Raw genomic sequence first — 72,089 nt, forward strand, 5'->3', positions numbered from 1 at the left:
TATCAAATGTAGATCCAAAGATAATGTCGTCAACATACACTTGGACCAAAATCTGATCATCCTTCACCTTCTTGATAAAGAGAGTTTGATCGATAACGGCTCTTCTATAGCCATTCTTTAACAAATGTTCTGCTAGTGTAGCATACCAAGCATGAGGTGCCTGGTGAAGGCCATAGAGAGCTTTATTAACACGGTAAACGTAATTCGGACGATCAGGATCTTTAAAACCTGGTGGTTTCTTGACATAGATCTCTTCTTTTAATTTTTCATACAAGAAAGTTGTCTTCACATCCATTTGATAAACTTTGAAATTCATGTATGAAGCATAGGCTAGAAAAAGGCGAATTGCTTCAAGCCTAGCTACAGATGCATATGTTTTATCATAATCAAAACCTTCCCGTTGAGAGAAACCTTACACAACCAATCATGCTTTGATAATAATAATCACCCCTTTATCATCTTTCTTATTTCTGAGCACCCATTTCATCCCAATAGGTCCCTTTTTCTCAGGCATCTTGACCAACCTCCAAACATGAAGCTTCTTGAACTGAAACATCTCTTCTTGCATAGATTCCCACGAGTTTTCCTTTTGGGCCACTCTGTAGGCCTTCGGTTCAACCGGTAAAATAAAACATGCAAAAAAACATCTATAAATGTTACCAAATTTACTCCTTGTTTGGATGGCAGCAGACGGAGAACCAATGATGTTCTCTGTGGAATGACTTTGATGGATGGGCAGCTGAGGAATATCACTGACAAAGGTGACATGCTCTGCTTGGAGATTAACAGACAAGTTCTCTACGGAATGGAAAATTCGAGGAGCATTAATAAGGACATCAGTGGTTGATAGAATTGAGTCAGGTTGATACACTAGATGTTCTTGAGCAATTTGTGCATCCCAGAGATCTTCACCATATGGAACAAAAATGGCACTGATGTGAGTTGATGCGGTCTTGTCAGAATCACCAGCGCCAGGTTCTTCGATGGCAGCAGCAGCTTAAATAGTTTCTTCATGAGAGGGAGGTGTGGAAACATCTTATACCACACTTGGAGCTGCTTAAAGGTCTGCCACGAGTTCAATCTGGTGTTGTTCCACATTGTCGCCAGACTGAACGGAATCATTTGAATCAGTATTAGATACATTTTCAACTTGAACCATATTAGTTGAATCAGCAGATTCAGGAGCAGGATTGTTAACAAGTTGATTATTCTCTGGCAAGAGATCAGGTGGTGGTGCAATAGGTGGTACTATTATGTTGTAAGACTCAACATATAGTCTCACATCAGACAAACTGTTGATAATGAATTGCATTAACAGGGTTCAGGTATAGAAGATGGAACTTGAGTAGTTGCAAGAGGTGGAGTATACACGCCATGAAACTGTTTGAACAAGTAGTCATAGTCAAACAACCAGTTGGGTCCCGTGCGAGCATCAGTAGTGTTAAGCTCTTGCCAGTTAACATTGAATGATTACAGAATCAACTTGGTTTTCTTGTTGTAGACACGATAAACAGTTTTGTTAGTAGCATAACCAACAAAATAAAACTTATATGCCTTTTCAGCAAACTTTGGATCAGCACCAGTATGGAGAAAATTGCATGGACATCCAAAAGTCTTGAAGTAATTAACTTGCGTGTCTTGTAGTAGACTTCATATGGAGTCTTCTTGAAGCGCTTATTGACAATCACACGGTTTTGAATGAAAAAAGCAACATTGATTGCTTCACCCCAAAAGAATAAATGAAGTTTGGAATCTAAAAACATTGTTCTAGCAGCCTCAGTCAGTGTTCGATTATGACGTTCAACTACTTCATTTTGTTGCGGAGTATATGATGCATTGAAGTGGTGGTCTATTCCATTTGAATTGCAGAAGTCATCCATAGTTCTGTTGCAAAACTCTGTTCCGTTGTCGCTTCATATACATTTAACCTTCTTGTCTTTCTGCCTCTCCATGAGTGTAATGAACTTGATCAAAACTGAGCGGTTTCATCCTTATGCCCTAATAGAAAAGTCCAACTGAAATGAGGATAATCATAAGTAATCACAAGACAATGGGCTTTTCGGCTGATTGCCAATGGATGGATAGGACCAAATAAATCCATATGTAATAGCCGAAGAATGGAATATATGGAATTAATCGTCTTGGGCTTGTGAGGGAGCTTGTGTTGCTTGCATTTAGAGCACGAAATACATTTTTCAATGTAAGAGAAAGATTTAACAGGCAATCCCCTCATGTGCTCACCTTAAAACAATTTCTTTAAGTTTTTGAAATTTACATGGCCAAGACGTTTATGCCAAAGAGATGAGTCGTTCTCCGGGGCCTTAGATATTAAACATGAAGCGGTCCTACGTGAGTAAGAGCTATTCATATCCAAAATATAAGCATCATTGTGCCTTGGAGTACGCATCAAAATCCATTCTTCTGGGACTTTGAAACCTGGTTTGAGAATCAAGCATTCATTCTCAGTAAATAATGTGGAATACTGCCAATCACATATTTGTGAGACACTTAGCAGATCGTGATTTAATTGCCCCACCAAATTGATGTCATCAAACGTCAGGATCCCATTTGACACTCTTCCACGTTTTGTGATGTTACCTACCACGTCTCCAGCGAAAGAAACATGTCCACCATTGAACAGTTTAGCGTCGAATAGCAAGGACTCGACTCCTGTCATATGTCGGGTACAACCACTGTCTAGGTACCAATAATGCTGACAGACCTTCTTGAATGACCCTACACACATTAGCAAACTAATTAGACATGGGTTCCCGAGACTTAGTTGTCTCGGGAAGGTTGACCACGAAATCACCATCTTTTATTTTCGTGTCATCAATTATGAAGTTTTGAGATGTGTCAGAGTCAGAAGAACATTCCTTGGGAATCCAAGCACGTGCAAGTTTCCCTGGTTTTGGAAGATTTTCTAGATTGTCTTCTTCTTGGTTTTAAAACAAAATCCCCAGATTTTTCAATATTTGGATTCATTTTCTTGTTTCTTTTTGGTAAATTCCTTGACTTTTCAGTCTTGGAATTTCGTTTTGGTTATCCAAAAAGGTGATTTACTATTTTCCTTATTTCTGGATCTCGCATCCACTTCACTGGCAGAACTATCAGATTGATCATTTCTTGTTCTTGAGCTTGGTATAGCTCTGAACGGAATTGATTAAACTGACTGTTCATTTCTTGTTGCCTTCTATGCCAGTTCTTGCAATGCCTTTCAAGGTGAGATAGGTTACCACAAACATAACAAAGCCTTTTTTGTTATCCCTATAGAACTCGTCAAAACTATAATACATTGGTTGAGGTGAATAAGGTGATGCTTGGAAAGGAACATACAAGTTATCTGATCTATAATCCCGATCATCAAAAACATTTAAGTAGAATGAATTGATATAATCTTGTTGATGACAACCATAGTAGTTATTATCTAACTGATTGTATAGTTGAGGATTATAAAATTGACTTGTTGATTGATAAAAATTGTTTTTATGTGGTGGTACATATTTACTTGTGGTACTTGGTTTTTCGTTTTCAAAACAATTTTCTTTAACTATATCTCCCTCTACTTTACAATCGCTTGATGAACAACTAGTTATGTTTATCTCCACAGACACCTTTTCTTGCACATTTCTGTTATAAATAATCTCATCAAAAACAGTTTCACAATCACTATTAGAAGCAGAAACATCATTTTCATTCACATCATTAAGAGAAGTGCCAACATCAACACTCTCACAAATTACAATATTGTTCAAAATATTTTTCAGAGTATTATTATTACAGCACGGGTTAACAATAGAGGATTTTAGATTCGCACATGAATCAAAAAGTGAATTTAAAATCCTTTATCTCCAAAACCGTTGTTTGTTTCCACACAATCACTTTCCTGGGGACAGCAGGAGTAAATGTCTTTGGTATTGGCACATGTCCAATACCATAGACCATTTCATCCTCAGTGGGGAATTGAAACTAAAGTGAGGAAGGCTAGTATAATTCTCATTAAAAGGAGGTGGAACAACAGTATTATCATAGCCTATTCAAGTCTTTTGTCTCACTCCAATTTGTGCCCCAATTATTCCATTAAGCTTATCAGAAGCTAACTCAAATTTGTCAAAGGCTATTTTCCTTTGAGCTAAATCTAACTACAATTTTTCAATTTTAGCATTTAACTCAACAACACGTCTTTCATGATGTTGATGTGTGAAAAACGTATATAATATTAAAAACCAAGTTTTACCGAATTCACATGAAAAAAAACACACACAATCGGCAAGTGTACCGGTTGCAATGTAGTAAGCAAGTAAGAACGGATATCGAACCTAGGACACTATGGGTAAACTCTAATTATTAAACCTAAAAGATTACTAACCTAGACTTTTCTTTTGATTTATATATATATATATATATATATATATATATATATATATATATATATATATATTACTACTTAAACTACAAATACTTAACTAATTAAAATTTAACTAAAAATAAAACTCTAGAAAAATAGGGTTTTAAAACAAATATGAGAAACGACTACCTAGGTAATGGAATCCTACTAGTTAAATTAATTGCTAACGAACTTGACTTAGTTGAAAAACAATATCTTAAAAATATGACACTAGAGACCACTAAAAATGCGCTAGATCGCCTCCCGGCCTCACCGGCGACACACTAGAACTCAAATGACATGTGAAGCTCAATTGTTAAAGGGTTGGATCCCCTCCCGGTCTCACCTTACCTAATAATACTATGGTACCCCACAACCCAAATCACCTCCCGGTCTCTTCGGATACAATATATATTAATATAAAGGGGGTATTTTTAATTAACTTGAACAAAACTTGTATCACAATAATCTAAGGGACCTAGGATAACCCACTCCCGTGCAATTATTACCCAAACCCGCAAAAGACAAAGATGACACAACACTAAATTACCTCCCGGCCTCTCTAGTGAAAGAACATTAAAATCTAAACACTTTCAATACTTATTCCTACGATTTTTTCGACCATAAACCGCAAACAAGTTGAAAACACAAAGTAGACAACCTAATCATGCGCCTAATAATCTCCAATAAAAACTATTAAACACAAGTGGAATAAATATTAAAATAAGAAACTAGATTTAATTACTCAACAATATTGTGACCAAACCAATTAAAAACTTTACCACAATATTAAATCAACCAAAGTCAAATAACTAGTTCATCAAACCATCAAATCTAACATAGTACTCAACCAAAACCTAGGTAGTATAAAAGTTTAGCTAATCATAAATAAAAGTTGAAACAAGAATAATATAGGTTTATAAAAAGAATACATAAAGAAAAGACAGAATTACAAATTTTGTCCTTTAAAATAAGACGAATTATGGTTCGTGTCCTTTTCTAAGTTTTCTTGCAGGCGGTGTACTTTAAACTTTTTTTTTCTACACGTTATGTCCTTTACGCTAACTGGGTTAGAAAAACTCAGTTAAATGCCCTCACGTGAGGCGCATGTGAGGGCATTTTTGTCTTTTCACCTGTACCTGCAAACACCATCATCAATCACCATCATCAATCTCACCAACCAATTCTCCATCACAGGTTAAGAAAAATCCACCCTAAACACCCCCGCCGGACTCACCACCACCACCGGAATCAATAGCCATGAGTGGTGGCCGGAAAACCGACTATAGCCGCTGCTGTACACCCCCTAAACACCCCCGCCGCCGGAAAACCGACTGTGACCACCATTGTAGGATTCAGATCTTAACCCAACCCTCAATCACTAGTTTAACAACCTAGCTTCCGGTGGGGTCCAGATTTTGAACCAACTGTTCATCACCTCTAGTACATGGAATGGTTGTTGGTTTATTGAATTTATGTGTTTATAAGCAGCTAGGGTCTGATGGTTACTAGCAGTGGCCGGTGGAGAAGTGGATTTGGGGGTAGGTGAACAGTGACCGCACCGGCGACGACAGTGGTCTTGGTGGGTTTTTTCAATCTTCTTGTGTGGACTTTGTTACCTTCTCACAATTTACTCTTCCCTTTGTTTAATTTACCAGCATCTAACAACCCGGAGCCATACAATCTCGCCGGAAAAAAAGCCCCAAATTTCAAACCCTAGTTCCGATTAAGCGGAACCCTAGTGACAAATCTACAGAATTCACAACCTTTAACAGAAAAAAACAAAATCAAACAACAAAAACCATTGTGATTTGTTTGGAAATTTGTTGTCTTGAATCCAAAAGGGTTTATTTTCTTGAATCTAAACCATAGAAATTTGTTTGGAAATTAACGCCAAATAAAGAGAAGGGGAAGAAAGAGGAGTTGATTTATTATGTAGGGAGGTGGCGGCGGTCTAACTCTGCAGTTGATGATGGAGATTTGGTTGGTGATGGTGGTGGTAGAGAAGATGGAGGTGGTGATGGAAGAGAGAGAGGATAGAGTTTTATTTTAAAGTATTTTAAAGCTTGTATGCGAAATCCTCGGATGTGTGGCCGGAATTGGAAGTGGCGACGGTGGTGGAGCCGTGAAGTGAGAAAAAGGGGGCCGGCGATGGGGTGTGGCATGTGGTATCAATGCAGCAAGATCTACACAGAACAATATATGCAAGAACAAAAATGAAGAAGAAAGAGGAAGAAGAAGTTGCAGGTACAGGTGAAAAGACAAAAATGCCCTCACATGCGCCTCACGTGAGGGCATTTAACTGAGTTTTTCTAACCCAGTCAGCGTAAAGGACATAACGTGTAGAAAAAAAAAGTTTAAAGTACACCGCCTGCAAGGAAACTTAGAAAATGACACGAACCGTAATTCGTCTTATTTTAACGGACAAAATTTGTAATTCTGTCTAAAGAAAAATAATTATGGATAAAACAAACCAAAAGTGTTAGCTCTCTGAACATGTGCCAAGAGGAGTAATAATAATAATAATAATCCTTGGCTTTTTTTTACTTCTTTCTCAATCAAGTTTTAACAGTAGCATAGCAGCGTCCAAAAAAAATTATATTATTCTATTTCTCGTTTGACTCGTGTAAACCGTAGCCCCACTTCACGATAATAATACTTAGTATTCTTCTTATGTTGACTTCCACGCCGCCACCCAAGAATTATATATCTTCCTTTGTTTTTATATGCTTCAATATATATAATAATATTATCGTAGGGTTTTTTTTATAATTCTCAAACTTGGGCCCTGCTTCAAACTCTACTAACAAGCTTAATTTCACAGCCCGATTCCCTCTCTCTTTTTGTTTACTTGCTTAGCCATGGAGTCCATTTTCTTTTAAATCACAAACCGTCTCATAATGTTTCTTTTGTGATGAGCTTATGAACATGATTTTTTTCTATCATTAGTGTATGGCCCACCAAGATAGATATACCGCCGGAATCATCTTGATTTTCCTTTCAACATTAAATAACGGTGGATATTAAGATTTTAATTAAACATCATACTTATAAATATTAATATTTTAATAACAATAACAATAATACTACTAAATACTAATATATGATGTCTAGTATTATGTAAAATGAGTTGGACTCTTCGCTCATTGTTCTCAAGTTTAGTGAGAATACTAAAATTTTGCTCGTTTAAAAATTTAACCTTTAAAATCCAATTACGAGCCAAATAAAAATATATTCAATAAAAAACTGGCTCAAAATACTTGAAACTGTAGGAAATATTTATATAATAACATGTATATTTTAAACCATATCAAATATCCCCACACTTAAACCTTTTTTGTCCCCAAAAAATATATATATTGTAATGGAATCAGAATTCAAGAATAATTTTCAAAACATATAGGTTATCTTTTTAGCACAGATAAACGCAAAAACCGCGATTGCCGATATTGTTGTCCACTTAAACCCAGCCACCAGCCTATCAGACCCCCAATTGCATTAAGCGCTTTAAGTTCAAAAACCACGGCTACACCTACCCCATCTCAGACAAAGAGAGCTAAAAAACTAGAGTCGAAGGAAACTGGTTCGACAAATCACTATAAGCCAAGGACTCGTTGATGGTACTAATTAGATGCACTCGGTGAAATTTGGTGGATGAATGGTCTTGTGGAGGTCGTATGAGCTATTCCTAAATATTATTGGACTTTGTCATATAAATTCTTAATTTGACATTTATTGACTACGAACCTTCGAGCCCCAATAGTGTATCCTCAGAGTCACTATCCCCTTGGTAATATGTAAACTATAAGTTCCGTCTAGTATGTGCATCTTTGGCCTCTTTTACTAACTTTAAAGAATGCTTCTTTGGCATTTTACAATACAAAATTTTCTTCACAAGCATTTGCTTTTCTTGAACAACTTTTGATAATACAATACATAACTTTCATAACAAACTTTCAAAACATACTTTTTTTTTCTCCTTTTTTTCATCTTCTTTTTTTTTTCAATCTTTTATATCACCCTAAAATATAACTATTTCTAAGCTCGTAAAAAGATGGACATGTGATGGTGTGCAGGTTTGAGTGCATCTAAGTCTTACCATCTCAAAGTTTTTAGATTATGGTAATCCTCCCTAAGCGTCGAAATTTGGTTTCACCATTTTTCAAATTCTTATATATATAGAATCTTGCTAAAGAGGACTATCAAAGCTAGTTAAGCCTACCGACACATCCCAAGCTTATGTGTTATCTTTTATTTAATATCATATATAATAGTAGTTTTAAAAAACCAATCTCAAATTTTTCTATCATTTTCCATTATTTGCAAAAAAAAATTCATTAAAATTTCGGGACATTTTTTTTAAACAATTTTTTTATATTTTATATATATATTTTTTTTCTTCTTCTTTTTTTTTAATAAAAATTGAAACTTTTTTTTTATATTTTTATTTTTTTTAACCAAAAGAAAACGTCAGTTCCCATCCCCACACTTGGAATCTACATTGTCCCCAATATAGGAATAGAAAACGACAGAAGTAAAGCAGAATAAAAAATTTAAGCAAATAAAATAATAAATTGGAACAAACTCCCCTGGTAATAATTCAATTATCTTCAAAAGTCTCGTTCCAAGGCGACCGTATAGCATTTCATTCGCCGCCGCAGCTTCTAGGTGTCCTCTACAATATGATAGGCTCAGAAAAATCCTCGTCCGAATGGAGATTGAGTACGAACGAGAAAATCCAATCCTGCAAAATAAAACTCAAAACAACCCAAAGCAGACATCAAACAGACTCTAAGGACTGAAACAGACTCAAAGAAAAATAAAATAAAGTAGAATAAAAATAAAATAAAAATAATGCAACTAAGTTTTGTACAAACTATACAACTCGGGCAAAGTCCCGAGTGTGCTCTCCTTCTCTACTCTCCAGGCGGATCAAGGTAGATCGCCTCCTCCTCGCGATCACCAAGTGGACCTCCAACCATAATGCTTCAGTGTATGCCCATTCACTTTCCAAGAATGTCCATCATCAGCCTCTATCTCAACTGCCCCATAAGGAAATGCCTCTTTCACAACGAACGGACCAGCCCATCGGGATTTCAATTTACCCGGTAACAACTTCAACCGAGAATTATATAGAAGAATCTTATCCCCACACTTAAACTCTTTGGGACCCTTAATATGTTTATCATGACGTTCCTTTGTCCGCTCCTTATAGCCCCAACTTCTTTCATACGCCTCATTCTGTAACTCCTCAACCTCGTGAATTTGAAGAAAACGACTCTTTCCCGCCGCAGATAAATCAAGATTTACGGCTCTTAAAGCATAATACGCACGATGTTCTAACTCTACTGGAAGATGGCACGCCTTTCCATAAACTAGCCGAAAGGGAGTGGTCCCGATAGGCGTTTTAAATGCAGTACAAATGGCCCAGAGTGCATCATCCAACTTTTCAGCCCAGTCACCGCGACTGTTCCCAACTGTTTTCTCTAAGATCCTCTTAATGTCACGATTGGTATTTTCCACTAGACCACTAGTCTGAGGATGGTAGGCTGTAGAAAGTCGATGGGTGACCCCATAACGTTTCAGAACCTTATCCATCTGAGCATTACAAAAGTGGGTACCCCGATCACTGATCAGGGCATTAGGAGTACCAAATCGAGCAAAGAGTTTTCGAAAGAATCCCACTACTACTCGAGCGTCATTTCTAGGTAAGGCTTGAGACTCCACCCATTTAGACACGTAGTCGACAGCAACGAGTATGTATCTGTTCCCTCTAGACATAGGAAACGGACCCATAAAATCAATGCCCCATATATCGAAGATCTCAACCACCTGGATGGGAGGGTTTTGGGGCATCTCATTTCGGGATAAGATGTTACCAGCTCCCTGACACGCATCACACGAACGAACAAACTCATGCGCATCATGAAAAATAGTCGGCCAATAGAATCCCGCATCAAACACGCGTTTGATGGTATAAGTCGCACCAAAATGACCGCCAGTCAGGCCCTCGTGACAATGTCGAAGAATACTACGAGCTTCATCGCCAAAAACACATCGGCAAATCACCTGATTCGAGCCAATACGGAATAAGTACGGATCCTCCCAAATGTAGAACTTAATATCTGCAAAGAACTTCTTCTTTTGCTGATATGTTAGTCTGCGCACTAACTCTATAGTGGATAGATAATTAGCAAGATCAGCAAACCATGGAAACCCCTCATCAATCGCCTTTACATACAATAGAGTCTCACCCGGGAAATCATCACCAATCCCCTGTTCCCGGGTCTTGTCCAAGTCGGAATTTTCTAGTCGTGACAAGTGGTCGGCGGCGACATTTTCAGCTCCTCTTTTATCTTTGATTTCTATATCAAACTCCTGAAACAAAAGGATCCAACAAAGGAGTTGAGGCTGCATCTTTCTTAGAGAATAAGTAATGCAGAGCCGCATGATCAGAGAAAATGATAGTCTTAGAAAGCACGAGATAGGAACGGAATTTATCGCACGCGAAAATAACAGCAAGAAGCTCCTTCTCCGTTGTGGTGTAATTCTCCTGAGCATCGTTAAAGGTCTTGCTAGCGTAATAGATGGGATGAAAATGTTTCTCTCGACGCTGCCCTAACACGGCTCCAACAGCAAAATCGCTCACTTCACACATGATCTCAAACGGAAGAGTCCAATCGGGAGCAACAAGAATAGGAGCACTCACCAACCTCTCCTTAATCAACTCAAAGGCCCTCAAACACTCCTCACTAAAATCAAACGGCCTATCTTTCTCTAGAAGTTGGGTCATCGGACGGGAGATTTTCGAGAAATCTTTAATAAATCGGCGGTAGAATCCCGCATGACCTAAGAAACTACGAATAGACTTCACGGAAGTGGGCGGTGGAAATTTTGGAAATGGTGTATACCTTAGCTCTATCTACCTCAATCCCCGCACTAGAAATCTTATGACCTAAAACCATACCCTCATGAACCATAAAATGACATTTCTCCCAATTAAGCATAAGGTTCGTCTCTTCACATCTAGCGAGCACTCGATCTAAGTTACGCAAACAGTCATCGAAGGAATTCCCAAAGACAGAAAAATCATCCATAAAGACTTCCATGGAATCCTCGATTAACTCATGAAAAGTGGCCACCATGCACCGCTGAAATGTGGCTGGAGCGTTACATAATCCGAATGGCATGCGTCGGTACGCGAATGTGCCAAAAGGACATATAAATGTGGTCTACTCCTGATCACCCGGGGCGATGGGGATCTGGAAATAACCAGAAAAGCCGTCAAGAAAATAGTAGAACTGTTGTCCTGACAAACGCTCAAGCATCTGATCGATGAATGAAAGCAGGAAATGGTCCTATCGTGTGGCCTCGTTAAGTCTGCGGTAGTCGATGCAAACTCGCCACCCTGTTACAGTCCGTGTCGGTATGAGCTCATTCTTCTCATTCGTGATAGCTGTCAAACCGCCATTTTTGGGGACCACCTGGACTGGGCTAACCCACGCGGAGTCGGAGATCGGAAAAATCAAACCAACATCGAGAAACTTAATAACCTCCTTCTTGACAACCTCCTGCATGTTCGGGTTAAGCCTCCTCTGTGGCTGCACCACATGTTTAAACTCGTCCTCCATAAAGATTTTATGTGTGAAAAATGACGGGTTTATACCTTTGATATCCATAAGCTTCCATGCGATGGCTTGCTTATGAGATTTTAGAACAACAATCAAATTCTCCTTCTCCTCCGTCTCCAAACTCGAAGAGATGATGACGGGAAGTTGAGACCCCTCCCCTAAAAACGCACACTCTAGGTGAGATGGTAAATCTTTTAGCTCTAAAGATGGGGGGTTCTCAACTGATGGTTTTTCAATCGGAAACTCTCGCTCTTCGACCGCGAGGACATTAGAAAAGATTTGGGAACTCATGATCGGCTCGTGTCCTCCTGTCTCAGGTAACTGCTGCTCCTCCTTCTCCTTCAACTCAAAATCAAATTCTGTTATCTCGAATGACTGATTCTCCACATCGATGATCTGGGTGTCCGACGTGTCTCTCTCGCAGACCTTTGTAAGATAGTTGCCTACATGCATCATGAAAGTGTCGATGAAGTAGAGAGTGTCATCATGCTGCTGAGTATGACTCATGGACTTCTGCACGTCGAATGTGACCGTGTCATCATGAACTCGAGGAGTTAATTTTCCATCGGCAACATCGATGATAGCGCGTGCGGTGGCTAAGAAAGGATGACCGAGGATGAGCGGAACGTTCGAGTCCTCATCCATATCGAGAATGAAAAAGTCGACCGGAAAGATGAATTTGTCCACCTGCACCAACATGTTCTCCACAATGCCCCTTGGAACTTGACGGATCGGTCTGCCAGCTGGATACTCATTCGGGTGGGAAACAGCTCTCCCACGTTAAGTTTGGAAAACACAGAATTGGGCATGAGGTTAATGCTTGCACCGAAGTCGGCCAAAGCATTGCTAACATGAAGATTACCAATCAAGAAAGGAATGGTAAAGCTGCCCGGATCTGTCATCTTCCTAGGAAGCTTGTTCTGTACAGCGGAAGAACACTCCTCACTAAGAGTAATAGTCGAAAGCTCCTCAAGTTTCTTCTTATTAGTGAGCAAATCTTTAAGAAACTTGGCGTGTTTTGGCATGTTCGCGAGAGCTTCAATAAACGGAATGTTCACATGGAGCTTCTTAATCATATCGAGAAACCTAGAGTACTACTCCGAATCATTCTTCTTCACTAGACGACCGGGATATGGCGGTTTTGGCTTATAGACGCGCACCGTTTCCTACTCAACCTGCTTCTCCTTCTCAACTGACGCACCGCCTGACCGTGAGGTACTTGCTAGGCCTTGCCTCTGGTTCACCTTATTAGGCGGTGTCTCCATCTCCAACTCCTCGTCAACTTCCTCCTCACTTGGTGTATCTCTAACGACACCTCTCCCACTTCGGGTAATCACTGCCTTGGCCTGAGCATTTTGAAATGGTTTAGAATAGGTAGGACCGTGATTAGGGACGGTGTTACTTGGAAGACTCCCCGAGGGTCGTTGATCAATCTTTGCGGACAACTCACCAAACTTGTCCTCGAGATTCTGAAATGCGACCTGTTGTCCCTTCATAAACGTCTCATGCTGCAAAAGAGTGGATTTGGTGTTGGCATCATTTTGTATGAGCTGATTCAACAATTGAGATTGATTAGCCAACATCTCCTAGATTTTGGAAGTACTATTTGGTACAGGAGCAGGTTCGGGAGCGGGTTCTTGGAACAGATTCTGACGTTGCTGATTACTGGTGTTACCTGCCCGCCAGTTAGAATTATTGTTTCGCCACCCAGAATTGAAGGTACGATTTTGATTAACAAGAAAATCTACCTCCTCCTGAGAATCAATGGGACAATCGGCTGTCTCGTGATTTCCATGACATATCTCGCACCTACGAGCTTGCAACCTAAGCTCTTTAACTTCCCTTTTCAATGCCTCCACATCCGCTGACACACTCGAATTCTGATCAACATGATGCACTCCACGTGATGCTGAGATGGCTGCGGCCTTGGCAGCCGAGACGGACCTTCTACTCGGTGTATGCTGATCCCCTAATGCAATGCTCTCGAACATTTCTTCAGCCTCCTCTATGGTGAGTTTATCGAGCATGTTTCCTCCGGCAGCGGTATTGAACCGTTGTTGGGTTTCGGGAGTAAGACCGTTATAGAATTATTCAACCACAACCCAATCGTTTAGGCCATGCTGAGGACAACGGCTTATAAGAGTTTGGAAACGCTCCCACACTCAGAATAATAGGACTCATCGGGGTCCATATGAAACGAACGGATTTGCTCGCGTAGACGTCCAGCCTTCGACAGAGGGAAATACTTCCTAAGGAACTTGGATTGCAAGTCGGCCCATGTGGAAATTGAAGCATTTGGAAGAGAGTCAAACCATGTAGCAGCACGACCAGAAAGTGAGAACGGGAATAACTTAAGATGAATGACGTCGGACGAGATATTATTAATATTAAAAGTTTCGCAGATCCGCACGAATCGGGACAGGTGTCCCGAAGCATATTCGTCATCCAAGCCGTGGAACTTAGCAGAATTGGTGATAGAATTCATGACGTGAGAGGGAATTTGCCAGTTTTGGTTATTAGTCGCAGGAGGTCGGACAATTGCAGATCGGGCTCCCATGATGCCATCGCTGGCTCTAGCATGAACGGTCTGTCTTGGCGGTGGAACGGCGTCGCCCATATCTATTCTAGGAGTAGAGACGCTAACCTGGATGTCGGGTGAATCGCTCTCGCTATCTATAGTCTCCTTAAGTCGCTCCTGAAACTCTCTCTCAGGCTCTTTTGATGCAGTGAATAAAGGTGGGCCTTGAGAACGGGTATTATGCATAAACTGAAATAAAAATTATTTTATTATTTTTTATTTGTATTTTTTAAATATTTTTTAAGGAAAAACTAAACCTAAAGTCACAAATAGCAAGTAAAGGCACCTAAAGGAAAAATATCAACTAACTAAAAAAAATAAACAAATAAACAAATAAACAGATCAGATAATCAACTCGGTTTAAACAAATAATTTGCCAGTGTCCCTGGCAACGGCGCCAAAAACTTGATGCGTGAAAAACGTATATAATATTAAAAACCAAGTTTTACCGAATTCACCTAAAAAACACACACAATCGACAAGTGTATCGGTCGCAATGTAGTTAGTAAGTAAGAATAGATATCGAACCTAAGACACTATGGGTAAACTCTAATTATTAAACCTAAAAGATTACTAACCTAAACTTTTCTTTTTGATTTTATATATATATATATATATATATATATATATATATATATATATATATATATTTACTACTTAAACTAGAAATACTTAACTAATTAAAATTACTAACCTAAAGATATTGTTTTTCAACCAAGTCAATTTCGTTAAATTAATAGCTAACGAAATTGACTTGGTTGAAAAACAATATCTTTAAAATATGACACTAGAGACCACTAAAAATTCGCTAGATCGCCTCCCGGCCTCACCGACGACTCCCTAAAACTCTAATGACATGTGAAGCTCAATTGTTAAAGGGTTGGATTACCTCCCGGTCTCACCTTACCGAATAATACTATGGTACCCCACAACCCAAATCACTTCCCGGTCTCTTCGGGTATAATATATATTAATATAAAGGGGGTATTTTTAATTAACTTGAACAAAACTTGTATCACAATAATCTAAGGGACCTAGGATAACCCACTCCCGTGCAATTATTACCCAAACCCGCAAAAGACAAAAATGAAACAACACTAAATAACCTCCCGGCCTCTCTAGTGAAAGAACATTAAAATCTAAACCACTTTCAATACTTATTCCTACAATTTTTTCGACCATAAACCGCAAACAAGTTGAAAACACAAAGTAGACAACCTAAGTGGGGAATTGAAACTAAAGTGAGGAAGGCTAGTATAATTCTCATTAAAAGGAGGTGAAACAACAGTATTATCATAGCCTATTCAAGTCTTTTGTCTCACTCCAATTTGTGCCCCAATTATTCCATTAAGCTTATCAGAAGCTAACTCAAATTTGTCAAAGGCTATTTTCCTTTGAGCTAAATCTAACTACAATTTTTCAATTTTAGTATTTAACTCAACAACACGTCTTTCATGATGTTGATGGGTGAAAAACGTATATAATATTAAAAACCAAGTTTTACCGAATTTATATGAAAAAAAACACACACAATCGGCAAGTGTACCGGTCGCAATGTAGTTAGCAAGTAAGAACGGATATCGAACCTAGGACACTATGGGTAAACTCTAATTATTAAACCTAAAAGATTACTAACCTAGACTTTTCTTTTGATTTATATATATATATATATATATATATATATATATATATTACTACTTAAACTACAAATACTTAACTAATTAAAATTTAACAAAAAATAAAACTCTAGAAAAATAGGGTTTTAAAACAAATATGAGAAACGACTACCTAGGTAATGGAATCCTACTAGTTAAATTAATAGCTAACGAACCTGACTTGGTTGAAAAACAATATCTTAAAATTATGACACTAGAGACCACTAAAATTGCGCTAGATCGCCTCCCGGTCTCACCGGCGACACACTAGAACTCTAATGACATGTGAAGCTCAATTGTTAAAGGGTTGGATCCCCTCACGGTCTCACCTTACCTAATAATACTATGGTACCCCACAACCCAAATCACCTCCCGGTCTCTTCGGATACAATATATATTAATATAAAGGGGGTATTTTTAATTAACTTGAACAAAACTTGTATCACAATAATCAAAGGGACCTAGGTTAACCACTCCCGTGCAATTATTACCCAAACCCGCAAAAAACAAATATGACACAACACTAAATTACCTCCCGGCCTCTCTAGTGAAAGAACAATAAAATCAAAACCACTTTCAATACTTATTCCTACGATTTTTTTCGACCATAAACCGCAAACAAGTTGAAAACACAAAGTAGACAACCTAATCATGCGCCTAACAATCTCCAAAAAACTATTAAACACAAGTGGAATAAATATTAAAATAAGAAACTAGATTTAATTACTCAGCAATATTGTGACCAAACCAATTAAAAACTTTACCACAATATTAAATCAACCAAAGTCAAATAACTAGTTCATCAAACCATCAAATCTAACATAGTACTCAACCAAAACCTAGGTAGTATAAAAGTTTAGCTACTCATAAATAAAAGTTGAAACAAGAATAATATAGGTTTATAAAAAGAATACATAAAGAAAAATAATTATGGATAAAACAAACCAAAAGTGTTAGCTCTCTGAATATGTGCCAAGAGGAGTAATAATAATAATAATAATCCTTGGCTTTTTTTTTACTTCTTTCTCAATCAAGTTTTAACAGTAGCATAGCAGCGTCAAAAAAAATTATATTATTCTATTTCTCGTTTGACTCGTGTGCACTGTAGCCCCACTTCACGATAATAATACTTAGTATTCTTCTTATGTTGACTTCCACGCCGCCACCCAAGAATTATATATCTTCCTTTGTTTTTTTATGCTTCAATATATATAATAATATTATCGTAGGGTTTTTTTATAATTCTCAAACTTGAGCCCTACTTCAAACTCTACTAACAAGCTTAATTTCACAGGCCAATTCCCTCTCTCTTTTTGTTTACTTGCTTAGCCTTAGAGTCCATTTTCACTTAAATCACAAACCGTCTCATAATGTTTTTTTTGTGATGGGCTTATGAACATGATTTTTTCTATCATTAGTGTATGGCCCACCAAGCTAGATATACCGCCGGAATCATCTTGATTTTCCTGTCAACATTAAACAACGGTGGATATTAAGATTTTAATTAAACATCATACTTCTAAATAGTAATATTTTAATAACAATAACAATAATACAACTAAATACTAATATATGATGTCTATTATTATGTAAAATGAGTTGGACTCTTCGCTCATTGGTCTCAAGTTTAGTGAGAATACTATAATTTTGCTCGTTTAAAAATTTAACCTTTAAAATCCATTTACGAGCCAAATAAAAATATATTCAATAAAAAAACTGGCTCAAAATACTTGAAACTGTAGGAAATATTTATATAATAACATGTATATTTTAAGTCATATCAATGTTCAGCTAGTTTTTCAGCTTAGAAAAGTTTTTCATTAAGCTTAGCCATATCGTTATTATGAGTTTTAATCCTAGTGGCATAAATCTTTTATGCTTTCCTAAGATCATCATTCTGGCATTTAATGCTAAGATTTTCATCTATAAGGGCCGCATTATGAGTTCTATAGTGCATAACTTTATCAATACAAGCTTGTGAGCAAAGTTTGTATGCCTTAGGACTGACAGAGGTAAGTGAAGATGTTTCAGAAGCAGGGCTTGATGAGGTGCTTGCTTGATCAGCGAAGGCCATTCTATCAAAGGTCAAAGGAATATTGAGCTCTTCAAATTGGTCATCCTCCCAATCTGGTTGAGTTGTTTCAGCTGTTCTTGTAATCATAGCCTTTAAGCTCGACTCCAAGTTTCCCTTGGTTGAGCTTCCTTGACCAATTCTTGGGATTCTTGACTTCGAGGAGTAACTTGGAACGGGCTTCGTGTCATGTCTTTCAGCGCCCTCATTGTCAGACATCTTGGTGATCTTGATGTCATTAACAGCCATTGGAGGATTGGTGCATTCTCTTGCAAAGTGACCTGATTCATTGCAGTTGTAGCAACGCAGCTTGTCTTTATCAAACCCAATTCTCTTCCCGTTAGAATATCTAAAACTGTTCTTCCCATACTTTTTCATGAAGTTTGAAGCTCGGTGAACAGCCATGAACGTCTGGTACTTGATTTTCATTTTCTTTAGATCCTTCTTGTTGATCTCGGGAATATTTCCTTGCTCAAAGTAAGGAGGAAGCAACTTTCCTTGGAACAACTCCTCATGGCTTGCCATAAAGGCATGAAATAGTGTCACATCGGATTCATCAGCTAAAATGGTTTGAGAAGAAGAATGAGCTTGATTGCTTGTTGGTTTCTTGATCCGATGAGCCTTTAAGGCTTGTGCAACGGCTTTATCAACTGCATCTTAAAAAAAACTTGTACTTGATGGTGCTTGAGGTGCAGTAGTAGTCATGGAAGCAGAATTAGTAGTGTGAACTGCAGGGTGTGCTTGACTCAGAAATGTTATGCTTACACCTGATCCTGTAGATATTCCAGCTTGATTGAGAGAACTGATATGATTACCCATTCTTAATTTGTTATCCATCTCAAATGACTTGATAATGGAAGTCACGTCAGCAAGGGTGGTAATTTTAAGGTTAGTAGTTCTCTTGATTGTGATAACACTACTGTTCCAGGCATATGGAAGGGAGTTAAGCAACATGTCATTGATTTCAATTTGGTCATAGTCAATTCTAGCACTCTTGATCTTAGTAATTATTGAAACGTTATACAAGCCAAGATCTAGCCGCTAACACGATACATCAATTCATAAACACTAGATGAATACGTTAAATAGATACATTATACAATACGTTAATGGTAGAATACATACATTATGGTGGATACAATAAGTTTTGAAGAGAATCCGGCATGGTAACGATATGGATAAATTAAGGCTCGGATCTCTACTTAATTATGAATGGGAGCTGCTTATATATAAGCCATCAGCTCCCATTCGTTAAGTTAACCCCACTCGTTAGAATGGTGTCTTATTCGTTATACTGTAGTAACGAATGAAACACCATTCGTTATGTCTCCATAACGAATGGTCTTATACTTTAATGAATAAGCCTCCGTTCACTATACAATCCATAGCGAATGGGCTCATAACTTAACTAATAACCTAGTCAACTAACAAATGGACACGTTCGCTATACAATCCATAGTGAATGGCCATTTCACATTAAATATACATACTAGTCTATCTCTAACTTATTCGATCGGCTACGAACACCAAATCATGCACTAACAGACTCCCCATTTTCCGTAGCTATCGAATACTTTACTTTAACTGCAAATCATCAGTCACAAATCATGCACTAACAGTAATTAACGTTTCAAATCTATGAATGAGGTTAGCAACTGATTCCGCTTGTACATGATTGAACATGTTGAATTCACCCTCCAGCATTCCCTTCTTGTTGTTTTTCAACTCGATGTTTCCAACAAATTTTCTTATCAAATCATCCGAAAGTCCTTTAGTCGTGGTGTGGTCTCTCAAAGTTTATGCAATTTCACATGAGAGGCAAGCACTATGAACACCAAAGGCCTTTTGATCATCACTAGAATTCTTCCTATCATTATCATCATAAGCAGTCACGGGCTTAGGAACTGGGACATCAGCAGTGGTAGTTGTGGGATTGTATGGACCTTGCTCAAGAGGTCTAAGAAGATTTTAATCAAGAATTCTAATATAATTTTTAAACCGCCATTTGAACTCTTCAAAGTCATTTTCCCAATTCATCAACTTTTGAGGCTTATTAGTAGTTCCAGCCTCGTTCTCAAATAACAAGTAACTCTTCACAGCTTTGTTTCTAACTTCTTCACTTGTATTAGCCATTGCTGAAACAACTTCAAGATCAAATAAAAACACTAACTGGTTCTGCTGAAAAACACAAGTATGAAGTAATCTAATGCAAAGCAATCGAATGTAGAGTAATCGTATGGATAAGAAGCTTGTGACAACATGTTAAAGTATAAAGTAATCGAATGGCTCAATAATCTAATCGAATGGATAAATCTAATCGAATGAGATTATAGTCTAATCGAATGGTTTAATCTAATCAAATGGTGATTCGATTCGTTTAGGGTATGATTCGATTAGAATAAAATCTGGACTCGATTTGATTAGATCACTTTGGGATTCGATTAGATTAAGAAAACTTGATTCGATTCGGTTAGCCTTGAACTCGATTAGATTGCAACTTAGACTCGATTCGAATAGAGGATTATATTTGATTAAAGCTTGTTTGATTCAATTATGACTGTACATGTGGAAAGTACAGAATGTACTTTCTGTCACCCTTTTCTAAGATTTCCTTTTTGAGGATGTCACTTCAATCACTTTTTACACTTTATGGATCCTAGTATTATCCATAATATAACACTTTTAAACACCAAATTTTGAAGATTTTTAACCTCTTTAACACTTGAATCTTGCAACTTTAACACACAAACTTGAAATTCAAAGATTGAACATACAAGATTATAAGCTTATGAACACTTTTTGTGGCCTTGAACAACCCGTAACCCATAATTTTTCTTGAAAATCCGTCTGCAACACAAACAAGACCAAAATCCAAGGTTGTGACCCAAGATCTACAACTAGTAGAGCCTAAAAGCTCTGATACCAATTTTAGGTCCCTTGGACAGATCTAACTACACAACAACTAGTCTACTTGGATCAACCTCTCCACTAGCTAGCGGAAATCACTAGTGAGGACCGAGATCTCGCATCTTGTTTGGTTATTATTGTCACCGTGAGGGTAGAGAGGGAAGAGGGAAGAGAGAAGAGAGTGTTTGAACTTATGGATAAGATAGAGAAATTGGCAAAAGGTTATTGTTTGCATGAGATACACAACTATATATAGTGTGTGTGCTCATGCACTATCTATTAATTATTACGGCCCAATGGTCTTCATTACACATGGCCTATGGCCCAAACATACAAGTAAACACAAGTCCAACTAGCTAACGTACATACACAATACATTGCAAACAATTACGAAAGACTAATACAAAAATGGGCCTAACACTTATCCTTCCCGAGGTACACACACTTGTGCTCTCAAACTTGTATTGATAAAATAGAGAACTATAGAACTTATAACGTTGCTTTCATAGATGAAAAAAATTTGTGCTTAGATGTCGGAATAAAGATTGCAAGAAAACTGAAAAGATTTTTGCCACTAGGATTAAAACTCACAGTAATGATATGGCTAAACTTAATGAAAAACTGTTTTAGTCTGATAAACTAGTTGAGCATCATGAAAGACGTGTTGTAGAATTAAACTCTAAAATTGAGAAGCTAGAATTGGACTTAGCACAAAGAAAGATAGCCGTTGAAAGATTTGAGTTAGCCTCTGATAAATTGAATAGGTTTATTGTGGCACATATTGGGATGAAACAAAAGACAGGTATAGGCTACGAACACACAGCAGTTCCACCACCTTTTAATGAGAAATATACTAACCTACCTCATTTTGGTTTCAATACCCCACCCGAGAAAGAAATGGTCTATGGTATTGGTCATGTGCCAAAACCAAAGACATTTATTCCTTCTGTCTCCAAAACTGTTGATCACATTCCTTCATTAGTTAGTTCTAGTAGTGATTCATTTTGTTCAGCAGGTTGTGTAGAAGAAAGTAGGTCGACGAAAACGAACATGAATTGTGATTATGAAACTGTCATTGACGAAACTCTTGTTAAAAAGTGTGTCAATGATAAAAGGCAAGTTGAGGTGATCATGGCAAGTTGTTCATCACCAACTTGTAAGCCTAAGGATAATTCAAGTAAAAGCAAAGTGTTTGAAAATGACAATCAGACAAGTACTTCACGTAAATATGTGCCACCAAATAAAAGAGCATTTTCTCAAAAAACTAATCAATCACAAAGTCCTCAGTCATACAACTATTTTGATAATAACTACCATGGTCATTATCTGCGAAATTTTGTTGATCCATATTACACTCAGTGGCGGAGCCAAGAATATTTTCCTATGGTTCGGGATTTTTTTTATGCTCAATATTTTTTCAGCGTCAAATTTTTTAGGCCTGAATAGGTCGGGACACGTCGTTCATTCGGTCAAAGAAAGAAATAAAACACCTTCACTTGTAAATGCATCATTTTGACCAATCTCTTTGAATAAGTAACAAACAAATCAATGTAGCCTATCCGTTTTTCACTATATTCCAACCAATTTTTATAATCTCCATATCAATTCAAACGAAAACGCCTTGCTTCACCATAAATTATTGTTTGTGTAAGCTCGCCAAATAATGGTTGGCACGAACCTCTAACTAAATATGTTCGTCAATTTTTATCCTTTTTTACTAGGGTGATAGGATGATATTAGCTTTCGTTCCGATGGATCCTATGGAAGATTGTTCAAATCTAATTTTTAAAACTTTAAAGGCTTGAAACAATCAATGAAAGTGTCGGTTGACCGTTGATGATCCGTTAAAGGATCTTTTAATAAATTTGAGCGGCTAGCATCTAGGAAAAAAAAACACAAACAAATTATGGCCCAATTAAATATGAATATTTTATATGGGCTGAACAATACTCTCGAATACTCGATTTATGGCCCTATATAATATGAATATCTTTGTTTTTTTTTCCTAAACATTCAACTATTAAAGAGTAAACATACTTAGGTACCTTGTAAATATTGAAGATTGAAGGCAAAGGACACTGAAATTTGAAGGAGGCTAACTGGCGGGGGAAGGAGGAGATGAATCGATGATAGTTTGTACCTCAGACATTGTGGTGGATACTTGATAGATAAGAAATTGAGCCGTCGTTGTTTTTAGGTTTTTTTCTGATTTACTTTTTATTTGGGTATTATGTTAATTGGTTTGCGCTTATTAACCCATGTTATTAATAACTTAAGTTTTTTTTTATGGGTTCGGATATTTTTTAACATGAGACTGGGTTCGCTCACAAAAAAGAATGGGTTCGCTCGTTAATTCGAACCTATGGGTTATATATAAAACATTAAACCGAAAATTTACCAGGTTCGGTCGAACCCGGTGGTATGTGTGTGGCTCCGCCACTTATTACACTAATGTTTTTGATGATTGGGGTCACATATCAAATGGGCTATACAATCATGCTCCATTCCAAGGATCACCTTTCCCATGGCACCAACCATACTATTGTTCTGATGAGGTCTATGGCTCTCCTAAAAGAAAATGTTGTTTTGTGTGTGCTCATTCTTCTCACCTTGCAAGACATTGCAAACACTGGTTCAAGCAACAAATTGATATTCAAAGGCGGCTTAGTCAGTCCCCAAAATGTGCTTTTAGTAGCCCTAATTCAAGGACTGATCAAACTGATAGTGAACCCAATGAAGTGGATGTGAGATCCAAAGTGAATAAAGTAAAACGCAAAAAGAAACCTTTTTGGAAAACTAAAAAGGATAAAATCAAAAAGGATTCTAAGACTGAAAAGTTTTAAGTTTCACCAAAAACAGTTTTAAAATCAAGAAAAGCATAAAACTGCCAAAACAAAGGAACAAGTTTCTGCTTGGATTCCTAAGGATGATTCTTCAATAAGTGAGGCTTCACGAAGAAACAAATGGTTTTTAGGAATTAAAATCAAGTTTGGTCGATTAATGGTTGACTTCCTAGAGACAACTTAGTCTTTGGGACCCATGTCTAATTAAACGTTGAGTGCATGCAGGGTTAATCAAGGAGGACTATCAATAGTATTAGGTACTTAGATAGTCATTGCACCCGACATACGACAGGAGACGAACCATTTTCCATTTGATGCTAAATCATTCGATGGTAGATTCGAGTCTTTCGTAAGGGACATGGGAGAACAAACTTCAGGGAATGGGAAATGTTCATATGGTACTCTGTGCTTCAACAATGCGAGAGTGACGTTTAAATACGTTTAAAGAGTGTCGTGGGAATGTTGTAAGAACCCTGAAGTCGATTCTTACTTTTGAATACATTTTATGCATTTTATATATCTCTTTTGTGTATTGATTCAGGGGCTAGATATCTCTAGAGTACGCAGTGAACGGTCTTTACTTGGAAAAGTCAGATATATTTAGTTTTGGGGTTTTAGTACTAGAAATTGTGACTGGGAAGAAAAATAGAGGTTTTGCTCATGAAGGCCATGATGATAACCTTCTTTGACATGTAAGTGTGTTGAATATAATGATGCACTGATTGAAAATATGATTATTACACGTCCTACATCTAGATATATATACGCGCGCACACACACAATAATTTTTGTAAGTCTAAGTTCAAACAAGAACCATTAAAAGTGAGAAACCAAATTAGGGACTTTTAACCATGGAGGGAACAAAAGTAACAAAACATTTTATATTAATGGAGTGGAAGATACATAGTACTGGGTGATTGCAATCATCCATTTAAATATGATGCATGGGTTAAAAAGGTTTTTTTTACATTCTTACTATTTAAAGGTTTTTTTTTAACTTCCCTCAATGCCTGTATGTGCATGTATGTGATTAAGTAGGTGTAAGTGACGCTCGAAAATGCCCATTTGAGATTTTCCTTTTTTTATCTATATAGGCATGGAGACTTTACAAAGAAGGAAAGTCTCTCGATCTGATTGATGGTGAATGTTTACGCCCATCCTATTCTGCTCGGGAAGTGTTGCGATTATTACATGCTGGCCTATTTTTTGTGCAACGAGTAGATGATAGAACTGACACACCGACAGTACATGTTGGCCTATTATGTGTGCAACGAGTAAAAGATAGACCTGACACACGGACTGTGCTTGCGATGTTGGGTGGTGAAGGTCCACTTACTTCTCCCAAAAAGCCTGCATTTTTTATTCAAGAATGAGAAATCAGCTCCAACTCAATTATACCTTTACTATCATCGTCAGTTAATAGAGTAACATTAAGTCAAGTAAATGATAGATAGACAAGAAGAAATAATTTCATTATGTTTAAGGTATTTTATATGACTAAATATTTATATAAAAAGAATTAACAAGTTTGAAGATGTGTTATTATCTTTGTTTGTGTTGCCATATATTTTCTAAAAATTGTTTTATGATTAATAAAAATATTGGGCTTGCATTGTAAACCGAGATCATATGGATCTCGGTGGGCTTTTGGGTAGTGTTGGGCTTGTATGTAGTCTCTATATAAACCATGTAACTAGGTTTACTAGAAGGTTAGACGTAATAGAGAGAAACAAGTGAAGTATTGACTGTTTTGTAACTCCTTGTGCTTAAGCACCAGACATTTAATATACGTGTGTTTTGAAGCAGATTCATCGTGTTCTTATTGTGTTTGTTTGCATCATATTGAATCAACTCGTGTTAGTTTCCACCTAATAATGAGATTAGGTGATATCACATTGAAAGATCCATTAAAATGACCTACAATTGGTATCAGAGCCTACTGACATATTCTAGGCTCGGTTGTGATATCACGGTTCCGTTCTAGGCTCGGTGGCCGTAGTATTTGTTTTGTTGGTGATCTAATCGTCGGAAAAGGAAAGAGGTTTTTTGGTTTGAAGATTAACTTAATTTTGATTAAAATTCAAATCCCTTTGATTTCGTGATTTAGTTTTTTACCAAACTTATTAGGTCAAAGCTTCCTTGGGTTTCTTGGGAGTTATCGGGCATTTTGGGTCGTTCTAGGGCAATTTGCACTGTTTTCGTCCATCATTTGGTCGTTCTCGGGATCATCTAAGGTTATTCAGCCATATTTTCATGTTCTTGGTGAATTCTATTAGTTCTCGGCCAAATCCAAGAGTTCTCGGTAGATTTTGCTAGTTTTCGGTCAAATTACAAGTGTTTTCTGTTGACTTTGGAGGTTCTCGGTCAACTCATGGTGTTCTCTGTTTACTTTATGAGTTCTCGGTCAAGTTTGATTGTTCTCGGCTGTGACTGTGCATCTGGGCCTGTTCTATTGGGCCTTAGGAAAACTGAACTTTTATTTGGACTTATAAATGGGACCACTACTCTAATTGTTTGTCCAAAATGGACCAAGTAACCAATAATTCATCAAATGTTGCACGGTATCAAGAATTGGACTCCATCATGGGAACTGCTACTCGCGTACCCCGTTTATTGTCTCATGAGGAGTTTGCCGAGTGAAAGTTTAAATTTGAAAAATATGTGAAGATGAAGGATGCCAAGATTTGAAGGAGCATTGTTCGGGATCCTCAAGCTATCACCTATCAACGAGAAAATTTTGAAGAAGTGGATGTGAAGCCTGTTGAACTGTATGACGATGCAGACTTTGAAAAGATTGAAGAGGACGAAAAGGCTCTTGCTACTTTAACAATGACACTTTCACCCGAAATTACCTTGGGATTTAGAGAATTACAGTCTGCATAGTCATTGTGGGAAGCCCTTATTAAGGTGTATGAGGGTAATGAGGACATTAGAAGAAGCTGACAAGATCTCTTATGACAAAAGCTCAATATGTTCAATCATGCTCTTGGGGAGTCTTTAGAAACACAACTGCGGGGATTTATATCTTTGGTGACTGAAATGAGATCTGCAAACATGAACTTGACCGCTGCTGAGACAAATAATAAACTGGTCAATTCCCTGCCACAGAGCTGGGATATGAATGTTGTTGTGATTAAGAAGACAAAGGATCTCACCAAGTTAACTCTGTCATAAGTGAAGCCAATCATTAAAGCTTGTGACATGCATGACAAGCAGCGTGCCATAAATCATGCAAACTCCTACAATTCAGCTGGCTACAGTGTTGTCTCTAACAATGCTCTCATTCCACCGCAACAGTCTCAGAATAATTTCTCTGTGTTTACGTCTGCTCAGGGTCAATTCACTCAGGTACCACCACAACCAACTCCCGTATTCTTTTCTCAACATGTTCAACAAAATGCCTCTGCTGCTAAGCCGCAGTCATCCGCTGCATCTTCCATTCAGTCTCCCAATCAGATTCCCTTTATCACAAAGGAGACTCAAGAAAACATCGCCTTGATGGCAGGGTTCATGAATTGCTACAACACCTTTCTTGCTGGAGATCTGATTCAACCAGTTGTAGATGTTGAGTTGGATCAAATTTATCTTGATAATGTGGAGAAAATGGATATCTCTTGGCAAATAGCCAATGCAGTGTTTCGCGCGAAGAAATTTACAAAGAGAACAGGTAGAAATAACTGGAATGTGCCGGCTAACCAGAAGGTGGGATTTAACAAAGATATTCTGAGGTGCTACAATTGTCACGAGCTGGTCCATTTCGCTCGTGAGTGCACTAACCCAGCTAAGGAAGGAAACAGAGAAAGGACACTAGTTCCAGTGGGAAATGCAAGAGGAGAAAATGCAGCAAGTGCAGGTGAAGGTGAGCGGGGTTTGGTAGCTCAACAGTTCTCTTCAAATGATCTGATGATAGCTCTCAGCATCAATAATCAGACTGCAAACTTTGCCAAATTGAAGTCACTGAAGAAGAGAATGTTGCTGAGGAACAAGTTAAAGAACTTCAATTTGCTTTCATGGCTTTCACTCCTTCCAGCTCATCTGAGGTAAGTTCAGAATTATGTTCACAAGCTTGTATAAATAAAGTAGATTTATACAAATCACAAAATAGTAATTTGCTTAGAGAAATGGAAGGAATAAAATTGAGGCACATAAAAGGGATTTTTTTATAAACTTCAATATGATTTTTAATTCTATGATCAAAAATCAATTATGGTGGAAAGAAAACGTTGGTGAGGGTATAGGGTACAGTTTCGTACCCCCTCTATATAATGAGAACTACATTGGTCTTCCTCACACCAAAGAGTAGGAAGAAAAGGTAAAAACCATGTAGTTTGGTAAATCAGCTGAAAAGTGCAAAAGTGCTCCTGGTTCGGTAAAACTTACCAATCAACCTCAGGGGTGAATGATACTAATGTGTTTACTTCACGTGCAGATGAAGTAGTCTTTGAGGATTGGACTGATGAGGATGATGATTTGCCTGTTTTGAATAATAAAAACATTAATTCTCATGTTTCTTTAAATTTACATGCTTTGAATTTTATTACTTCAAATGTTTGTGTGGGCTCTGTTTTTAAGAACAAAGACAATTGTGAGGTTGATTCTTCTAAAACTTTGAAATCTGGTGGTGTGTTTTTGAATAAATTTGATAAAAATAAGAGTTCTCATAAATATTCATCACCTAAGTTTGTTAAAGAAGGAAGTTCGAAATTGTGATAAATCAAGCAATAAGTCAAGTGGTAAATGCCAAGTAAAGCAAACTAGCTCACACAGCAGATCTAGACCAGGAGTAGCCCACAATGAATTTTACATTAAACGTCAAACATGTTTTAACTGTGGTATTACTGGTCATATTGCTAAAAATTGTCCACACCGTCCATATGTTCCTTATTATGGATATCATCAAAGGAATATGCCTCGAAATACCTTCTACAAGTACACTTTGAATAATTCAAGGTATTATGAGGCAAATCCCTCTAATGGTGATTGGAAAAAGAAATAAGGCTGATAGGTTACGCTCTCTTCAGACCAAGCCTAACTTGTTTCAGAAGCGTGATAAAAAACTCTACACCGGTTTCAAAAACCAAGTTGGTTTCTGGACCAAAACAAGTTCGGAAGTCAAAATCAATTGTGCCTTCCGCTCACAAACCAGAGACTAAGTCATCCATTCATACAAATAACAAAGCAAACCAGAGACTAAGTCATCCATTCATACAAATAACAAAGCTTCTAAAACAAGATATGAATGGCTGCCTAAATCTCCGGTGACCAAGCAATCATGTTCGATCTGAGATAATCGGGAAAACATGTCATCGCAATTCGTGACATGTTTAGAGAAATCAGGTTTACCCAAAACTACTATGGACTGGGTACCGAAAACTAACTAATCTCGCACATCGTACAGGAACAGCTATGGAGGAATATCATCAGACCTTGGTATGTTGATAGTGGCTGTTCCAGTCACATGACAGGAGACATCTCCCAACTGCACGAAATTCAAATATTTAACGGTGGATATGTTTCCTTTGCGTGACGAGATAAGGGGAAGATTACTCAGAAGGGTGCTGTAAGTAATGGTGTTCTAAAATTTGAAAATGTTAATTTTGTTCCTGAGTTGAAGCACAGCATGCTCAGCATCTCGCGGATCTGTGATAAAGGTTTTTCAACCCATTTTACTAACAAAGAGTGTTTAATCTTAAAACCTGGTATCATCAGACCAGAAGATTTGGTTCTTGTTCGATCACAGAGTAAAGATAATGCTTATGTGATCGACATGAACAAAAATGTTCCTAATGAAATCACCTGTATATTTTCAATAATGTCAGAACATAATGTCATGCTTTGGCATCGTCGGCTTGTTCATGCAAACATTAAAAATCTAAACCGTCTTGCCAAAAATGACTTGGTGCGTGGCTTGCCTGTCAAGGATTTTGTAACAATTGAAAAATGTGTGGCTTGTGCTTTGGGTAAACGCAATCATAAATCTCACAAGCCAAAACTTGTTAATACCATTTCATTAGTTTTTCAATTGCTGCATATGGACCTATTTGGTCCAGTTCATGTGTTGAGTCTTTCTCACAGCTCTTATTGTCTAGTTATTACCATGACTACTCACGTTTCACTTGGGTGTTTTTCTTGTCAAATAAGAGTGAAACTGCAGAATTAATAAAGCGCTTTGTGGTGCTCATGGAGAATCAACTCAATATAAAGTTAAAGAGTATTCGTAGTGAAAATCCAACGGAATTCAAGAACTTAACACTGAATTACTTTTGTGCCAAAAAGGGGGTTCTTCGACAGTTTAGCTCAGCTTTCACACCGCAACAAAATGGAGTTGCTGAAAGAAGGAACATAACTCTTATCGAGGCGGTAAGAACTATGTTGTGTGATTCAAAGCTACCTTTGTTCTTCTGGGCTGAAGCTGTTAACACGACCTGTTATGTTCAAAATCGAGTGTTGATCAACAAGTTTCAGATGAAGACTCCTGATGAGATTGTTTATGGTCACAAGCCCACGGTTGCACACTTTCGAGCTTTTGTATGTCCATGAACTCTGCTAAACCTTGAAACGATTCCAAATTTTGGAGCCAAAGCTAATGATTGTTACTTTGTTGGATATGATGGTCGTACAGCTTAGATAGTGGAATCTTATGACGTGCGCTGACTAGAAGAAAATGAGACTGATGATCGTGTCGGTCCTGACTGATTATTTGATTATAATTAATTGTTTAGGCCATTTAATGTGTTTCCAGTTGTTGATACAGAAAATTCAGGTGCTTGTGCTGCAAATTCTGTTGATGATGAAGAAGACATTCCTGCTGATTCTCATATGTCTCCAGTGTTGAGTATTGATCCGTCGGAATCATTGGACACTACTCAGCCATTGTCATCTAGCCAGCAAGAAAGTGTTACTGAGACTGTGTCTTCACCATAGTCTAAAGCAGATGCCTCATCAGTTGAGGGGGAGAGTGCTATTCGTCAAATATTTGGAAGCACTATATTCCCAGTAGTCATACCAAATGAATACATTGCCTTTCTGATGGAAGAACTCTCTTTCTAAAATCCTTGAAGATCCAATAAATTTTCCCTCTACCAGCTCTGTTTCCGGTCATTCAATTCCGACAAGAATTCAATGAGATCATCCAATTGACAGTGTCATAGGTCCTCTTGAAACAGACGTGTCAACCAGAAGTCATACATCACACATCAACAGATGTTTATTATCTTGTTTCATCTATCAGATTGAGCCTTAGTCAGTTGAAATGGCGCTACAAGAGCCAGGTTGGGTGGACGCCATACATGAGGAATTGAATCAGTTTGAAAAACTCAAGGTTTGGAGATTGGTTGAGTTGCCCGTTGGAAAGAAAGCGTTAGATACAAGATGGGATTTCCGTAACAAGCAAGATGATATTGCTGTTATTGTTCAAAAAAATGCAGCTCGTAGTTCATGGTTTTTGCCAGGTTGAAGGTTTAGACTACACTGAGGTGTATGATCATCTGGCTCGACTTGAGTCCATTCAGATTTTTCTGGCATATGCTTCCTACATGGGATTCACGGTTTACTAAATGGATGTCAAGACAGTGTTTTTGTTTGGAGAAGTCATGGAGGAGATCTATGTGGATCAGCCACCAGGTTTTGCTGATTCAAAGCATCTAACTCATGTCTATAAGCTAGACAAAGCCCTTTATGGTATTCATCAAGCGCCTCGGGCATGGTATGCAACTTTGACGGCTCACCTACTAGGGCGTGGGAACAAGAGAGGAACCGTGGATCAGAAGCTGTTTCTTAAAACTGTTGGGAAAGATTTGATTTTGGTTCAGATTTATGTAGACGACATCATTTTTGGCTCCACAAGTACTGTTCTATGTTCAAAAATTGAAGAAATTACGAAGAAGAGATTTGAAATGAGTTCGTTGGGGGAAAATGACAAATTTTCTGGTATTACAGGTTTATCAGAGTTCGACGGGAATTCTGTTGCATCAAGGAAATTATGTCTAAGACATGTTTGCGAAGTTCGAGTTTCAATATTCTAAGAGCGCGACAACCCCTATGGCGGAAAGACCTCTTCTTTCATCTGATCCTGAAGGGAATCCCGTAGATCAAACTTACTATCGATCAATGATCGGATCCCTGATGTATCTCACCACCAGTCGCACTGACATCATGTTTGTTGTCTGTCAATACCCGTTTCCAGGCTAATCATAAACTTTCTCATTTAATTATTGTTTAACGTATTTTTAGATATCTGAAAGGGCAACCGAAGCTAGGTCTTTGGTATCCCAAAACTCATATTTTTATTTGTATGCTTTTGCTGATAGCAATTATGGTGGAGTTGATGTTGACAAAAAGTGTATGTCTGTTGGATGTCAATTCTTGGGTGATGACTCATTTTATGTCAGTACAAGAAACAATAAACTGTGTCCATGTCCATTACCGAGGCTGAGTATGTTGCTGCGTCAGCCTGCTGTTCACAGGTTATTTGGATGCAACATCAATTGCTAGATTACGGTTTGGAATTTCATGATACTCTAATTTTTTGAGATAATGATGCTTCTATTGCTATTGTTGAAAATCCTGTTCAGCATTCAAAAACCAATCACATTGACATTAAACTTCATTTTATTTGTGACTGTTATGACCGTAAATTGATTCATCTTGAGCAAGTTCACACTAATAATAATGTGGCAGACTTATTTACAAAACCAGTCGGAACAACCAGATTTAATATACTTGTGGGGTTTCTTTAAATGCTTTGTTTCGATGATTGAGTCTTTTTTAGGTTAAATTTGTACATAAATGTTTTCATTTATTTTGGTAAAATTTTTGCACAAATTTAGGGTGAGAAAATTAAAAAGATTCAAAAAGAGTGTGTGTGTGTGTGTGTGTGTGTGTGTGTGTGTGTTAATAGAAATTATTAGAAATATTAAAAATAACATTTAGACTTTCGCTTAAAATTATATCAGTTATTTAATTTTGAGGGACATATATGCTTGATCATGTCATATACTTGTAGACATGCGGGATAACCATTCACCGGAGAAAACTGAAAGTGAATGGGGCGATTGTGGTGTGTTTTGTTTAAATTCTTTTGATTCAAATTATGTTGGTTACTCAAACTTCGAGGGACATGTATTCTTATATATGTTTGGTCCTGTTATCTACCTGTAGAGATACAGGATAACCATTTACCTGAAAACTCAAAGTGACTGGGGCGACTGAGTTTAAATTGTCTTCTGCAACACATATTGGGAAGTGATATGATTATTCAGTTAAGAGCTTTTTAGAAGCTTAAAATATTTTTCAAATGAAAATTGATTCAACCTTTGAAAAATGATAGTAAAATTGATTGTGTGTGCATAACGTGTGAAGTTACTAAGCTTAAAAGGCTTTTGAATAGTCATTGATTTGTATGGTAGCTTTCCATGATGCATAAAAGTTGAAGTGATATAAACTAAATCTGCTAAACTTACCATGGAGAGTCATTTTGAAGATATGTGCATATCTTCAGATATATATCTCCGAATGATAGGCAGAAAAGTAATTACCCAGTCATACGCGAGCCCGTTAGTGCATTGATCACCAAAAATATTGTGCTTTTAAGTTATATATATATAATATCTTTATAATATTGCATTATTAAACTTCTTTTTTTTTCAAAAGCTTAAAGGGTCAAACTATAACTACAAGGGTGGAGCATTCAAATAAGTCCTAAGCACTTTGAATGTAAGGCATGTAAGTCCAGATGGCTTGTAAGTCCAACGTTCAACCTTAAAGCTTAAAATTTTTGTTTGTTTAAAGAAACCTTTGATCAAGAACTATGGGGTTGGAGTCAAGTCGGGGTGATCTTGGGAAAGCCAAATAAGCTTTGAGAAGAGATAAGAGGCATCACAGGTCCATGAGGGATGTTCATCTAAACCTTATCCTTAATTGAACCTTTATCATATCACTGATGCAATGAAAATCATGCTAAGTATGTTTATAATTGTTGTCAACCTGTCTCTCTATGTCATAATAATGCTGAAAATGAATAATCGTGAAAGCATCCTAATCAATATGATTCCATGTTCGGATCTTTCATAAAAGGTTGCTTGCTAATCGAAACTGAAATTGGATCCCAAAAGTTGCTAAATTACAAGAAGATCGAGTGATTAAATTTTTGTATTTTTATTTAATTATTATTATTTTTACCTCATGCTTGTTGTTGTCGTAACGAGTGCCATACAAGATCATTGTTTTAAAATATGGATCAAGCCTATGTTTGAATTTGTGAAAAATCTGTTTTCGGCCCTATCAGATTGGCCCATAATGGTTTTGTGATGAAGATGGTTTGGTACTGATGGTCTGGCCCAGGCATGATCATGTTCTAGGTCCATCAGGGTTTTTGGCCCGGACATGTTACTTTGAAGTTTAAAAGACATTGATTTGCATTATTGGTGTTATTATTTTAAACCTGAATATCTCTAATCCTTCTGAACCCGAAAACACTAAACTATTGATTCATACATTCTTGCATTCTTCAAAATTATTCGTGATCATCAAATCGTTGGTTATTAAAAGTAAATGAAATCTTGAAAAGAAGGTTCTCGGGTCTCTGTTAAATCCTCCCTGGTCGGAATGAAGGACTTGGGTTAATTAACTAATTAAACTATGAAACTTGATTAGAATGAAGAATTATGATGATTTTATGTTGTGAGCTTGATGTATTATGAGTTTCTTGAAGTTGCAGGCTTCACCAACAATGGTGTTTTTGGTGGTTTAGGGAAGATGACACTAATTTTGAGATGGAACCCAAGGGTATTTAAGGGTTTCAAGGCCGAGATCTTCAGAGATCTTGGGATCTAGGGTTCTCGGGATGGTTGACCGAAAACCATTGGTCAAACAGAAAACCCCAAAGATCTTCTGAAATATCAAGGGCTATATATATATATAGTATATATATATATATATAGTATATAGTATATGATGAGTGCTTATCCAGATAAGTGAATATATTATTAACTTGACTCGTTTGTTGCAATCATGGCTGATCAGACACCATTGAAATTTGTTGATACTCACAACATTGTTGGATGTTTATATGATCCACCTCTCGTCCACAAGGAGTTGAAATACATGATCGTGGGGCAAAACACGTGCAGGATTTCTCATGATTTACGGGAAAGTCATTTTCAAGAAGTTGTTGACTGATTTTTGGAATCATGCTTCCATTAACCTGAGAGGTGTTGGGGGAGATGTGGTGGTTGAGTCCAAGATCCAGAAGAATCCTATCACTATTTCAGAAGCCGTTTTTTGTGAGGTTTTGATGTTCGGTGATCAACCCAATTATCCAACGGAATACTCTACTGATGCTGTTGCTGAAATAGCTCTGAATATGGGATAGCAAGGATCTTACCCTCCAGCCATCAAGAAGTCATTCAATCCAAACTAGAGGTTCTTGATTCACACATTCTTCACGTGTGTCTAAGGATGAAAGGGGGGTTCTGATGAGGCCAGCCACATTCAGATATCAACTACTATTGCTTTGATCTGGACTAGAAGTGTTCAATGAGATGTTAAGCAACCCCAAAGGCAAGAAAAAAGAGATTTTCCTGATGTACCTAAGGGTTTTATAGATGATATTTGACTCTCACTATCCTGACCTCGTCAAATCTGTAGAGACGCTCGATCTGAAGGCTATGGATCTTAATACGTTTGGATTGATGAAGCAGTCACGAAAGGGGGCCAAAGTGGTATACAAAGGACTACACAAATTGGTCAAATTTGGAAGATTTGTTGAACTGAGACTATCACTGCTAGTGCTAGTTCCTCAATTGTTGATGAACATGTGACACCGGCTCCAAGGTTCACAGCTGCTTATGAGGCGATCTTTGATTATGATGAGCCGGATAATGCTGAGAACCAGAAAGAACAATCAGTACCTACTGCTGATCAATTGAAAGATTTTGAGGCATTTAAGGATCAGCTCCAGTCGACTGCATTGAAGCCTCCTCAATCAGTCACTGCGACACAAGATGATGAAATTCAAACAAAACCAACCTCTGATCTCATTCCACGAAAAAGGCAAAAGAAAGATCCGAGACCGCAATTGCTGGTTACTGAAACTACACCAACAAGCCAACCAAAAGATTCTAAGCATGAAACAATTGAAGCTCAAATTGATCAAGGTTCATCCACTGCTGATCAGCGAACTCAAGAACAGATCTTTGATGACATTTCTCATGAGTTCGAGTTTGAAGCGCACATTCAGTTCACAGATGAACCATCGGGATCGCCTGACCCGTTTGGACAACAAATTTCAAGTTCTACTGACAAGATTGCACACATTCTGGCAATGCAAGACAGATTTTTGCAAGATAAAGAGAAACGGATCACTCTTGAGGCTGAACCTATTGATGTACAGTCTCCTCAACGACGAGTCTTTGAACTTGAACAAGGCTCGGTGTTGAAGGAACGGATCCAAGAACATGAAACAAGTAACTCCGATAAAGATTCAAAGATCGAAGAACTTCAATCAAACATGGGTGGCCTCACTGCAATGTACTTAGATCTCCAACGAAAGCTTATTCAGAAATTTGAATATGAGTTTAAAAGTGGTGATGATCGTGGTAAAAAATCAACCAGTGACAACCCAGGCAGCGGTTCCAGTGTGCTTCCGACTTCCAATATTGATGACTCTGAGCCACTAGAACAATTTCTTGCTACTCCTCCAAAGACAGCCGAACAAAGTGAGAGAATACAAAAGAAGATTCTTATTATGAAGAACTCGAACCAGAATGTGGAGTCTTCCAATCACCGATATAAATTCATCATTGAATTCAAATAGGGATTTTCTGACAAGTATGGTGATCGATCAGGCTTCGTGTCATTGGGATTTTGATATTGACAAAGCCATGTGGTGGGTGAAAAGGAGGTCTGCCAATACTGAATATTACATGAAGATGAAAGACTTTTGGTCATGGACAAGGGTTGACCTAAGTGACTTGATCAGCGCTCCTTTTCACAACCCTAACAACGACAAGAAGACCACTGACTTCTGGAACTTTTTAAGGAATCAAGTCGATCAAGGATTCCCGAATATGACTACAGCCGAATCATTCTTAAAGAAAGCCAAAGGAGTCTGTGATCCAAAGACCGGGAAAACTATTGTTAATGTGATGTGGCCGGCTACTAAAAAGGCAACACGCATTCCACTTTCTGCCAGAATTCCCGATGGTGCCCTGGATGAGATGACATTCTGGTCATATGATGGTGAGACAGCAACGGCCGTCATTCATCTAAGAAAGGGGCAGTTTAGTTTTGTTGATCCATGTTACTTAGTGAAATTCAGAGAAAAGGATATTAAAACTCTCAGCAGTTTTCAAATCATGGCTGAACCGCTGTACGAGCCAGTAGCTAAGGAATACACAAGAATTGTTGGATAAATTATACGTATAGGTTTGTGGGCTGGTGTGTACAAGGAAGCGGATTCAAATATACTTGAACACGATTGATGTTGAAGATACAAACCAAGGGGGAGATTGTTGGGCTATTATTAATATGGTTTGTATTTTGTTATTGGGCCTACATTGTAAACCGAAATCATATGGATCTTGGTGGGCTTTTGGGTAGTGTTGGGCTTGTATGTAGTCTCTATATAAACCATGAAACTAGGTTAACTAGAAGGTTAGACATAATAGAGATAAACGAGTGAAGTATTGGTTGTTTTGTAACTCGTTGTGCTTAAGCACCAGATGTTTAATATACGTGTGTTTTGAAGCAAATTCATTGTGTTCTTATTGTGTTTGTTCGCATCATATTGAATCAACTCGTGTTAGTTTCCGCCTAATCGCGAGATTAGGTGACATCACATTGAAAGATCCATTCAAAGGACTTACAAAACAATTGTATGTTTTTATTCTGTGTAATATGTGAGGGATGTGGTGACGGTGAAAGTAATGAATACTCAAAAGCCGTGTGGATGTTTTTTTCCATTAATAAAAGGTTGAGGTAAATTTGAAAATATTAAGGGTATGTTTGGCAAAAACTAGTTTGTGACGGGTAGCTGGAAGCTGGTGGCTGGAGGCTGGTAGCTGTAGTTGTAGCTGTAAGCTGGTAGCTGTAGCTTTTTAGATATATTTAGGTGTTTGGCAGAGTAGCTGTAGCGAAAATAAAATGTATAAAATGACCAAAATGGGCATAACTATAAAAACATAATACTAAATGTAATCATACACACACACAGAGACATATATATAAGTTCTTTCACAAATAAATAAAACATGGCCATTTTCAATTAAATAAAACATAGTCATTGACCAACAGTCAAGACCATAATATAATACTATTAACTCATTAATGTCGTGCATTCCATATCAAAGTAGCAATATTGATGCGAACATCTTACATCTCATTCGTTGTTCCTTCAAATAGACCGCTCGTGTTTTTGTCATGGTTACAAACATCATCCAGTTCAACTCGTGGTATGTACTTTGGATGTTGCTCTAGTGTAGTAAACATGATATCTTCTTGAGAATTACGTATATAGTTATGCAATGCAAATGTAGTCATGATAACATCAATTTGTGTTTGCACGCTATACTTGGGCATTGTACCAAGTAGCTTAAATCGTTTCTTAAAAATTCTAAATGACCTCTCAATATAACTTCGTAAAGATGAATGTGAACGATTGAAAGCTTCTTGCATATTTTTCCGGGGCTCTCTATGAAATTGAGATTGATGATATCTTGTCTTGGAATATGGAACAAGGTAACCACTTCTGCCCACCTTTATCAACCAAATAATATCTACCTGATAAAGGAGTTTAAAAACAAAAGGCGTTAGAAATTTATTAAAGAGTAACATGAAACAATTCCAAATATATATGTAAACGTTCCAAATATTACCTTCAGGTGGATGTGGGAAGTTGAATTTACTATTTTGGTTCACGTTAATAAAGACATGCGTGTCATGAGCTGATCCCTCCCATCCGATTGATACGAATGTGAAACACATATCGAGATCACATGTTTCCATTACGTTGAAAGTTGGCACTGCTTTTCTACCAATATAAGGTAGTTTTGACTCTCTGGGATGCAGGCCCCTATGTGTGTACCGTCAATACATCCAATACAATTCTAAATATAATTTGAAATTAGTTAAGTAACAAGGTACACAAGAATGAGTGACATTAATCATTTTAATACCTTTAAATACGGCATGTATCTGTTGTCGTTCAATATTTGAGGTGGTACAAATTGAAAAGTTGGATCTTTTGGTCTTGTAATGTCATGAAATGTTCTACTAATAGTCTCCCCGGAACGTTGAAAACGCTCCCCAACATCCCTGTTAGATAAGCCCAACGCCAATGTATACAGAAATATCGCCACCTTCTCAAAAGTTGACATTCTATCACTCTACTGCAATCCATAGTTTGATTCAAGCTCTCTACATAATTTCATAAACACGTTTGGATGCATTCTGAATGCATTAACACATCGTATAGGATTGCCATTTAAAACTTTCATTATCCAAGCTTGTCCTGTTTGTGATCATGTAATGCATGGTTCCTTATATATATGTTTATAATAGTATGCAACAACTAGATCACTTGTATAGGTTGAATCCAACAAAAAGTTATAACAATGCAATTTGTGCTTCTTCTTGCTTGTTTCATTATCCATAATAACCCTAGTAAATTAAATTCAATATCAGCTTAACATATAAACACATAAATAGCTAAAACATGAACGCGTAAATAGCTTAGCATATAAAGACGTAAATAATCTCAAATAAATATTAATTAAAATAAAAGGATATCAAATAACTTCCATAGTCATGACACTAAAACATCAAGATAAAAAACAATAAATTAATCCAAAGAAATAAAGTTCAAATAAATAGAAACAATAATGTCTTCGTAACATGTCCTCAAAGAAAACTTTAGTCGATAAGCCTTTGCTTTCGTTGCAGCCACGCTAACCTACTATGATCATGTCGCACATTATAAACATTTCTCTTTTCACGGGATCTTCAAATAAGACCATTGCAAAGAACTACAACTCCTCATCTTCTCTCATTAATCCTGCATCTACCATTTGGTTAAGCACACCTATAGCACCTTTGATACTAAACTTAGTACGTTGAATAAGTTTGGAAGAATCTAATTCTAATATTTCTGTAGCACGTGGTTGATTCATTTTACTTTGAGTTAAACAGTCTTTAAGCATTGAAGCTCCCAGTGAGTCTCTCCGTTTACGTTTCATCTTAACTGGTTTAGGCGTAGTGTTTCCTTTGGTAGGCTTCTCAAATTTTTTTTGCTACTTCACTTGGGCTTGATGTTGATGTATTAGGTTGACTTACTTCATTCAAAAATTCAGCGTAGAAATTATTTTCACCAGTTTCCAAGTTTTCTAGATTAGAAAGTGTATCATTGTATACATGATAAGCACCTCACTAAATGTAGTTGGTATCTCCAAGTTTTCTAGATTAGAAAGTGTATCATTGTATACATGATAAGCACCAGTTTCCATGTTTTCTAGATTAGAAAGTGTATCTCCATTATCACCTCCCTCAACATTGTCATCCTCAAGGTTCTCAACATGCACCTCACTAAATGTAGTTGGTTCTATAGAGGGTGCCACACAATTTTCCCCACTAGCAACTGCATCTCCAAATAACTGATCCCACTCTTCTTGTAGTTGTATAGATGGTTGATTATTTTGAATTGCTAGAACTTTCGGGTTTTCCTACAAAATATAATGGTGAATCGTGAGTTATCATGATGACTGGAATATTATACGGTATTTAAATATTAAATAAGTTATATTATGTCACTTGAATTTTTCTTTTCCACCATTCATCAGAACACATAAGTTGCCTAGTACTTTCATTCCAACCTAGACCACGTTCTTAAGTGACTTCCAAATGTTGTACTCTTTTCTCATACCATTATACTTGTTCTTCATAGCTTTGTCACTAACGAATTTGTGATTTATAACTTTTTCAAACTCTGGCTGAAGAGAAACCCATTTGAATGGGGAAGTTTGACCATGCTTCATGATATATTTATTTAAGAACCGGCATAATTCTAATACCAATTCTTTTGATCAAGTCTTTCTTTTCGCTTTCTCTTTTTTAGAATCCCTCTAGCAACCATGCATACGTATATACACAATTGCACTAAATTCAACAAGTAATAAACTGAAAAAGTAAACATATTCAAAAACTAAATTCACTAAACAAGTTTTCATTAAGCATGTTATAGGATGAGATATTTTCCGATCAAACATTATATGTTAATATGCAGGTCTTACATGTTCAACAAGATTGATAAAAACACAACATGATTATTAAATATTGAGCTTATGGGCCTACTATTGACAAAATAAAACTTTGAGTCAATTATATTAAGATGTTGGTTGCTTACCACGCCTAAATGTAACTACATATAGATTATTGTATCCATAAAGTGTAGTCATAAACATGAACATAAGCACACACTACTTTTAGTGTATTAGAAAATTTTAGAATGTCATATATTGGTATATAATGTTTATATCAAACTTCAGAGTCAAACAACTTATATTCTCAAGCTGTGTTTTTTTTAAAATGTTTGATTTAGTAATAATAGCAATTCCAGCAAATGATAATAATCATATAGTAATATCAAAATACCCCAACTAAAATTATGTATCCGGATGTTGGCCCGTCTTTGCATTTCAGCCGGGTCCTCCGTGCGCACTACTGAGAACTTACAACATCATGCCAACTACAACGTGTTGGTTATTTACCGGGCATAAAGCCCTAACCTTACCACGTATTAGCTATTTTACTTATGAGTATTTAGTTGATTGTTTTGTTTTGCTAACTATGATCATTTTTATTATTATCTCATCTCTCTTTTATTTTATGTTTACTATGTGAAAAAGAAATTCAATACTGATCAACTCTATATACCTTTACGGTCTTCGTTATTTACTTTACTCTCAACTTTGTTATGGACACAAACCTAGTTATCTAATAAATCTTTAAATACTATTAAAGCAATACAATTTGTACACATAACCTTCTTCTAGGCTGTCCACATGTGCAATCCAGTCAACAACTTTCCATTCTCATATTCTCTAATATTCAGCCGCATGTCATCTCACACACTATATTTAAACCTTATAATTTTCCAACCTAATCATTTTAATCTCTCTCTCTCTCTCTCTCTCTCTCGGCTTACTAACTCTACCGTCCACCATCTTCTATATTCCGGTAATGTAGATCGAGATTAATCGTTTTCCGGCAAGGTTATATATTATACTCTAATAGCCAACAATGTTATATGATTTTCCGGCAATGTTATATCTTTTTCCGGCAACATCAAATTTTCTTCCGGTTTTTGTAGATCTAACTTTTTATCTTTATTTTCATTGTTAACTGATTTTTTTTAAATCAATTTAGGTTCTAAATCAAAAACGGCGATGAAGCTAATATTTCTACGTATTTACGTTTTTCCGGTAAGTTATTACGTTCATGTGTTATACCTATAACAATGGTTGTTTTATATTTATTTGAAATTTTATATTTTTTCTGTTTTTTTTCTTTTACATGTTGTTCTTCTAGGTTCTAACTAAAAATCAGTTTCATCCATGAACATTATCATTATTCTTTTACCGGTAAGGCCAATTTAAATTTTCCGGTTATAAATTATAATTCAAATCTTCCATAATATCAATGTTATAACAAAACTTAATTATTTCAGGTTATTGTCCAGATTGATGTACGGAATATTTCATTTTACCTTCTAAATAAAAATCGGAGATACCATCGTCATTATCACTATTTCGTTTTTCCGGTAAGACCATTCAAATTTTTCGGTTATAAAGTTATAATTAAAATCTTCCATAACATGAATATTAATACTTGACTTTATCATTTCAGGTTATTGTTCCGACTCATATAAGCTAATTGCATGGATTGAACATTAGTTAATAAGATGTATTTTTTAATTTTTTTTAATATTGATGTATATTTTTTTTAATATTCATGTATATTACTTATTTGTAAGATTATAATATACATTAAATTAATTATTTTAATATAATCATTATTCTATTGTTCTTGTCAACTTCCAATTAAGTGACAATTTTTTAATATTCATGTGTATTTCTTATTTGTAAGATTAAAATATACATTAAATTACATATATTAATATAATCATTATTCTATTGTTTTTGTCAACTTTCAATTAAGTGACAAATATTCCGTCTAATTTAAAATCCCATTATAATTTCCAATCTTATATTAGTTTACATTATTATATTTATACACATTGAAGAATCTCATTAATACAATTTATAGAGTTTGGCATTCCTTATTTTTTTTAAAACCGAATGAACATCCCTATTTTATGTTTTTAATTTTTTTCATTTTTATAAACTCATTCCTTAATTTGTGGTTTGACCGAAATAATAACCTAATTATCTCATTATTACAATTTTATTTTTTGACTTTCCTTATTTGTTAAAAAACACCGAATGAATAAGTTATAACTTAAAAACAAATTCGAACAATTTGAGTATTTGACCATTCATATTAAAGTGTTTTTTACCATTCATATTAGTTTACATTTTTATATTTATACACATTTAAGAATCCAATTATGGCATTTTATAAAGTTTGACATTCCTTATTTAAAAAAAAAAACGAATGAACAACCGTTTTTTATGTTTTTAATTTTTTCCATTTTTATAAACTTATTCCTTAATTTGTGCTTTGACCGAAATAATAACCTAATTATCCCATTATTACAATTTATATCTTTTGACTGTCCTTATTTGTTACAAAAACCGAATGAATAAGTTATAACTTAAATAAATTTCTGAGTCTTACTTGCAACAAGGTTTAAGTATCCCATTAATACAATTTATTGAGTTTGACTATCCTTATTTGTTTAAATAACTAATAAGGATAGTTAAACTCAATAAATTGTATTAATGATTTTAATACAATTTAATTAACATATTTAAACTCCTTTTAAATTCGGAATTTGACCAATTTTTCAACAAAGTTTTAAAGGTTTATATACTCTTCATAATTTTAAACTCATTTCAAAATCTTTCTATAATTTTTTGAAGTTTTCAAATTAACCGATTTGGTTTTCATTTTTGTAATTATTTCTAAATTAATTAGTCATATTAGTAAAATTAGAACATATTTGATTTTAATTTTTGTCATTTGGCATTAACTAGGAAAAGTTATCATTTTTAATATTTAAAAAACTGATTGTCAAACTAAACATATATTTGTCATAATTGTAATGTAATCTTACATTAAATTACGTGAATATTAATTATAAATTAATACTAAAATAATAACCGCGTTATTTTAGAACACAATATTCAAATTGACATAATTTCTAATAATCAATACTTAATATATCATAAATTAAATAACCGTTTTATCATCATTTATAAATATTATTCGACACATATGATTTAGTGAATATTATTAAACATGACAAATTTTCATAATTTATTAATATTATTATTCCCATGAATCAAGATATTTCAAATTATTTCTATCTTTACATGGAAGACCAAATTTAAACTTAAAACTACAAAATTTAATTAACATATTTAAACTCCTTTTAAATTCGAAAATTGACAAATCTTTTAAAAAAGTTTTAAAGGTTTTAATACTCTCCATAATTTTAAACTAATTTCAATATCTTTCCATAACTTTTTGAAGTTTTCAAATTAAACGATTTGATTTTCATTTTTGTAATTATTTCTAAATTAATTAGTCATATTTTTTCAGCTTTATTTATTTTGAGAGTCAACATAAATTTTTTTAATTTTTCCAAAGTTATTTGAGAATTCATTTATTGTAAAAAGTTTTTAAGTTTTGAAAATTTAACAAAACATTAATGTCAGTGATTTAAAAGTTTGTTGCAAGATTGGTCAAAAATCAAAAACAAATTTCATAATTTTTTGAAGTTGACTAATTCCAAATTTTTTATATTTTTTTATATTTTGAAAATATTTCAAAACGGGTTGTTTTGAAATAGTATCAAATTTGTTAGTTATAAAATGACGGCCAAAAAAAGGTTTTTATTGATATATCTTTTTGGTTTAATGGTTTAAGTTAGAAAGATGTTTTATGTTGTCATTTTACTTTGTTTGTTGTTATATGTAATTTAGTTTTAATAAAAAACAACAATTTAATAAAAAAAACACTTTATTAATGTTCAAATGTTACTCATTATTAAATATGTTATTATGGTATATTTAATTTGGATGCTATTGTTTTATTATATTTTCAGGTGGTGAAGTAAAATGAGTTTCTTTCGATAGAATGTTTGAAGAAGTTGATGGTGGTTTAATATGAAAGAAAATGTTTATGTCTTTTGTTGCTGTTTTTTGGTTGTTCGATGTACATTAACTTATTGTAACTTTTAACTTTTAATATCTAGACAATGTAAATGGTTAACGTTTTGGTCTGAAAGTTTTAAAAAAGTTTTGTGTTGCATGAATTTGTTTAGATTTATTATGTTTGTTGACATGTTTTTCTACCCGTGTGTAACACGGGCTATACCCTAGTATTCATTAATATGAAATTATGTTTTGTCACAGTTAGGAAGACTAACAATCATTCCTAAATACCACTATCGGTAAATCTTGCAAATTGAGTACTTGGTGATTTTGTTCCTATTAGGTAATTAATAATGAAATAGATTGTTCACATTTACATGATTATCAAATTTTGAGCTTATGATTTCATTCCCTCAGCTCATGGAACTAAGTTGTCACAAATAATACAAGCGAGTTGAGTATCAGTCATACCAGACTTAGGGTGCAAATGTGCCAAGCCGCTCGCGATCTACTCGAGATCGGCTCGTAAAAAACCTCGATCGAGCCTGAGCCCGAGCTCTAGTCTTAAAGTAAGCTCGTTTAATAAATGATCCCGAGCCCGAGCTTCACTTATCTAGCTCAAGTCGGCTCGCGAGATTAAACAAGTCTGTCATTTATATAATTATTATAAATATAAGTTTAATAATTACTAATTAGTATATATTAATATGAAAAAAGTAAATAAAAATAACTAAATAATATATATCATTTATACATAAAACTAATATTGAAAATATATATATATATACAAAACTAATAAAAAAACATATAAAAAAAATAATTAATAAATATTAAACTAGCCAAGCTCGAGCTTTGAAAACATAGCCCGAAACGAGCCGAACTCGAGATCCGTGTAAGTTAAACGAGCTGAGCTAACTCAGCTCTTTAGCACCCCTAACCAAACTGCAACTAAATAATCACATAATGCCTCGCAATTGGACGACGTCCTAACAATCATTCCCAAATAATCTAAATATATGCATCAATTTCAAGTTATTATTAAATCAATAATCATTTCTCCCTTTTTCTTTAGCAATTTATTGTATTTTGACCTATACACAACTATTGATAGTCCTTACGGATGAAGTACCATGCAATTGTGTCCCAATTAGGCAATTAATCTAAAATATACAGAGACATGATTAAGTAAAGGGCTTTCGATTCATTCCTTCAGTTCATGAAACTAATTTGTCAAAAAATAATACAAGCAAGTTAATTGCCATTCACAGGCACCATACTACACCTAAATAATTGAATAATACCTAACAATCATTCCCAAATTAACCGTTTACACTTCATATACCGGTTTTAATACATCAATCGCACACAATTGCGTATCATCTAATCATCAATCAAATTGTAATAGCTTAATTATGCGTAATAAACAAGTAATAATCAGATATTAGATTTCATACCTTTACTTTCACTACTTTTAGATAACGAATTCATGAAACCTTGCTTGTAGAAACGTACAGAATTAGAAGGCTATTAATTTGGACTGATAATTTATAATTTATAAGACGGTGAAGGAAGGTGGGATAGAATATATATTGGAAGGTTATTTAGGTAATTATAAACCCTAGAAGCTTGTAGATTATTTTAGTTTCAATTTGGAGCTTATTCTCCTCCTCTAAGAGCTTTAAGCTCCTCTAACCAAACAATACTTTTTATTAGATAGGAGCTTTTTTAAAAAGTTTGTAGCTTAAAGCCCCTAAAAAGTTCCTAAAAGCTCTTTGCCAAACATACCCTGAGAGTTTGTTGCTAGTCCACTATTAGGATTAAGATCGAGAAGAATATTAGGGTTTGTGGTGATTCTCATTCGGCTTTTAAGTGTGCTTCTGATGGCACTAGAGAAGGATTTTTTTAGGAAGAGAGTTTAAGGGATAAGAGACAATGGTTGGAGCAATTTTCTTTGATTAATTCCCAAATGAAAAAAACATGAAATTTAAACATGCAGGGAATGTAGGTTCATCACCTATATTCCTTATTTGATGCCAATACTTCTTATCATGCAATAACTACCCTATCATGCATTCAAAAAGCAATAACTAAAAAACATGCAGTAACTAAACTAGTGTAACGTGGGAACATGCAGCTTGAAGCTCAATCCTTGTATCTCAAGGGCTTATGGATCTCTCTTCGGGGCCGGGCTTGTGTTTCTGGGCTATGGACCCGTTGGGCTGCATCATCCCCTTCTTCTTTAGAATTTACATTGTCCTCAATGTAATCAAGATCTGGGAATTGCAACCTCAGTGAATTCAGATTTTACCAAGTCGCTTCTTCCATGTTGTGTTTTTCCCATTTCACCAAAACTTCCGATTCTCCTTGTGAGTTGATACGTGAGTTAATGATGGTTTCCGGTAAGTATGCCAAGTTTTCCTTTGGATCAAATACAGCCAAATTGCCTTTAGGATCATTAGCAGATCCATAACATGGTTTTTGCAGTGAAACGTGAAATACCGGGTGGATTTTCGACCCCGCTGGTAGCTCCAACTTGTAGGCGACTTCTCCAATTCTCTCGATAACTTTGTAGGGCCATAAAATCGTCTTGAAAGCTTCTGGTTGCCACGTGTATAGACTGAATTTTGCCTGTACTTGTGCAAGCTAAGATAAACAAATTCACCAATTGAAAAGTGTTTGTCAAGTCGTTTTTTGTTAGCTTGCTTCACCATTTTCTGCTTTGCCATCTCGATGGAATATTTTAAGGTAGTCATAAATCTTTGATGTTCGATTAAATAAATCTTCAATCGAACCTGTGGATGTTGACCCAGGTACATAGTCATGAATAGAAGTGACATCCCGACCATACAAGGCTTTGAAAGGGGGAATGTTGATTGATGAATGATGACTAGTGTTGTAGCAGAATTCAGCCAAGTATAACAGACGTCCCCATGCTCTTGGTTCATCATAGACAAATGCACGTAAGTACATTTCAATACAACGATTAAAGACTTCGGTTTGACCATCCGTTTGAGGATGGTATGCACTAGAGTGTAGCAGTTTTGTGCCCTGGAGTTCAAACAATTCCTTCCCGAACCGACTGAGAAATAGCGGGTCTCTATCCGAGACAATAGTTTTCGGAAGGCCATGCAAACAATAAATCTCATGCATAAAGATTGAAGCCAAATTAACAGCAGCGAAATTTGGAGACAAAGGAATAAAGTGTGCATACTTGGAGAGCCTATCAACGATAACCCAGATGCAGTTTTTGCCTTTTTTGGTTGGTAGATTGGTTATAAAGTCCATGGAAATGTCATTCCATGTTTGTGAAGGTGTTGGCAGTGGTTGAAGAAGGCCATATGGTTTATGGTTGGGGTTCTTAATTGTTTGGCATACCTAACAACTCTTGACAGATTGTGTGACATCTTTTTCTAAGCCCAACCATGTGAAGGTACTCGAGAGTCGTTTGAAGGTTGCATGGATCCCCGCGTGACCCCAGATAAACGATGAGTGAAATTCTTTAAGTAATTGACCTCGGATGCTCGATATTGGTGGTATAAACAACTTCCCATCAATAACAACCAACCCGTCTCGAATACATGGTTAGGGAAGACCGTTGGGTCAGCCGTTATACTGTTTACAAATTCTTTGCCCGTTGGGTCAGTGCGATAGTATGCTCGGAGGTCATCAAGCCAAGTTGTTGTGGGGTATGAGATGGCTAACATGGACGGAATATCTACCCTGCTAAGCGCATCAGCAATGGTATTTTCCTTGTCCGGCTTATATAAAACTTCAAAATCGTACCCCATAATTTTTGTGACCCATTTTTGTTGCTCCGGCATTTGAATCGTTTGCGTGAGGATGTGTTTCAGACTATGGTGGTCAGCATAGATGCGAAACCGCCGACCCAAAAGATATTGACGCCACTTCTTAACTGCCTCGGTGATTGCATATAACTCTTTAGTATAAGTTGACTGACCTTGCATAGTTGGGCACAATTTCTTGCTGAAAAAAGAGGTTGGTTTGTTTTCTTGTGATAGGACCGCTCCGATAGCCATACCAGAAGCATCCGTTGTAACATCAAATGGTTTTGTGAAGTTTAGGAGAGCTAGTGTGACCAGCTGTTGCATGTGAGCTTTCAACTTTTTGAAGGCTGTATCAGCTTCTTCCTTCCATTTGAGCTCTTTCATCTTCAAGATATCTGTTAAAGGTGCAGTTATTTGAGCGTAATTCTGAACAAACCGCCGATAGTAGCCGGTGAGTCCCAAAAAAGCACGAATGGTTGTGAACGAGGTTGGTTGTGGCCACTGTTGTATGGCTGATATCTTCTCGGCTTCTAGTGCTACTCTCTGGCCCGAAATTCTATGACCGAGAAATGAAATATCTGTGACTCCAAAAACGCATTTAGAAGCTTTTGCATGGAAGTGATTTTGCTGCAGTTTTTGGAATAGATAGCGGAGATATGAGTAATGTTCTTCTCGTGTGCCACTGTAGATAAGTATATCATCGAAAAAACAAGTATAAAGTGGCAAAGTACTGGGCGAAAGAGATCGTCCATGGCCGATTGAAAGGTGGAAGGAGCATTCGTAAGGCCGAATGGAATTACTAGGAACTCGTAATGACCATCGGACGTTCGAAAGGCTGTCTTGTGAATATCCTCTTGAGATACTCGGATTTGGTGATACCCGGAACGCAAATCAATTTTGGAAAATACTGTTGCACCGTGTAGTTCATCAATAAGTTAATCAATTGTAGGAATCGGGAACCTTTCTCTTATAATGACCGTGTTTAAGGCACGATAATCCACGCAAAAAGGCCATGACCCATCCTTTTTTTTACTAACAATACCGGGGACGAAAAAGGGCTTTGGCTTGGTCGAATAATACCATCGTGTAACATTTCGGTGATGAGTTGTGTCATGATTTGCTTTTGGAAGTGAGGATAACAGTATGGCTTAACATTTATTGGTTGGTTGTTGTTGAGTAAAGAAATATGGTGGTCATGGTATTTGTTTGGTGGGAGTGTGTTGTGCTTCAAAAATTGGTTGAAATAGGTCTAGGAGTGCAGTCATATTAGGATCTGTTAAGGGATGTGATTTGGGGCTGCTTGGGTGGGTTTCATTCCATGGTGAGGGTATGAATGTATGCAACGAACCCATGTTTAATCATGGTGGATAACGAGCTCGAAGAAACTTGTTGAGTTAGTGGTTCGCCTTGTAAGGTGCAAAGGTTCCCATCTTTAATAAAAGAAATTTTTGGTACCGAAAATTCCGCCGTGATAGATCCGAGTGAGCCTAACCATGAGACTCCTAACCCTCCACCGGTAACACGAAGAATGGAATTATGAATTGAGTGTTCTGTAGTTGTAGTGTAACGTCTGGGCAGTAGCTTGAGCAATGAATGAATTGTCCATTTCCAACCATAACCTTGAATGGGTCAAGGGTATTGGAGGGTAGATTTAATTGTATTGAGATCTGTGGTTGAACAATATTATGCGTGCTGCCACAGTCGATCAACACGGTAACTGGGCACGATTTGATGAAGCCTGTTATTCGTAAGGTTTGGGCTGAGGACATGCCAAAGTAAGCAGCAGCGGAGAGGGACCAGAGTTGTGGTGTGGGTTGCTCTTCATGAGAGGTGGTTACGTTGGGATCGTGTATGGAATTGTTGGGATCATGCATGGAACTATGTTCTTCATTATCCACAATTAGGAGGAATTGTGGTGGTGAGCACTTATGTCCAGGTACGAACTTATCTGGACAACGAAAGCACAGGCCGTCTTTACGGCGTTGTTGGATACCCTCCGGCGATAGTTTTGTGAATGGCAAGGGTTTGGATGGCAAATGAAGGGTGGTCGGCGTAGGGTTTTGGTAGGGTTTTTCCGGTGTAGTTAAAGGAAGGGTTGTTTGTGTTGGTGGAAGTATTGGATGTGGTTACGGTGTAATTTTGTTTAGCATAGAAAGGGAATTTGAGTTTAGAAGCAAGGCCCAGTTTGTCTTCAACGAGTTGGGCCAAGGCACACGCATCATGAAGTGTAGTGGGTTTAAGGATTGCTAATTCCGCTTGAATTTATGGTTTAAGGCCTGATATAATACAATTTTTAAGGGTTTGTGGAGATAAACCCGTGAAACGGTTACAGATTCTTTCAAATTCAGTTTGGTATGCTTTGACCGTTGTGGTTTGGCGTAGCTTTAGGAGGATTGCCTCATGGTTTTCATAGGTTGAAGGACCGAAACGAAGTTCGACTTCCCATTTAAACTCGTCCCAAGTTCCCAAGAGGTTGTTGATGTCTAACTGTTGGTACCATGCGAGAGCATCTCCAGTTGATTGGAATACTGTTAAAGATACACGTTCCGCCGATGGAAACTTATAATAGGAAAAAACTTTCCGCTTGGAATATCCACCCAAGTGGGTTCGTACCATCAAATGGTGGAAGTAATATTTTGGGTGGTTTTGGGTTGTTGTGGTGGTAGTATGATGAAGATTATGAAGAGGTTTCATTGTGTTTTGGAATTTTTATAGATGGGGATTTAAAGGTGTCGGTGGTGATATGATCCGAAAGGTTGGTAATGTGTGTGACCAAATTGGCGGTGGTGGCAGTTTGTGAATCGATCTAGGTGTTGATGGATTTTGTTGCTTCAAGTAGGGCGGTTAAATGGGTGGTGTTTTTGTCAGCGGCGGCGTTGGTGGCTGAGATGAGTTGGGTGATAAGGTTGGTAAGTGGTGGTTGATTATCATCACTCCCGGTTCCCGGCGAGGCGGCATAGCGATAGGTGAGTTGTGAATGAAAGCACCAAATGATGGCACTAGAGAAGGAGTTTTTTAGGAAGAGAGTTTAAGGGATAAGAGACAATGCTTGGGGCAATTTTCTTTGATTAATTCCCAAATGAAAAACAAACTTGAAATTTAAACATGCAGGGAATGTACGTTAATCACCTATATTCCTTATTTGATGCCACTACTTCCTATCAAGCAATAACTACCATATCATGCATTCAAAAAGCAATAACTAAAAAACATGCAGTAACTAAACTAGTGTAACGTGGGAACATGCAGCTTGAAGCTCAATCCTTGTATCTCAAAGGCTTATGGATCTCTCTTCTGGGCTGGGCTTGTGTTTCTGGACTATGGACCCGTTGGGCTGCATCAGCTTCGGTTGTGGTCGAGAAAGAGATTGTTTTAAGAGATAATCGGTTTCATCATTTTCGTGGTGGGTCTTGTTCTTGTGGTGATTATTGGTAGGTTTTTGAATTAAAGGTGAACTCATTAGTTTGTCTAATTTAAAAACTAATTATTAGTCACAATTTGCACAAAACACATGTTCTTGTATCTTTTATTCACACATATTTAATTTGTTGGTGTGTGAGAATGCCTTGATTGCTTGATTCTGCTAGAAAATAGTTTACAACAATTCTGATACTTTTTTTTGAAGATTACTTATCCTTGATTTGGTAAGGTTTCGACTTCTAAAAATCATCACAAATTCAAAAACGCCCACCGTCTGAACCTTGAAACAGCCGATGATAAGGGCTCAAATCTTCGAACTTACAGAAATTTCGATCTGGATGTTGGTTTCAATTCGATTAGACCGTGACCAAATTATGTATCAGTTTGGATAACAGATTGTATCCAGCGACTGCCTTTAAAATTCTCAGGTATTCTGGTTTGATCCATTCACAAGAACCAAAGATTCAAACCACAAAAAGGATATTATTTAAATTAACAAATTATATGTTGATCCAATGGAGATTTGTCATTTACTTTTAGTTTATATTTTAATACCGATTACTTTATGAAATTTAGCAAATAACAATTTATTATATAAATAAAGGTCAACACCTCAAGATGAATTTGTTAAAGTTGACAATGAGTTATAGGAAAGATCTTAGGCTCTATGATGGAGGCCCAACTATTGAAGAACGTGCCATGTTGTATTTGGAGGCCCATGATCATGTTTCCAAAGGTGGCCCACGAAAATGGGCATAACTTGGCCCACGAAGCTCCGTTTCAAGCCCATTACCAGCCAAATCGAAGCTCAAAACGAGAAGTACATTGTGGCAAATGCCTATGGCGGTTTGGCCAAAGTACGAAGCCCAAAAACACCTCCTAATAAAATTTATGGGCCTTTTTATGTTTTTTTGTTGGTTTTTGCATTTTTCTTTTTGGGTTTGTGTTTGGCCCAAGGCCTTTTTTGGGCTCATTTCGTATTAGAAACTCTATTTATATTCAGTACATGTAATGTGAAAGATCAGACTTCAATTTTGATAATAAAGATTTTTCACTTCATTTTCCCCTTGACCTTTGGGTGGGATTTGGGAGTTTTGGGAAGTTCTTCACGGGTATTCTTAGAATCAATGTGAATCAATCTTCGTTTTCGTTTTACCATTGCATCAGTTGGTATCAGAGCCGAATTCTTGGCTCAAAATGCCTCCAAGAAGACAGAGACTGATCGATGAGGTTTATGAGCGAGAGTTGGAGCAACGATTTATGGCACGGGTGGAGCAACTGTTGGATCAAGTGGTCGATCAACTCACTGATCGAATGGCTGACTTGATTAATTGTAGAAGACAGCCCCTGAAAACAGGGAAGGCGTGACTTTGATAATCCATTTTTTGGTCATGATGATTCGTCTTCCGAAGAGGGGTATGAGAGGGGACCAAGGCAAGAACATGGTGACGGAAACCGGCGTTGGTATGCTGGGATCCAAACTGATATCTCAGAATTTGATGGGACTAGTTTGGATCCGGAAGGGTTCATTGATTGGTTGGTTATTGTAGAAGAGGTGTTTGAATTTCGAGAGGTTCCTGAAAATAAGCGGGTACCTTTGATAGCTACCAGGGTACGTGGGAGGGCGTCGGCATGGTGGCAACAATTGAAGATGACACGAAATAGACTCGGAAAGTCACGGATCGTGACATGGGAGAAGATGAGAAAGTGTTTGCAGGATATATTTTTACCTCACAACTTTCAACGGTTGATATATCAACGTTTGCAGAATCTGAAGCAGGGATCCAAATCGGTTGATGGCTATACGACCGAGTTTTATCATTTGGTTGCGCGTACTGATTTTCAAGAAACCAATGAACAACTCGTTACTCGGTATATTGGGGGTTTAAGGGTTCAGATCATGGACTCTATAAATCTTTTTGATCCGTTAACAGTCGCCGAGGCGTACCAACGGGCGTTGGCTTTTGAAAAACAAAACTATCGGGTGGGCGGTTCGTATTCACCAGCCCCTACTGGAGGAAATTCGGGGTCGGGTGGTGGAGGACCTCGTGTCGTGCCTAGTCAACAAAGGTCGAGGGTCAACAACACTGGGTCGACTTCTAAGGGGGCTAGTAATAGCGGGCTGAAGTGTTTCAAGTGTGGTGAGATGGGCCATCGGCAAGTCGACTGTAAACAAGCGGATAAGAGGCATTTGCTTGTTGAATCTAAAGATGAACAGTATGAAGAATACGATAAGGCCCCAGAGTATGATGAAGAACCCGAGTATGAGGAGGAGTTTGTGACCGGTGATGTGGGGGTGAATTTGGTGGTTAGGCGTTCTTGCTATACACCAAAGTCTGATGGAGACGGATGGCTTAAGCATAACATCTTCCACTCCACATGTACCATTATGGGAAAGGTTTGCACATTTGTTATCTATTCTGGAAGTTGTAACAATCTGATTTCTGAAGAGGCAGGCCAAAAGTTGGCCTTGAAGACGGAGAGTCACCACAAGCCTTACAAGTTTCAATGGCTTAAAAAGGGGGGAGAGGTAACGGTCTCTAAGAAGGCCCTTGTTTCTTTTTCTATCGGGGCCACATATAAAGATGAGGTTGTGTGTGATGTTGTGCCTATGGATGCGTGTCACTAGTTGTTGGGTAGACCTTAGGAGTATGATCGAAGTATAGAACATGACGTGTGGTCCAATTCTTATAGCTTCATGTTTGGTGGGGTGAAGATAACGCTTGTTCCTAGCTAGCCCAAGTAGCTAGCCACAAAGCACCCGGGTAACATGTTGACCATTAGTCAGTTTGAATATGAGTTAGTGGAGGCAGACAATGAATTTGTTTTGATAGGGAAACCGGTGGCCAGGGAAGTTGAGATTCCTGAAGCTATGATTCCTTTACTTGAGGAATTTCCTGATGTTTTCCCTGATGAGTTGTCGGATGGGTTGCCACCTTTGCGTGGCATCCAACATCATATTGATTTGGAGTTTGGTTCACAATTGCCCAACAGGCCACATTACCAGATGAGCCCGAGAGAGCATGAAGATTTACGTAGACTGGTTGAGGCGTTGATTTCTAAGGGTCATGTTCGTGAAAGTATGAGCCCTTGTGTTGTTCTTGCTTTGTTAACTCCAAAAAAGATGGCACCTGGCGGATGTGTGTTGATAGTCGAGCCATCAACAAGATTACTGTGAGGTATAGGTTTCCTATTCCTCGACTTGATGATTTGCTTGACCAGATTAGTGGTGCTACTATTTTCACAAAGTTGGACTTGAAGAGTGGTTATTACCAGATTCGTCTTAGACCTGGGATGAATGGAAAACGGCCTTCAAGACTCGTGAAGGGTTATACGAGTGGTTGGTGATGCATTTTGGTTTATCAAACGCGCCTAGTACTTTTATGCATGTGATGAAACAGTTGCTCAGGCCTTTTATTGGGAAGTTTGTGGTGGTGTATTCTGACGATATCTTATTTATAGTGTTTCTTTCAATGAGCACGCCGTGCATGTCAGGAAGGTTTTGGCCTTACTTCGCAGAGACAATTTCTATGCAGCAACAAATAAATATGTGTTCATGACCACTAAAGTTTTGTTCTTAGGTTATGTTATTTCAGGTGATGGAATACAGGTGGATGAGTCTAAAGTTGCAGCTGTTCAAAACTGGCCAACTCCTACCACCATTACTGAAGTCCGCAGTTTTCATGGGCCTGCTTCTTTTTATAGACGGTTCATTCCACACTTCAGTTCCATTATGGCCCCTATGACAGATTGCTTGAAGGGAAAGATGTTTGTATGGAAAGAGGGGGCAGAGTTAGCTTTTCAGGTTATCAAGGAAAAGCTCACTACCGCACCAATTCTGGTATTGCCTAACTTTTCACAAGTTTTTGAACTTCATACTGATGCCTCGAAGGTTGGGACTGGCGGAGTTCTCAATCAAGGGGGTCGACCTATTGCTTTTTTTAGCGAGAAGTTAATAGGGGCAAAGTTGAGATATAGTACTTATGACATGGAGTTTTATGCAGTGGTCCAAGCTGTAAAGCATTGGTGTCACTATTTGTTTCATAAAGAGTTTGTTTTATTCACAGATCGTGATTCTCTAAGGAATATTCGCACGCAAGACAAGATATCTCATAAACACGGGCGTTGGTTAGCATTTCTTGAAAAGTTTACTTTTGTGGTCAAACACAAAACTGGTGTTTCAAACCGTGTTGCTGATGCCTTAAGCAGGAGAGGAAATCTGCTTGTTTCTGTGAGAGTCAATGTGCTAGGGTTGGATGTTATTCGTGAGCAGTTAGCCACTGACCCGTATTTTTCAGTTGTGTTGCAGGATGTGCAAGCGGGTCAGAAGTCAGACTTTCTTTTGCATGACGGGTTTTTGTTCAAAGGGAATCAGCTTTGCATTCCTGACTCCAGTCTTCGGGTGAAAATTATTCAGGAGTTACATGGGGAGGGTCATGTTGGTCGTGACCGTACTTTACATTTGGTGCAGTCTTCCTACTTTTGGCCTACTATGAGGAAAGAGGTAGATCGTTATGTTAAAAGGTGTCGTATTTGCCAAGTCTCAAAGGGCACGATTACTAATGCAGGTCTTTATATGACCTTGCCTATCCCTTCACAGCCTTAGACTGATATTAGTATGGATTTTGTGTTGGGGCTGCCTCGGACTCAAAGGGGAAACGATTCGATCTTTGTTGTGGTTGATCGGTTTTCTAAGATGGTGTATTTTGTTCCTTGTAAGAAGACGACAGATGCAGTTAATGTGGCTCAGTTATTCTTTCGGGATGTTTATCGTATGCATGGTTTACCATCTTCTGTTGTTTCTGATCGGGACACTCGTTTCTTGAGTCATTTTTGGCGCATCCTATGGAAAATGGTGAACACTCAGCTTAACTTCAGCAGTGCCTACCACCCTCAAACAGATGGGAAAATAGAGGTTGTTAATCGGTCACTTGGTAATCTTTACGGTGTCTTGTGAGTGATCATGTGAAGTCTTGGGATCAAAAGTTTTGTCAGGCGGAGTTTGCTCATAATCACGCGGTTAATCAGAGTACTTGTTTTAGCCCGTTTGAGGTGGTCTATTCTGCTAAGCCCCGGCTCCTCTCGATTTAATGTCACTTCCTGTTTTGGGTTCTGTTCCAAAGAAGGTACAAGATTTTGTTATGGGGTTATATGAAGTTCATGCAGCTGTGCAGGAAAATTTGGCCAACGCTAATTCAAAGTATAAGCGAGCTGTAGACCAAAGGCGTAGGCATGTTGATTTTGAAGTGGGTGATTTTGTGTGGGCTGTTTTGACTAAAGATCGTTTTCCAGTTGGGGAGTATACTAAATTGTCAGCCAAGAAAATCGGGCCAGTGGAGATTGTGCAGAAAATAAATTCGAATGCTTACCGTCTAAAGTTACCAAGTCATATTCGTTGTTCGGATGTTTTCAATGTCAAACACTTGCTGCCATTTTATGGGGATTCGTCTAATGATGAGGTCACTACAGATTCGAGGTTGAATTTTTCTATCATGGAGGGAATGATGGAAGCCCAGCTATTGAAGAACATGTCATGTTGTATTTGGAGGCCCATGATCGTGCTTCCAAAGGTGGCCCACGAAAATGGGCATAACTTGGCCCACGAAGCTCCGTTTCAAGCACATTACCAGTCAAATTGAAGCCTGAAACGAGGAGCACATTGTAGCAAATGCTTATGATAAGTCCGAAGCCCAAAAACGCCTCCTAATAAAAGTTATGGGTCTTTTTATGTTTTTTTGTTGGTTTTTGCATTTTTCTTTTTGGGTTTGTGTTTGGCCCATGGTCTTTTTTGGGCCCATTTCGTATTAGAAGCTCTATTTATATTCAGTACATGTAATGTGAAAGATCAGACTCCAATTTTGATAATAAAGATTTTTCACTTTATTTTCCCCTTGACCTTTGGGTGGGATTTGGGAGTTTTGGGAAGTTCTTCACGTGTATTCTTAGAATCAATGTGAATCGATCTTCGTTTCCGTTTTACCGCTGCATCACTCTACTCCATAAGTCACATGAAAAGAGTGAGACGTTAGATGTTCTTGAAGCAAAGTTGACTCTCAGGCCCAGATTCCTTCATCTTGACCCTGATTTTGTCTTCAAATATTTTCTTGATTTCATTTAAATTTGGTATTGTCATTTTTTAATTTACAAGATTTGATGTCACCTGTCAAATTTTTGTCAAATTTTAGTAAAGTATCAATTAAATTCCATGCTTGAAAGAATAACTGAAAACAAATCTGACCTTAATTTAATGAATCTTGATTTCATCTTAGTTCATAATTAATAGTTGCCATCAAGTTATGAGGAAGGCCAAATTGAAAGACTTTGTGTATAGATATCAGTCAAAATGTTACTCCCTTATATCACCTTCTTCTTTCTAATGCTAATAAGTTCTAGATCATCAAACACAATAGCTGTGCACCAAAACATCTCAGATGGTGAGACCATTGTTTCAAAGAACGCAAAATTTGAGCTTGGTTTCTTTAGCCCGGGCAGTTCTAAAAACCGGGACCTGGGGATATGGTTTAAGAACACATCACCGCTGGCAAACTGGAAACTATGAAACTCCACTTATTGATAACTCGGGTGCGGTCACACCGGACAACCAAGGGAGCCTGTCGGTTGTTAATGGTAGTGACAAAGTCATTTGGTCATCTAATTCCTCGGCATCTGGTACACATATCAATCTTGTAGCTAAACTGTGGGATACTAGTAATCTGGTTATTAAGAAAGGAAATAGGACCATATGACAAAGCTTTGATTATCCTGGGGATACCTACTTACCAGGAATGAAGATGGGCTAGAACTTCGTAACTGGAGTATTTGACATCATGGAGGAGTGCAGAGGATCCTTCCCCAGGTGAGTATACATTAACATTTTTGATGGTCAAGGGTAAATATCAACAACAATATATTAGAAAAAAAACTCTGCTATTGAAGTAAGGATCTGGCCATATAATGGCATAGCAATTTCTGGTCGGCCACTCTTTACGTGTTACACTACTGATCAACCATACGTTAGTTATATGGTTGTGAATCAGGAGGAGATGTATGTTGTTTATATTTCTAAAAACAATGACACCACATACTTGCCAAAATAATGATAACTCCTGGTGGTAAACTTGAGATTTTGGAGCAAAAATTTATAAACACAGAATGGATGTGGATTGACGGTGTATGTGGCCCATATGGAGGCTGTGATACCACCACTTCTCCTAATTGTGGGTTCTTGAAAGGATTTGAACTAAAAAACTTAGATGAAAAGTCATGATAAATATACAAGCGTTCGTGGACAAAGTATAGCCTCGGATTGATTTCAGAAGTTTTCAAGCATTAAATGACCAGACACAGAGAATGTTGTCTATAATGTCAACATGAGCCTACTAGACTGTGAGACAGCTTGCAAGAATAATTGCTTGTGCACCACCTATCCAAATTACAAACATCAATCCAGGTGGGATGGTTAAGGAAGTTTGTCAATATCAACTGTGTTGATTTTGTTGGGCCTCGTATCAGCACTCCATATTGGGAGAAAATGTAAGAAGAGATCAGATTCAGAGAGCAACAACCATATGGAAGTGCAGAGGTTCCTTTATTTAGCTTATCTAAAATAGCTAGAGCTACAAATGACTTCTCGGTCGACAACAAGCTCGGGGAAGATGGGTTGGACCAATTTACAAGGTAAGTGAAATATATGAGTTAGATCATGTAAGGGTGACAATTTATGACATGACCAAAAAATAATCTAAGTTTTGAGTTGTCATTTTCACGTGAATCTGTTAATTTTAATGGCACGTGTTCATGTTGATATGTTTAACCAACCATTTATAACCCGATCAACCCATATTAACAATGGCAACCTGATCCATGCCAGGGTGTGCTAAAAGAAGGACAAGGGGTTGTTGTGAAGTGGCTATCAAAGTCTTCTCGACAAGGGCTTGATGAATTTGAGAATGAAGCTCTACGCATTGCCAAACTTCAGCATCAAAATCTTGTGATGCTCCTAAGACGCCGCATTCAAAACCATGAGAAAATAATTTTTGATACATGTCTAACAAAGGCCTCGGCAGTTTCTTATTTGGTTAGCTCTTTTACAATCGTAAAACAAACATATACTTATAAACTAAGTTGTTGTATATTGAGCAGATGAATTAAGGAAGTTGTTACTTGATTGACCACAACGCTTTCGGATCATTCATGGGATTGCTAGAGGTCTTCTTTAACTTCAACAAGATTCCAGGCGTATGGTTGTACATAGGGACTTAAAAGAAGGGAACATGTTTTTATTCAGGGGTTAAATATCTCATGTGTAGTGAGCGGTCTCCACTCAGTAAAATCATATTTTCAACTTGGGGTTTTAGCGTTGGAAATTGTGAGCGGGAAGAAAAATAGAGGATTTGTTTATAAAGACCATGATGATAATCTCATGGACATGTAAGTGTATACATCCATTAATAAAAAAAAAGTATGTTGTATAACGCAGGTATACCTTATCATATAGCTAACTTTGTGTTTTTAAATTATTCTCTCGATTTAATTGGCCATTTGTGTGTTCCACATCGAGTAGAAGATCGGCCTGAGACACGCCAACTGTGGTGGCGGTGTTAAGTGATGAGGACTTCATTAAAAACCTGCTTTCTTTATCCAAGAAAGTGAAACACATGTGTGTTTCTAGTCAATTTTATATGCCTAAATTAGTTATATTCAGGTGTGTTTGTATGTGTATTTATAACTTTGATTTAATGAAAATTTATGAAAGTTTCCATTCGAAAAAAACATTCAATGAAAAATTACATCATTAATCCGGACGTTTATCATTATGTGAAATGGGTGTAAAGAAAGAGCCCTTTCGCAGTTCAATGGATATCGAAAACTTAGTGCAAATGTTTTGTGGCAAATGACCAAAATCACCCTCTGCAGTATGAGATTAGTGAAAAGATCAAGGAAATTGGGTACGTGTCAGACACGAGTCATGTTTTGCTATATGTCGTGAACAAGAAAGAGAAGTGACGTTATGAGTTAGCTTCCACTGTGTCTTCATAAGTTTCATGTGTTTGTCATATGATAATATTGTACACATTCTTCTATTAACTCCTCCAACTTTGTTGGAGGCAAACACTTTGTTAAACTTGTTACAATATTGCTTTTTAATATTTATACCACCAACTCTAAGCTTAACACATGAGTACTAACAATTAAGCAATGATGCATATATGACTGCTTAACCCTAAGAGCATTCCCAACCCATCCCTCATAATTGTGTGAGGGGGATTGGTAAATTATTGGGTGGGTTTTGAATAGTTGTGAGTGTAAATTATAGGATGGAGAGAGAAATGTAGTGATTTTTAGTGAATTTGGGGAAACAAAGTTTGTTCCTATTTATTTTTTAATATTTGTTGAATTGGTTGTGCGTATATGAGAGAGAAAACTGTAATAATAAAGGTATAAAAAAGTATTATTTAATTAAACAGGAAAGAGAAATTTAGTGTTTTGTAGTGTAATTATAGGGATAGGGATGATGGATGGGCTGTGAATGCTCTAAAGCAACATCATTATCAAGATAGTCAAGATCAAATTCATCATATATTTGTCTGACTGCTTAGCCCTAAAGCAACATCATTATCAATATCCTCAAAATAGTCAAGATCAAATTCATCATATTCATCTTTGTCTTCATTTTCATCACCTCATCACAGTGTTTAGGAAAATTGTAAACACCAGTGCTATCTGACTGTCAAAGTGGACAACAATTTTTCCTTCACTAGTATCAATGAACTTTTTCTTCAACTTATGCACCTTATTGACAAGTTGCTTTTTCGTTTGATTAAAACACCAACATTTTCTAACACTGTCAAACAAAATGTTTATATCGCTTTTGTTTTCCTTGTTTTTTCAAGGTACTTCATTTCACCATTTTGTGACCAAATCCTCTCTTTGCATTCTTCAACCGATATATAATCATCTTCATAGATGTGATTACAAACAGGCTGAAGAATCCAAAGCATCTGGCTACTAAATGATGAAATGAAGCTCTTGAAAACAAGAAAGCATAAGCGATATGAAGATGTTGACACTGTTAGAAAATGTTTGGGTTATCATCCAACAAAAAAACAACTTGTCGACAAGGTGCGAAAGTTGAAGAAAACGTTTGTGGATGCTAGTAAAGGGAAAACTGTTGTCCGTTGTAATAGTCAGAGCGACAATGTTTACATACTTTCTCAACAAGTGTATGGAGGTGACGAAAATACAATATTGCTTTTTAATTTATATCCACCAACTCTAAGCTTAACAGATGAGTGCTAACGCACTAAGCAATGATGCATATATGACTGTTTATCCCAAAAGCAACATCATTATCAAGATAGTCAAGATCAAATTCATCATATTCATCTTTATCTTCATTTTCATCACCTCATCACACTTGCTTAGAAAGACCGTAAACATAAGCGTTATCTGACTGTCAGAGCCGACAACAATTTTTCCTTAACTAGTATCCATGAACTTTTTTTTCAACTTATGCACCTTATTGACAAGTTGCTTTTTCGTTGGATTAAAACACATACATTGTCAAACAACATGTTTATATCACTTTTGTTTTCCTTGTTTTTTTAAGGTACTTCATTTCACCATTTTGTGACAAAATCCTTTCTTTGCATTCTTCAACCGATTATAATCATCTTCATAGATGTAATAAACAGGTTGAAGACTCCAAAGAATCTGGCTACTAAATGATGAAATGAAGCTCTTGAAAACAAGAAAACATAAGCGATATGAACGTGTTGACACTTTTAACAAATGTTTGGGTTATCATTCAACAAAAAAACAACTTGTCAACAAGGTGCGAAAGTTGAAGAAAAAGTTTGTGAATGCTAGTAAAGGAAAAATTGTTGTCTGTTGTAACAGTCAGAACGACAATTTTTACATACTTTCTCAACAAGTGTAGGGAGGTGACGAAAACATGATATTGCTTTTTAATATTTATATCCACCAACTCTAAGCTTAACACATGAGTGCTAAAGACCTAATCAATGATACATATATGACTGCTTAGCCCAAAAGCATCATCATTATCAGGATCCTCAAGATAGTCAAGATCAAATTCATCATATTCATCTTTAACTTCATTTTCATCACCTGATCACACTTGTTTAGAAAGACTGTAAACACCAGCGCTGACAGTCAAAGTGGACAACAATTTTTCCTTCACTAGTATCCATTAACTTTTTCTTTAACTTACGCACCTTATTGACAAGTTGCTTTTTCGTTAGATTAAAACACGAGAATTTGCTAACATTGTCAAACAACATGTTTATATCGCTTTTGTTTTCCTTGTTTTTTCAAGGTTTCTAAAACTTCATTTCACCATTTTGTGACCAAAATCTTTCTTTGAATTCTTCAACGGATATATAATCACTATCTTCATAGATGTGATTACAAACTGGTTGAAGAATCTGGCTACTAAATGATTTCCTTTGGCTACTAAATGATGAAATGAAGCTCTAGATATGAACATGTTGACATTGTTAGCAAATGTTTGGGTTATCATTCAACAAAAAAACAACTTGTCGACAAGGTGTGAAAGTTGAAGAAAAAGTTTGTGGATGTTAGTAAAGGGAAAAATGTTGTCCGTTGTAACAGTCAGAGCGACAATGTTTACATACTTTCTCAACAAGTGTATGGAGGTGACGAAATTACGATATTGCTTTTTAATATTCATGTCCACCAACTCTAAGCTTACAGATGAGTGCTAACGCACTAAGAAATGATACATATATGACCGCTTAGCTCAAAAGCAACATCATTATCAAGATCCTCATGATAGTCAAGATCAAATTCATCATATTCATCTTTGTCTTCATTTTCATCAGCTCATCACACTTGTTTAGAAAGACTGTAAACACCAGCGCTATCTGATTGTCAGAGTGGACAACTATTTTTCCTTGACTAGTATCCATAAACTTTTTCTTCAACTTATGCACCTTTATTGACAAGTTGCTTTTTCGTTAGATTAAAACACAAACATTTTCTAACACTGTCAAAATCGCTTTTGTTTTCCTTGTTTTTTCAAGGTTTCTAAAACTTCATTCCACCATTTTGTGACCAAATCCTTTCTTTGCACTCTTCAACCGTTATATAATCACTATCTTCATAGATGTGATTACAAATAGGTTGAAGAATCCAAAGGATCTGGCTACTAAATGATGAAATGAAGCTCTTGATAACAAGAAAACATAAGTGATATGAAAACGTTGACACTATTAGATGTTTGGGTTATCATCCAACAAAAAACAACTTGTCGACAAGGTACGAAAGTTGAAGAAAAAGTTTGTGGATGCTTAGTAAAGGAAAAATTGTTGTCCGTTGTAATAGTCAGAGCGACAGTGTTCACATACTTTCTTAACAAGTGTAGGGAGGTGACAAAAATGATAACATAGATAAATATGAACATGAAAATGATATTTTAGTCTCGTTATTGTTTTCTTGTTTTTTCAATACCTCGAAAAGCTTCATTTCATCATTTTGTGACCACGCTTTTCCTTTGGATTCTTCAACATGTATGTAATAGCTATCTCAATTGATGTGATTACATAGTAGTTGTAGAATTCGAATGATCTAGTCAAGAAATGATGAAATGAAGCTTTTATAGGCGTTGAAAAAACAAGAAAACAAAACCAGTATGAGCATATTGTTTAACACTGTTAGCAAATGGAGTTTCAATCAAACAAGATGAAACTTGTCAATAAGGTGTGGAAGTTGAAGAAATAGTTCGTGGATGCTAGTGAAGGAAAATAGTTGTCCGTTCTAACAGTTAGAGATATGGTGCTTATAGACTCTCTTAACAAATATTGTGAGGCGATAAAAATGAGAATGAAAACGAAGATGAATATGAAGATGATGTTGACTATCTTGAGGATCTAGATAGGGCCATGTATCCATAATGGATCGTCGTTTAGTGCGTATGTACTCAGGTGTTAGGCTTGGAGTTGGTGGATATAAAATAATTAAAATCAATATCTTAAATATTAACAAAGTGCTTGTCTCAATCAGAGTTGGAGGACATCGAACAAGAATGGGTAGAGTTTCATCTCAAGGACCTAGAACATGGATACAAATGCATCAAGCTCATGAAGAAACAATGGAAGTAAAATAAAAAAAAAATGGTTAATAACAATAGAACCTATGATGATGTTTTCTTGACAAAGGCATCTACAATGCAAATTATGAAAAATTCATGTATTATTTGATTGACTAAATACATGAACTTTACATTCATTTTAAAAGGATAAGACTTAGACAATGAATCACAAGATTCAATAACCATATCTGACAAGGATAACACAAAGAAAAGAAACAAAATCTGATTAAAAAGATTAAAGACAAGAAACTTTTATAACTTCACATATAAGAGTGACGGAATCGCAATATTCAAAACAATGAGAATCGCATGATTCTACATTAGATGAGAATTTACAGCCAAAAAACAACTTCCAACTTTATAAAAACTCACATGATATAAGAGTTTGAAAACATCTCACATAGGGAAAAGATACAAAAATTGTACAAAAACATATAATCCTTATAAAAGACTTGGTTAAGAAAAGGATCAAGAAACCAGAAAATAAACTCAGTCTAAGTGCTTAAAAAAATACAAGATCATAGAATCATGACAATAAGACTTGAGAATCCAACAAACAATCATGAAAAAAGATAACAGACCAGACTACAAATCCAAATGTTGATGGTCAGTCTATATAATGGTTATGTAAGTTTCTTAAAAATCTCAAGATACCATAGGTGTGATGATTTACTTCACGGGCGATCTATGGTTCAAGTCCAAGATGGCCCAGTTGCTCCTTGCAAATTTTGATTTGTTCAAGTATGCAAATAAATTGCGAATACGATTTCCGAAATAGTGTACAAAGAAGTACTTCAAATCATTGAGTTTTCCGAAAAAAAGCTGCTAGTGGAGGAAGACCTCCTAGGGATAAGAGACAAAGGGCTAAAGAGAGGTTCAAATTTTTTGGATGAGAAACGAATAAGAACAGGTTGAATGAATACAATACTCAACCAACACAATTCTAGATCATAAGAAAAGATCAATTGATGATTTTATTTATATATATGTATAGTGAGCTTTTATTCTAGAACATGTTTTCATTGAAGTTATATGTCACTCACAAGCACACAATTGGCATATAAACCTAGAAGCATACACTTTATTACAAAATTCAAATGTAGACAACATATATTATCAGAAAAACACCCCAAATCAAATATGTTAAAAAAAAGATGGTAAACATGTTGTCAAACTATCACTAAACGGCCAGTCAATCACCTTCAAGAATGCCTAATTCTATGAAGTCATGCAATCTTGATAATTAAGCGATAAAACTACGGAGAACTAGAGAGACTTACAGTGAAATAGAAGATCGAGAAGACAGTGGTTTAATCTTAACAACCAAGATTCAGTCGTTCGTAGAACAATAATCTATGACAGTTGATCTGACGTCCGACCAGCAGCGGATTAGAAAAAGAAACCTGAGAATTAACTTTAGCAAACAATATTAGAATAAATCATTGAACCAAGAAAACAATATTAGAGCCTAGAGCTATGATATATACCATGTACGTAAACAAATGGTAATTTAATGAATTAAACACATACAAAAGATAAGACAAGAACAGAATTATAATTAGACTCTCATGTGAAACCTTTTAGAGAAACAAGAAAGGTTTCTGATGATTTATAGGCTTATAGCCAAGGCAATATCGTCTATATTGAGAAGGTCAATCACGTCGGAATCAAGATCCCTATAATCAAGAAAACTAAATAATATTGACAAAATAATAGATTTTTTTACGTACGTTTGACATCCCAAGTTATTTTGTTATTAATTTATTTTGTTTAGAAACGAGATGATTTTGTTAAGAACGTTTTTAATAGTATATTATGTATTTATAATGGGTGTGATTGTTTTTAAATCTGGTGTATTTTCTGTTTCTTCCGGCCAGCTTATAGCATTTGCTAGGTTGGTCCGCTTGTAACTTGAAAAGATATGTTTAATAAATTGTTTTCGTTCGGCGCCGTTCAAAAAAGTATTTTGTATTTATAAAATTAAGATAAAATGCTAAAAGAGTTCGTAGCTCGAACAAACCATTTGTATTGCAAAATGCTTACCAAATGGCGGCGCCAAACTAAACCACAATGCTTGAATTATAATTCCAACGGCAAACCATTTTTTCCTCTCTAGCACCATTCCAATAACGGGGCTATCATCTCTTGGTGTGTGGGGTGTACTTCAAATATATTTAAAATATTAATTAAACTAATTAACCCACAACGCTTAAATTATTAAAAATATTAATTAAACTAGTTAACCCACAACTTAATTAACGGTGGCTAGTTATTATCTCATTGCATACGTGTCAATGACGAACTATCTCTTCTTAGTTATCCCACAACACACAACCTAAGTAGTTGGGTCGGAACTTGTTTGTAGTTAATCATGAATTTATTTGGCGCGTGCTTACGCTATGTTCTGAGTTTAATAAACGAAAGAAAAGAAGAAAAATGAAATCATGAAAAAAAAGTTTAAGGAAAGGAAAATATATAATTTAGCCTTGTGTTCTCAAGTTCGAATTAAAGAGAAAAAAATTTAAAATTTTGGAAAAAATAATAATAAGAGGCGAAGTTACGGTCTCTAAATTCTTTAGTAATGAAAGGAAAGTTATTAAAGTTTTTTTTGTTCCATTTACTTTCATTAAAAAAAATCTGAAACACAAATGTTTTTCAGTTTCCGTTTTTCCTTTTATTTCTCTCAAAAATAACTTAGGGAACTATTTTTAAGATAGTTTTTTTTTTCTTTACTTGCTTGAATAAATTTTGACTTTCTATTTTCCTTGTAAAAAAATGTTAAAATACGAAAAGAGGTAAAAATAGAAATTGTGAGAAAGATTTGTATCCTAAAATCCTAATATAAAAATTCAAAAAAAATAATAAAAAATTATAACTCAGAATATAAATAAAAATAAAAAAACTAAATCAAAAACTAAATTAATGTTTTTCCCGTCTTTCTTATCAAAAAAGGCAAAAAAAAACAAAAAAAGACACGACGTTGAGTTAAAAATACAACAAAAATTATAAATAAAAAGGATAAAGACTTAAACAGTAAATCACACTATTCAATATCCATATTAGAAATATGTATGAGAAATCCAAGACGAATCACAATACCTTATAAGATTATCATAAACATATCGGAAAAAAAAAAGACGCGTTACTTTTAGAAGATTTTATAAGACAAAAGTCATACGACTTTTAGAAAAGATGAACCATAATATTTGATAGGACTTTGAGATCTTATAAGAAAAAAGTCATACGACTTTTAGACTTCAAGTCTTATAAAGAACTTAAAGACTAGTTTGACTTGATAAAAAAATTTTATAGCTTTACAAAAGAACCGTTTCTTTTACTTAATCAAAAACTTTTGAGAAGGTCAATCACGTTGAAATCAAGATCCCTTGGATTAAGAAAACTAAATAATATTTACAAAATAAAAGATTTCTTTACCTTAACATCCAAAGTTAAAAGCCCAACATAAAAAAAGTCAGGCTTGCTAAAATCTTGGGTTCAAATAAATCAATAAAAACTAAAAAGCTAATGTTCGATTGATTTTTTTTATTTTGTTTATTTTTTATTTATTTATTTTTTTAGGACTTTTAGCAATGTCTTCTTTCATCCTCTTTGGTAATTATATCTTGTACATGGACCACATAGATATACAAGTGAACTTTTACGACCGGTCATATAAAGCAAACGAGTTAGATGACAACTAAGTCTATTCTCGATGTTAATCCATTTTATTTTTTAAACGGCCAACAAACATAATTACATAGGTACTTCATACGGGGTGACCCAATGAAAAAATGCCACCGCCAGCTGGCCCAACCCAGTCGCACGGAGCCCACCCATCCAATGGTCTGCTGGTAGTATAACCTGGACGCCCTCAGTATCGAACTGGAGATCATAAAGATGATGTTAATCCTTTTGAATTTTATAAGTTTTCTTTGTTTTAGAAACTAGATTATTTTGTAATGATACATATTTATAAGGGTAAAGTTAAAATACAAAGGACAATAAAAATGAGTAGGGTGAGAAAGAATCCAGTCCATTGATAATAGATTTGAATTGCTGAGATTAATTTAATAAATAAAAATTGATGGAAAGGGCATGAAGGTAATAACCCACGTTTGTTGATTTTCTCTCTCCACATGCAAGGCACATACCAATTCCCCCCATCATTTTAAAATGTCCATAACTTTTTATACGACATTATTTTTTTAAAAAAAATTCACCATAATAATAAGCGTTTTTTTATCTTTAATATGAGTATCATATTGTTATATAAAAAATAAAAAAAAAATTAATGGGTTTTTAATTGTGTTTTTTTGTTATTCATTATGCCATTGAGTAATATGTTGTTTCAATTGTGTTTTACGTTTCAAGTCATTATGTTATATATATTCACCATTGTGTCTTACGTTTTAGGCCATTGTGTTATACGTATTCACCATTGTGTCTTACGTTTTAGGTCATTGTGTTATACGTATTCACCATTGTGTTTTACGTTTCAAGTTATTTTGTAACATGTATTAATCATTGTGTTTTATGTATTAGATAATTTGTTGTTATTTTATCATTATTTCTACATATTATTATTACACAATGGTGTTATTAGTATTTAAAAAACATAATGATGAGTTGAAAGACACAGTGACGAAAAAACACAATGACGAAAAAAGACACAATGATAAGCGAAAAGGCACAATGGTGTGCGAAAAGACACAATGGTGTGCAAAAAAAGACACAATGGTGTGCAAAAAGACACAATGGCGAAAAAAGACACAATGGTGTGCGAAAAGACACAATGACGAAAATAGACACAATGATAAGCGAAAAGACACAATGATGTGCGAAAAGACACAATGACGAAAAAAGACACAATTATAAGCGAAAAGACACAATGACGAAAAAAGACACAATGATAAGCGAAAAGACACAATGGTGTGCGAAAAGACACAATGATAAGCGAAAAGACACAATGGTGTCCGAAAAGACACAATGACGAAAAAAGACACAATGATAAGCGAAAAGACACAATGGTGTGCGAAAAGACACAATGACGAAAAAAGGACACAATGATAAGCGAAAAGACACAATGGTGTGCGAAAAGACACAATGACGTGATTTTTGTTTTAAATTTTATATAACAAAAATCATAATCACATTAAAGATAAAAAAAAACGTTTGTTATTATGATGAATTTTTTTTAAAAAAAATATCAAACGAAAAAGTTATAAACGTTCTAAAATGATTGGGGTATTAACATGTGTCTTGCATGTGGAGAGTGAAAATGTGTACAATTACTTTTATACCCTTTTTCCTTTGGTCCCCAATTAGCACATGTCAATTATTTATAGCTTCTCACACTTCTTATTTTTGTTACCCTTTGTAGAATAACTTGACCCTATTTATAAAACTAAGATAAAATGCTAAATGAATAATAAACTTTAAATTTTAAATAGATCATTATCATAACCAACCAATCCAATACCAGTAAACACCGGCTGATTTCCTGTCGTGTCCCCACCGCAATGCATGGATTTAACTAATACCGATTGAGAGTTCCACCACCCCGCCACCACCACACACACACCCGCTCACCCTATAACTAGAATGGGTTGATCACTTGATATCCTTATTAGGACTCATAATCTGCTCATAAGTAGTTGGGTCATAACTTGTTTATAATTTTTTTTCTAACAGCAAATTTCGTATTTGTTAGTAATTAATCATTAGCTTATTTGACTAGGGCTTAAGGTAGCTTTTTTTTTTTCCGTGACTAGCTTGAATAACTTTTGACATTCTATTTTCCTTGCATATTGATCATTTGATTCTCTTTTTTGAGACGTCTATATGTTAAAATTTGTGTTTAAGTTGTTACCTTGTTGTATGAAATGTCGGGTGGTGTGCCGTATAATTTAGAAAACCGTCTCTCTTTCACACCTATAGTTACACTTTCTTGATGTAGTTAGAAGCACATATCAAATGGCAATCAAGAAACTCATGATGTCAAAAGGTTCTAAACCTTCAAGGTTTACAATGTTTATTCCAAATAATAATAAAAAACTAACAAACTAAACATTGACAACCCTACTTATAGTAAAACGGAAGGAGACAAACTTGGAAACAAAATAAATATAAAACAAAAAAAAAGATAAAGTAACAAATAAAATGTTCCCGTTAAAATGCTCCTGCGTCATTTCTACTATGTGTTTCATTTTGAGTCAATCGTAAACAAGTGATCATAACTCCAAAATGCTCCAAAGTGATTGGTTCAATCGTAAACAAGCGATCATAACTCCAAAATGCTCCAAAGTGATTGATTCGACGCTTTTATCTAGCTATAAATGAAATTCATGTTTG

This window comes from Bidens hawaiensis, unplaced genomic scaffold (genome assembly GCF_021521415.1).
Source record: "Bidens hawaiensis isolate Kalapana, Puna unplaced genomic scaffold, B.hawaiensis_p1.1 tig00000978_1, whole genome shotgun sequence".
NCBI classification, from domain to species: Eukaryota; Viridiplantae; Streptophyta; class Magnoliopsida; order Asterales; family Asteraceae; genus Bidens; species Bidens hawaiensis.